The 68,667-nt window shown below is 55.9% G+C and overlaps 1 protein-coding gene across 1 annotated transcript; it reads right to left on the bottom strand.

The window, feature by feature from the left end:
• Positions 1 to 8,182: 8,182 nt before the first annotated feature.
• LOC137320025 (uncharacterized) lies at positions 8,183 to 53,479 on the bottom strand. Its single transcript, XM_067981849.1, has 12 exons — positions 53,222 to 53,479; positions 51,278 to 51,658; positions 48,473 to 48,790; positions 47,283 to 47,603; positions 30,924 to 31,241; positions 30,377 to 30,697; positions 28,496 to 28,819; positions 24,621 to 24,941; positions 22,880 to 23,203; positions 18,109 to 18,246; positions 14,267 to 14,348; positions 8,183 to 9,749 (listed from the first exon to the last, which is right to left on the bottom strand). The coding sequence occupies exons 1-12, from the start codon at positions 53,292 to 53,294 to the stop codon at positions 9,728 to 9,730; spliced, it is 2,943 nt and encodes a 980-aa protein (XP_067837950.1). The 5' UTR covers positions 53,295 to 53,479; the 3' UTR covers positions 8,183 to 9,727.
• Positions 53,480 to 68,667: the final 15,188 nt, after the last annotated feature.

The raw sequence follows: 68,667 nt of genomic DNA, 5'->3' as shown, positions 1-68,667 counted from the left end.
TCTGGGGGGCCCCAGGGGACCAAACACAGTCTCTGGGGGGACCAAACACAGCCTCTGCAGGCCCCAGGGGACCAAACACAGCCTCTGGGGGCCCCCAGGGGACAAAACACAGCCTCTGGGGGCCCCAGGGGACCAAACGCAGTCGCTGTGGGACCAAACACGGACTCTGTGGGTTGTGCGGGGGTCGGGCGGGGTAAGGAAGGGGCATCTTCTGTTTGAGGACTGCTGTGCCCATGGGTGGCCACTCTTCAGTCATGGTGCCCTGAGGCCCAGTGCCTGGTTGCCCAAGTGTCTGGGTCCTGTCTGTGCGGAGATTGCCCAGTTGCCCCGAAGTCTGGTGTCCAGTTGCCCCTGGTGTCTGGGTCCTGTCTGTCTGTGGAGATTGTCTCGTGTCCAGTTGCCCCGATGTCTGGTGTCTGGTCCCTGTCTGTGGAGATTGCCCGGGGACTGTTGATGAGTGATGGAGGGGAATGAGCACCTTGTTGTCTGGTGGAGAGGGTCATGGTGTGAACGAGGGGGCAGTGACTGGGAGTAATATCACGGTGTGTAATAGTTCCACATATTGTCCAAGGAGCTCGTGGTCTTTTAACCTTTTGTATCGCAGTAGATTTTATACAGCCTGTCTGATCGACCTTTAATCTCTGTCAGAAATTAAAAAATCTAGAAAACAAACCCGCGGCTGAGAGTTTTTATTAATTCACTGCACACCGTGATCAGGTGTCCACTCAGTGTCCTAGGCCCAACATCTTCAGCTGCTTCATCAATGACCTTCCCTCCATCATAAGGTCAGAAATGGGGATGTTCGCTGATGACTGCACAGTGTTCAGTTCCATTCGCAACCCCTCAGATAATGAAGCAGTCCGAGCTCGAGTGCAGCAAGACCTGGACAACATCCAGGCTTGGGCTCATAAGTGGCAAGTAACATTCGCGCCAGACAAGTGCCAGGCAATGACCATCTCCAACAAGAGAGAGTCTAACCACCTCCCCTTGACATTCAACGGCGTTACCATCGCCGAATCTCCCACCATCAACATCCTGGGGGTCACCATTGACCAGAAACTTAACTGGACCAGCCATATAAATACTGTGGCTACGAGAGCAGGTCAGAGGCTGGGTATTCTGCGGCGAGTGACTCACCTCCTGACTCCCCAAAGCCTTTCCACCATCTCCAAGGCACAAGTCAGGAGTGTGATGGAATACTCTCCACTTGCCTGGATGAGTGCAGCTCCAACAACACTCAAGAAGCTCGACACCATCCAGGACAAAGCGGCCCACTTGATTGGCACCCCATCCACCACCCTAAACATTCACTCCCTTCACCACCGGCGCACAGTGGCTGCAGTGTGTACCATCCACAGGATGCACTGCAGCAACTCACCAAGGCTTCTTCGACAGCACCTCCCAAACCCGCGACCTCTCCCACCTAGAAGGACAAGGGCAGCAGGTACATGGGAACAACACCACCTGCACGTTCCCCTCCAAGTCACACACCATCCCGACTTGGAAATATATCGCCGTTCCTTCATCGTCACTGGGTCAAAATCCTGGAACTCCCTTCCTAACAGCACTGTGGGAGAACCTTCACCACACGGACTGCAGCGGTTCAAGAAGGCGGCTCACCACCACCTTCTCAAGGGCAATTAGGGATGGGCAATAAATGCCGGCCTTGCCAGTGACGCCCACATCCCATGAACAAATTTAAAAAAACTGCTCTACCGGGTCAAGGGTCGCACTGGGACCTGGGGTCAACCACTGTGCAGGGTCATTGGTTGACCTAGGGTCAACTCCTTTACTGGGTCAAGGGTCGTACTGGCACCTGATGTCCACCACTGCACCGGGTCAAGGGTCGCATTGGGTGATGCAATCGTGTTGGCCATAATTCGGCTCACACGCTGAGAGGCTGCCCTCTCCACAGACCGGTCAGAATGGTGCCCCGTCCCCCCCGGGCTGTGAGTGTGGCCCCGTCCCCCCCGGGCTGTGAGTGTGGCCCCGTCCCCTCCCCGGGCTGTGAGTGTGGCCCCGTCCCCCCCCGGGCTGTGAGTGTGGCCACCGTCCCCCCCCGGACTGTGAGTGTGGCCCCGTCCCCCCCCGGGCTGTGAGTGTGGCCCCGTCCCCCCCGGACTGTGAGTGTGGCCCCGTCCCCCCCGGACTGTGAGTGTGGCCCCGTCCCCCCCGGGCTGTGAGTGTGGCCCCGTCCCCCCCGGGCTGTGAGTGTGGCCCCGTCCCCCCCGGGCTGTGAGTGTGGCCCCGTCCCCCCCCGGGCTGTGAGTGGCCCCCGTCCCCCCCGGGCTGTGAGTGTGGCCCCGTCCCCCCCGGACTGTGAGTGTGGCCCCGTCCCCCCCGGGCTGTGAGTGTGGCCCCCGTCCCCCCCCGGGACTGTGAGTGTGGCCCCGTCCCCCCCGGACTGTGAGTGTGGCCCCGTCCCCCCCCGGGCTGTGAGTGTGGCCCCCGTCCCCCCCCGGGCTGTGAGTGTGGCCCCCGTCCCCCCCGGGGCTGTGAGTGTGGCCCCGTCCCCCCCGGGCTGTGAGTGTGGCCCCGTCCCCCCCCGGACTGTGAGTGGTGCCCCCGTCCCCCCCGGGCTGTGAGTGTGGCCCCGTCCCCCCCGGACTGTGAGTGTGGCCCCGTCCCCCCCGGACTGTGAGTGTGGCCCCGTCCCCCCCGGGCTGTGAGTGTGGCCCCGTCCCCCCCGGGCTGTGAGTGTGGCCCCGTCCCCCCCGGACTGTGAGTGGTGCCCCGTCCCCCCCCGGGGCTGTGAGTGTGGCCCCCGTCCCCCCCGGACTGTGAGTGTGGCCCCCGTCCCCCCCGGACTGTGAGTGGTGCCCCGTCCCCCCCCCGGGCTGTGAGTGTGGCCCCGTCCCCCCCCGGACTGTGAGTGTGGCCCCGTCCCCCCCGGACTGTGAGTGTGGCCCCGTCCCCCCCCGGGCTGTGAGTGGTGCCCCGTCCCCCCCGGGCTGTGAGTGTGGCCCCGTCCCCCCCGGACTGTGAGTGTGGCCCCGTCCCCCCCCGGGCTGTGAGTGGCCCCGTCCCCCCCGGGCTGTGAGTGTGGCCCCGTCCCCCCCCGGCCTGTGAACGGCGCCCCCGTCCCCCCTCGGACCGCGAGCGGCGCCCCCGTCCCCCCCGGCCAGTGAACAGCGCCCCGTCCCCCTCGGACCGCGAGCAGCGCCCCGTCCCCCCGCGGCCTGTGAACAGCGCCCCGTCCCCCTCGGACCGCGAGCGGCGCCCCGTCCCCCCTCGGACCAGCGAGCGGCGCCCCGTCCCCCGCGGCCTGTGAACAGCGCCCCGTCCCCCTCGGACCGCGAGCGGCGCCCCGTCCCCCCGCGGCCTGTGAACAGCGCCCCGTCCCCCCTCGGACCGCGAGCAGCGCCCCGTCCCCCGCGGCCTGTGAACAGCGCCCCCGTCCCCCTCGGAACCGCGAGCAGCGCCCCGTCCCCCCTCGGACCGCGAGCGGCGCCCCGTCCCCCCGCGGCCCGTGAACAGCGCCCCGTCCCCCTCGGAACCGCGAGCGGCGCCCCGTCCCCCTCGGACCGCGAGCAGCGCCCCGTCCCCCGCGGCCTGTGAACGGCGCCCCCGTCCCCCGCGGCCTGTGAACGGCGCCCCGTCCCCCCGCGGGCCTATGAACGGCGCCCCCGTCCCCCTTCCTCCTGGGCCCAATTCAGTTGCCGCAGTGATGGCCGTCTCCCAGGAGAAGGCGCTGCTCTGGTTTCCGACTGATTACATCCATAACAGAGCGCCACCTGCTGCCTGGATTTATTACATCGACAAAAATTCCAATAACATCCGTGAGGGAAATAGGGACAGGCTGGAGTCAAACCTGAGATAGCCTGATGGGGCAGTGTAGAGGGAGCTTTACTCTGTATCTAACCCTGTACCTGACCCTGGGAGTGTTTGATGGGGCAGTGTAGAGGGAGCTTTACTCTGTATCTAACCCTGTACCTGCCCTGGGAGTGTTTGATGGGACAGTGTAGAGGGAGCTTTACTCTGTATCTAACCCTGTACCTGACCCTGGGAGTGTTTGATGGGACAGTGTAGAGGGAGCTTTACTCTGTATCTAACCCTGTACCTGACCCTGGGAGTGTTTGATGGGACAGTGTAGAGGGAGCTTTACTCTGTATCTAACCCTGTACCTGACCCTGGGAGTGTTTGATGGGGGCAGTGTAGAGGGAGGTTCACTCTGTATCTAACCCTGTACCTGACCCTGGGAGTGTTTGATGGGGCAGTGTAGAGGGAGGTTCACTCTGTATCAAACCCTGGACCTGACCCTGGGAGTGTTTGATGGGGCAGTGTAGAGGGAGCTTTACTCTGTATCTAACCCTGTACCTGACCCTGGGAGTGTTTGATGGGGCAGTGTAGAGGGAGGTTCACTCTGTATCAAACCCTGTACCTGACCCTGGGAGTGTTTGATGGGGCAGTGTAGAGGGAGCTTTACTCTGTATCTAACCCTGTACCTGACCCTGGGAGTGTTTGATGGGACAGTGTAGAGGGAGCTTTACTCTGTATCTAACCCTGTACCTGACCCTGGGAGTGTTTGATGTGTACCTGACCCTGGGAGTGTTTGATGGGACAGTGTAGAGGGAGATTTACTCTGTATCTAACCCTGTACCTGCCCTGGGAGTGTTTGATGGGACAGTGTAGAGGGAGCTTTACTCTGTATCTAACCCTGTACCTGACCCTGGGAGTGTTTGATGGGACAGTGTAGAGGGAGCTTTACTCTGTATCTAACCCTGTATCTGACCCTGGGAGTGTTTGATGGGACAGTGTAGAGGGAGCTTTACTCTGTATCTAACCCTGTACCTGACCCTGGGAGTGTTTGATGGGACAGTGTAGAGGGAGCTTTACTCTGTATCTAACCCTGTACCTGACCCTGGGAGTGTTTGATGGGACAGTGTAGAGGGAGCTTTACTCTGTATCTAACCCTGTACCTGCCCTGGGAGTGTTTGATGGGACAGTGTAGAGGGAGCTTTACTCTGTATCTAACCCTGTACCTGACCCTGGGAGTGTTTGATGGGACAGTGTGGAGGGAGCTTTACTCTGTATCTAACCCTGTACCTGCCCTGGGAGTGTTTGATGGGACAGTGTAGAGGGAGCTTTACTCTGTATCTAACCCTGTACCTGACCCTGGGAGTGTTTGATGGGACAGTGTAGAGGGAGCTTTACTCTGTATCTAACCCTGTACCTGACCCTGGGAGTGTTTGATGGGACAGTGTAGAGGGAGCTTTACTCTGTATCTAACCCTGTACCTGCCCTGGGAGTGTTTGATGGGACAGTGTAGAGTGAGCTTTACTCTGTATCTAACCCTGTACCTGCCCTGGGAGTGTTTGATGGGACAGTGTAGAGGGAGCTTTACTCTGTATCTAACCCTGTACCTGACCTGGGAGTGTTTGATGGGACAGTGTAGAGGGAGCTTTACTCTGTATCTAACCCTGTACCTGACCCTGGAAGTGTTTGATGGGACAGTGTAGAGGGAGCTTTACTCTGTATCTAACCCTGTACCTGCCCTGGGAGTGTTTGATGGGACAGTGTAGAGGGAGCTTTACTCTGTATCTAACCCTGTACCTGACCCTGGGAGTGTTTGACGGGACAGTGTAGAGGGAGCTTTACTCTGTATCTAACCCTGTACCTGACCTGGGAGTGTTTGATGGGACAGTATAGAGGGAGCTTTACTCTGTATCTAACCCTGTACCTGCCCTGGGAGTGTTTGATGGGACAGTGTAGAGGGAGCTTTACTCTGTATCTAACCCTGTACCTGACCCTGGGAGTGTTTGATGGGACAGTGTAGAGGGAGCGTTACTCTGTATCTAACCCTGTACCTGCCCTGGGAGTGTTTGATGGGACAGTGTAGAGGGAGCTTTACTCTGTATCTAACCCTGTACCTGCCCTGGGAGTGTTTGATGGGACAGTGTAGAGGGAGCTTTACTCTGTATCTAACCCTGTACCTGACCCTGGGAGTGTTTGATGGGACAGTGTAGAGGGAGCTTTACTCTGTATCTAACCCTGTACCTGACCCTGGGAGTGTTTGATGGGACAGTGTAGAGGGAGCTTTACTCTGTATCTAACCCTGTACCTGCCCTGGGAGTGTTTGATGGGACAGTGTGGAGGGAGCTTTACTCTGTATCTAACCCTGTACCTGACCCTGGGAGTGTTTGATGGGACAGTGTAGAGGGAGCTTTACTCTGTATCTAACCCTGTACCTGACCCTGGGAGTGTTTGATGGGACAGTGTAGAGGGAGCTTTACTCTGTATCTAACCCTGTACCTGCCCTGGGAGTGTTTGATGGGACAGTGTAGAGGGAGCTTTACTCTGTATCTAACCCTGTACCTGACCCTGGGAGTGTTTCACGGGACAGTGTAGAGGGAGCTTTACTCTGTACCCATCAATCTCTCCTGACCTTCTCACCTATCACTCTGACCCTCGGTGTGTTGTCTAACTTGTGGCCATCCTTGAATTGTGATCACAGCTGTTTCCTGATGTTTATCTCCGTGCTGCCCCTCAGCGACATCATCGGAAAACACGACGTCAGGTTCCCCATGTACGCTGACGATACCCAGCTCTACCTCACCACCACCTCCCGCGACCCCTCCACTGTCTCTCATTTCTCACACTCCTTGTCCAACATCCAGGACTGGATGGGCAGAAATTTCCTCCAACTCAATATTGGGAAGACCGAAGCCGTTGTCTTCAGTCCCGGTCACAAACTCCGTTCCCTCGTCACCGACTCCATCCCTCTCCCTGACCACTGTCTGAGGCTGAACCAGGCCGTTCACAACCTCGGTGACCTATCTGACCCTGAGCTGAGCTTCTGACCACATATCTGCTCCATCACCGAGACCGCCTACATCCACCTCTAACATCACCCGTCTCCACCCCTGCCTCAGCTCATCTGCTCTGAAACCCTTGTCCGTGTCTTTGTTACCTCCAGACTGGCCTGTTCCAATACTCTCCTGACCGGCCTCCCATCTCCCACCCTCCGTAAACTCCAGCTCATCCAAGACTCTGCCCTCCCCCCGTATCCTAACTCGCACCGAGTCCCGTTCACCCCTCACCCCCTGTGCTCACTGACCTACATTGGCTCCCGGTCCAGGAACGCCTCCATTTTAAAATTCTCCATCCTTGTTTTCAAATCCCTCCATGGCCCTCGCCCCCCCTCCCTATCTGTAACCTCCTCCAGCCCCTACGACCCTCCCAGATCTCTGCGCTCCTCCAATTCTGGCCTCTTGTCCATCCCCCCGATTCCCATCGCTCCACCATTGGCGGCCGTGCCTTCAGCTGCCCGGGGCCCTGAGCTCTGGAATTCCCTCCCTAAACCCCCCCGCCTCTCTCTCCACCTTTAAGACGCTCCTTAAAGCCTCCCTCTTTGACCGAGCTTTTGGTCGCCTGTCCTGATATCTCCTCATGTGACTCGGTGTCAAATTTCATTTGTTAATCGCTCCTGTGAAGTGCCCTGGGAGGTTTGACCACGTTAACGGCTCTGGATAAACGGGGGAGGATCGTTCCAGAGCCAGAAGGAAGAGAGTTGCCGAGTCTGTGGGATCGGAGGTGGGAGGAGCTGGGGGGAGGGGTCGGGGGGAGCTGGGGGGCGGAGGAGCTGGGAGGAGCTGGGAGGAGCTGGGGGGGCGGGGCTGGGGGGTGGGGGCGGGGCTGGTGTGGGAGGAGATGGGGGCGGGGCTGGGGTGGGAGGGGCTGGGGCGGGGCTGGGGGTGGGGGCGGGGCTGGGGTGGGAGGAGATGGGGGTGGGAGGAGCTGGGGGCGGGGCTGGGGTGGGAGGAGATGGGGCGGGGCTGGGGTGGGGGGGCTGGGGCGGGGCTGGGGGGTGGGGGCGGGGCTGGGGTGGGAGGAGATGGGGCGGGGCTGGGGGGTGGGGGCGGGGCTGGGGTGGGAGGGGCTGGGGCGGGGCTGGGGGTGGGAGGGGCTGGGGGTGAGGGTGGGGGTGGGAGGGGCTGGAGGCGGGGCTGGGGGTGGGGGCGGGGCTGGGGTGGGAGGAGCTGGGAGGAGATGGGGGCGGGGCTGGGGTGGGAGGGGCTGGGAGGAGATGGGGGCGGGGCTGGGGTGGGAGGGGCTGGGGCGGGGCTGGGGGTGGGAGGGGCTGGAGGCGGGGCTGGGGGTGGGGGCGGGGCTGGGGGTGGGAGGGGCTGGGGGCGAGGGTGGGGGTGGAGACGGTATAAATAAAACAACACAGAAACACAGGCAGTAGGAAGGAGTTTAATGGTTCACCAAATGCAGGAATATTGCAGTTTGTTAATGTTGGGAGCTCACCACAGGAGGTGATTAATGGGATGATATCTGGGACTGGCACTGGGTTGGGTGATTGATCCCCGATTGGGTGATTGATCCCCGATTGGGTGATTGATCCCCGATTGGGTGAGATTGATCCCCGATTGGGTGAGATCGATGCCCGATTGGGTGAGATAGATGCCCGATTGGGTGATTGATCCCCGATTGGGTGATCGATGCCCGATTGGGTGAGATAGATGCCCGATTGGGTGATTGATCCCCGATTGGGTGATTGATCCCCGATTGGGTGATTGATCCCCGATTGGGTGATTGATCCCCGATTGGGTGAGATTGATCCCCGATTGGGTGAGATTGATCCCCGATTGGGTGAGATCGATGCCCGATTGGGTGATAGATGCCCGATTGGGTGAGATTGATCCCCGATTGGGTGAGATCGATGCCCGATTGGGTGATAGATCCCCGATTGGGTGAGATTGATGCCCGATTGGGTGATAGATCCCCGATTGGGTGATAGATGCCCGATTGGGTGATTGATCCCCGATTGGGTGAGATTGATGCCCAATTGGGTGATTGATCCCCGATTGGGTGAGATCGATGCCCGATTGGGTGAGATTGATCCCCGATTGGGAGAGATAGATCCCCGATTGGGTGAGATTGATCCCCGATTGGGTGAGATTGATCCCCGATTGGGTGAGATTAATGCCCGATTGGGTGAGATCGATGCCCGATTGGGTGAGATTGATCCCTGATTGGGTGATAGATCCCCGATTGGGTGAGATAGATGCCCGATTGGGTGATAGATGCCCGATTGGGTGAGATTAATGCCCGATTGGGTGAGATAGATGCCCGATTGGGTGATAGATGCCCAATTGGGTGATCGATACCCGATTGGATGATAGATGCCCGATTGGGTGAGATTAATGCCCGATTGGGTGAGATTGATCCCCGATTGGGTGAGATTAATGCCCGATTGGGTGAGATTAATGCCCGATTGGGTGAGATAGATCCCCGATTGGGTGAGATTAATGCCCGATTGGGTGATAGATGCCCGATTGGATGATAGATGCCCGATTGGGTGAGATTAATACCCGATTGGGTGAGATAGATGCCCGATTGGGTGAGATTAATGCCCGATTGGGTGAGATTGATCCCCGATTGGGTGATAGATGCCCGATTGGGTGAGATTGATCCCCGATTGGGTGATCGATGCCCGATTGGGTGAGATTGATCCCTGATTGGGTGATAGATGCCCGATTGGGTGAGATTGATCCCCGATTGGGTGATAGATGCCCGATTGGGTGAGATTGATCCCTGATTGGGTGATCGATGCCCGATTGGGTGAGATCCAGTACTAGGACAGGGTTATTGCACCAAACAGCCTATTGTTTAAACAGCTTCCTGTTCCATTGATCATGAAGACAGTAGTGAAGACCGACCTGTGCTGGAGCAGTTCAGAGTTTTTAGACAATGTGCGATCGCTGGGATCTCTCTGCCCCTTTTACATCACATTACTTTGTACCCTGAAATAAAAAGACATCAGTTAAGGATGAGGTGAGACCTGGATAGGTCAAAGAGTCGCTGAAATTCCCTGAGTGTAGGGTGTGTTACACACCGAGCTCACACCCGACACGTGTAGGGTGTGTGTTACACACCGAGCTCACACCCGACACGTGTAGGGTGTGTTACACACCGAGCTCACACCCGACGTGTAGGGTGTGTTACACACCGAGCTCACACCCGACACGTGTAGGTGTGTGTTACACACCGAGCTCACACCCGACACATGTAGGTGTGTGTTACACACCGAGCTCACACCCGACACGTGTAGGGTGTGTTACACACCGAGCTCACACCCGACACGTGTAGGGTGTGTTACACACCGAGCTCACAACCGACACGTGTAGGGTGTGTTACACACCGAGCTCACACCCGACACGTGTAGGGTGTGTTACACACTGAGCTCACACCCGACACGTGTAGGGTGTGTTACGCACCGAGCTCACACCCGACACGTGTAGGGTGTGTTACGCACCGAGCTCACACCCGACGTGTAGGGTGTGTTACACACCGAGCTCACACCCGACACGTGTAGGTGTGTGTTACGCACCGTGCTCACACCTGACATGTGTAGGTGTGTGTTACACACTGAGCTCACACCCGACATGTGTAGGTGTGTGTTACACACCGAGCTCACACCCGACACGTGTAGGTGTGTGTTACACACCAAGCTCACACCAGGCCTGTGTAGATCTGTGTTGCACACTGAGCTCACAGCAGGCACGTGTAGGTGTGAGCTTGTTGTGTAAAACACATGTTACATGTACCTGGTGTGAGTTTGGTGTTGTCTGGTGTAAGCTGTGTGTACAACACACACCTTCACATGTCTGGTGTGAACTCAGTGTGTAACAAACACACACACCTGTCTGCTGTGAGCTCGGTGGGAGCTCAGTGGGTAACACACAATTAAACAGGTCCGGTGTGAGCTCATTGTGTAACGCATACCTACATGTGCATGTTGTGAGCTCCGTGCGTAAGTCACACACCTTACATGTGTCTGGTGTGTGCTTGGTATGTTACACACACCTTACACGTGTCTGGTGTGTGCTTGGTATGTTACACACACCTTACACGTGTCTGGCGTGTGCTTGGTATGTTACACACACCCTACACGTGTCTGGTGTGTGCTTGGTATGTTACACACACCTTACACATGTCTGGTGTGTGCTTGGTATGTTACACACCCTACACGTGTCTGGTGTGTGCTCAGAGTGTGTGTGTAACCCAGCCCGAGCCTGGCTGTTCTCCAGCTCTCGCTGTCTGAGGACCGGGGGCTGCACCAACATCAAGAGCTCCAGCAACAGGTGGTGGAACAAGGCCCACTCCCCACATCTGGGACCCCACTGAGGACCCACTCCCCACATCTGGGACCCCACTGAGGGCCCACTCCCCACATCTGGGACCCCACCGAGGACCCACTCCCCACATCTGGGACCCCACTGAGGACCCACTCCCCACATCTGGGACCCCACCGAGGACCCACTCCCCACATCTGGGACCCCACCGAGGACCCACTCCCCACATCTGGGACCCCACCGAGGACCCACTCCCCACATCTGGGACCCCACTGAGGACCCACTCCCCACATCTGGGACCCCACCGAGGACCCACTCCCCACATCTGGGACCCCACCGAGGACCCACTCCCCACATCTGGGACCCCACTGAGGACCCCCGACACCAGCAGAACGCACCCGACACATGGGAGCACACAGCAACTGAACCAGGCTCAACTGTACGAGACCCCCGAGGGACCGTGTGACCCGGCCCCCCCACCCCGAGGGACCGTGTGACCCGGCCCCCCCACCCTGAGGGTCAGTGTGACCCGGCCCCCCCACCCCGAGGGACAGTGTGACCCGGCCCCCCCCCCCGACCCCGAGGGACAGTGTGACCCCGGCCCCCCCCCCCCCCCGAGGGACAGTGTGACCCCGGCCCCCCCCCCCCCGAGGGACAGTTTGACCCCGGCCCCCCCCCGAGGGACAGTGTGACCCCGGCCCCCCCCCCCCCCGAGGGACAATGTGACCCCGGCCCCCCCCCGAGGGACAATGTGACCCCGGCCCCCCCCCGAGGGACAGTGTGACCCCGGCCCCCCCCCCCGAGGGACAGTGTGACCCCGGCCCCCCCCCCCCCGAGGGACAGTGTGACCCCGGCCCCCCCCCCGAGGGACAATGTGACCCCGGCCCCCCCCCGAGGGACAGTGTGACCCCGGCCCCCCCCCCCCGAGGGACAATGTGACCCCGGCCCCCCCCCCCCCGAGGGACAGTGTGACCCCGGCCCCCCCCCCCGAGGGACAGTGTGACCCCGGCCCCCCCCCCCCGAGGGACAGTGTGACCCCGGCCCCCCCCCGAGGGACAATGTGACCCCGGCCCCCCCCCCGAGGGACAGTGTGACCCCGGCCCCCCCCCCCGAGGGACAATGTGACCCCGGCCCCCCCCCCCCCGAGGGACAGTGTGACCCCGGCCCCCCCCCCCCCGAGGGACAGTGTGACCCCGGCCCCCCCCCCCCGAGGGACAATGTGACCCCGGCCCCCCCCCCCCGAGGGACAGTGTGACCCCGGCCCCCCCCCCCCCGAGGGACAATGTGACCCCGGCCCCCCCCCCCCGAGGGACAGTGTGACCCCGGCCCCCCCCTTTCTGATGATCTGCCAGATCGAGTCGACAGCACAGAAACCGGCCATTCTGTGAACAGAGTCAGTGTGAGAGGAGAGACTGCCGGAGGACCAGTCCCCAGCACTCTGACCGTGTGGAGAGATGTGTCGGCTGAGATCTCAACCCAGCATGAAGTCGATGATTTTTATCTCCCTCCCCGTCTTCCTGATGGCCGGTAAGGTTTACGCAGAGATTTATATCGAGGCTACAGTGCAGAAACAGGCCATTCGGCCCATCGGGTCTATCCCGGGGTTTATGCTCCACACGAGGCTCCTCCCTCCCTCCTCCATCTCACCCTCTCACCCTCTCCTTCTGTTCCTTTCTCCCTCATGTGTTTATCGAGCTTCCCCTTAAATCCATCTCCACTATTCACCTCAACCACTCCTTGTGGGAGCGAGTTCCACATTCTCACCACTCTCTGGGGAAAGAAGTTTCTCCTGAATTCCCCATTGGATTTATTAGTGACTCTCTTATATTTATGGCCCCCCCTAGTTCTGGTCTCCCCCACAAGTGGAAACATCTTCTCTACGTCTACCCTATCGAACCCTCTCATAATCTTAAAGACCTCGATCAGGTCACCCCTCAGTCTTCTCTTTTCCAGAGAAAAGAGCCCCAGTCTGTTCAGCCTTTCCTGATAGTTATAAACCTCTCAGTTCTGGGATCATCCTGGTAAATCTTTTTTGCAGCTTCTCCAGTGCCTCTATATCCTTTTTATAATATGGAGACCAGAACTGTGCACAGTGCTCCGAGTGTGGTCGAACCAAGGTATATGGAGACCAGAACTGTGTACAGTGCTCCAAGTGTGGTCTAACCAAGGTATATGGAGACCAGGACTGTGCACAGTGCTCCGAGTGTGGTCTAACCAAGGTATATGGAGACCAGGACTGTGCACAGTGCTCCGAGTGTGGTCTAACCAAGGTATATGGAGACCAGAACTGTGCACAGTGCTCCGAGTGTGGTCTAACCAAGGTATATGGAGACCAGAACTGTGCACAGTGCTCCGAGTGTGGTCTAACCCAGGTATATGGAGACCAGAACTGTGCACAGTGTTCCGAGTGTGGTCTAACCAAGGTATATGGAGACCGGAACTGTGCACAGTGCTCCGAGTGTGGTCTAACCAAGGTATATGGAGACCGGAACTGTGCACAGTGCTCCGAGTGTGGTCTACCCAAGGTATATGGAGACCAGAACTGTGCACAGTGCTCCGAGTGTGGTCTAACCCAGGTATATGGAGACCAGAACTGTACACAGTGCTCCGAGTGTGGTCTAACCGAGGTATATGGAGACCAGAACTGTGCACAGTGCTCCGAGTGTGGTCTAACCCAGGTATATGGAGACCAGAACTGTACACAGTGCTCCGAGTGTGGTCTAACCGAGGTATATGGAGACCAGAACTGTGCACAGTGCTCCGAGTGTGGTCTAACCGAGGTATATGGAGACCAGGACTGTGCACAGTGCTCCGAGTGTGGTCTAACCGAGGTATATGGAGACCAGAACTGTGCACAGTGCTCCGAGTGTGGTCTAACCGAGGTATATGGAGACCAGGACTGTGCACAGTGCTCCGAGTGAGGTCTAACCAAGGTATATGGAGACCAGAACTGTGCACAGTGCTCCAAGTGTGGTCTAACCAAGGTATATGGAGACCGGGACTGTGCACAGTGCTCCGAGTGAGGTCTAACCCAGGTATATGGAGACCAGAACTGTGCACAGTGCTCCGAGTGTGGTCTAACCCAGGTATATGGAGACCAGAACTGTGCACAGTGCTCCGAGTGTGGTCTAACCAAGGTATATGGAGACCGGGACAGTCTGACGGACATTGAATCCCGATCCTACCCGTTCTGATCCAGGGGGCGGACGACATCCAATTGAATTCCACCCTTTGCCCAGAGTGTGTCACCAGTCCCACTGATATTGCCTGGAGGAGAGGAGAGTGGAGAACAAAAATCAGATGCATTTTGTCAGTGACATTACCCTGAGTTCAGTGCAAATGGCCTCTTCTCCCTGGCTCTGATAACTGTCTACCTGTCCACGTACCTGGGCCCTGATCTACCTGTCTACGTACCTGGGCCCTGATCTACCTGTCCACGTACCTGGGCCCTGATCTACCTGTCCACGTACCTGGGCCCTGATCTACCTGTCTGTGCGTCTCTGTACCTGGGCCCTGATCTACCTGTCTGTCTGTCTCTGTACCTGGGCCCTGATCTACCTGTCTGTGTGTCTCTGTACCTGGGCCCTGATCTACCTGTCTGTGTGTCTCTGTACCTGGGCCCTGATCTACCTGTCTGTGTGTCTCTGTACCTGGGCACTGATCTACCTGTCTGTGCGTCTCTGTACCTGGGCCCTGATCTACCTGTCTGTGTGTCTCTGTACCTGGGCCCTGATCTACCTGTCTGTGTGTCTCTGTACCTGGGCCCTGATCTACCTGTCTGTGTGTCTCTGTACCTGGGCCCTGATCTACCTGTCTGTGTGTCTCTGTACCTGGGCCCTGATCTACCTGTCTGTGTGTCTCTGTACCTGGGCCCTGATCTACCTGTCTGTGTGTCTCTGTACCTGGGCCCTGATCTACCTGTCTGTGTGTCTCTGTACCTGGGCCCTGATCTACCTGTCTGTCTGTCTCTGTACCTGGGCCCTGATCTACCTGTCTGTGTGTCTCTGTACCTGGGCCCTGATCTACCTGTCTGTGTGTCTCTGTACCTGGGCCCTGATCTACCTGTCTGTCTGTCTCTGTACCTGGGCCCTGATCTACCTGTCTGTGTGTCTCTGTACCTGGGCCCTGATCTACCTGTCTGTGTGTCTCTGTACCTGGGCCCTGATCTACCTGTCTGTGCGTCTCTGTACCTGGGCCCTGATCTACCTGTCTGTCTGTCTCTGTACCTGGGCCCTGATCTACCTGTCTGTGTGTCTCTGTACCTGGGCCCTGATCTACCTGTCTGTGTGTCTCTGTACCTGGGCACTGATCTACCTGTCTGTGCGTCTCTGTACCTGGGCCCTGATCTACCTGTCTGTGTGTCTCTGTACCTGGGCCCTGATCTACCTGTCTGTGTGTCTCTGTACCTGGGCCCTGATCTACCTGTCTGTGTGTCTCTGTACCTGGGCCCTGATCTACCTGTCTGTGTGTCTCTGTACCTGGGCCCTGATCTACCTGTCTGTGTGTCTCTGTACCTGGGCCCTGATCTACCTGTCTGTGTGTCTCTGTACCTGGGCCCTGATCTACCTGTCTGTGTGTCTCTGTACCTGGGCCCTGATCTACCTGTCTGTGTGTCTCTGTACCTGGGCCCTGATCTACCTGTCTGTGTGTCTCTGTACCTGGGCCCTGATCTACCTGTCCACGTACCTGGGCCTTGATCTACCTGTCCACGTACCTGGGCCCTGATCTACCTGTCCACGTACCTGGGCCCTGATCTCCCTGTCCACGTACCTGGGCCTTGATCTACCTGTCCACGTACCTGGGCCCTGATCTACCTGTCCACGTACCTGGGCCTTGATCTACCTGTCCACGTACCTGGGCCTTGATCTACCTGTCCACGTACCTGGGCCTTGATCTACCTGTCCACGTACCTGGGCCCTGATCTACCTGTCCACGTACCTGGGCCCTGATCTACCTGTCCACGTACCTGGGCCCTGATCTACCTGTCCACGTACCTGGGCCCTGATCTACCTGTCCACGTACCTGGGCCCTGATCTACCTGTCCACGTACCTGGGCCCTGATCTACCTGTCCACGTACCTGGGCCCTGATCTACCTGTCTGTGCGTCTCTGTACCTGGGCCCTGATCTACCTGTCTGTCTGTCTCTGTACCTGGGCCCTGATCTACCTGTCTGTGTGTCTCTGTACCTGGGCCCTGATCTACCTGTCTGTGTGTCTCTGTACCTGGGCACTGATCTACCTGTCTGTGCGTCTCTGTACCTGGGCCCTGATCTACCTGTCTGTGTGTCTCTGTACCTGGGCCCTGATCTACCTGTCTGTGCGTCTCTGTACCTGGGCCCTGATCTACCTGTCTGTCTGTCTCTGTACCTGGGCCCTGATCTACCTGTCTGTGTGTCTCTGTACCTGGGCCCTGATCTACCTGTCTGTGTGTCTCTGTACCTGGGCCCTGATCTACCTGTCTGTGTGTCTCTGTACCTGGGCCCTGATCTACCTGTCTGTGTGTCTCTGTACCTGGGCACTGATCTACCTGTCTGTGCGTCTCTGTACCTGGGCCCTGATCTACCTGTCTGTGTGTCTCTGTACCTGGGCCCTGATCTACCTGTCTGTGTGTCTCTGTACCTGGGCCCTGATCTACCTGTCTGTGTGTCTCTGTACCTGGGCCCTGATCTACCTGTCTGTGTGTCTCTGTACCTGGGCCCTGATCTACCTGTCTGTGTGTCTCTGTACCTGGGCCCTGATCTACCTGTCTGTGTGTCTCTGTACCTGGGCCCTGATCTACCTGTCTGTCTGTCTCTGTACCTGGGCCCTGATCTACCTGTCTGTGTGTCTCTGTACCTGGGCCCTGATCTACCTGTCCACGTACCTGGGCCTTGATCTACCTGTCCACGTACCTGGGCCCTGATCTACCTGTCCACGTACCTGGGCCCTGATCTCCCTGTCCACGTACCTGGGCCTTGATCTACCTGTCCACGTACCTGGGCCCTGATCTACCTGTCCACGTACCTGGGCCCTGATCTACCTGTCCACGTACCTGGGCCCTGATCTACCTGTCCACGTACCTGGGCCCTGATCTACCTGTCCACGTACCTGGGCCTTGATCTACCTGTCCACGTACCTGGGCCTTGATCTACCTGTCCACGTACCTGGGCCTTGATCTACCTGTCCACGTACCTGGGCCCTGATCTACCTGTCCACGTACCTGGGCCCTGATCTACCTGTCCACGTACCTGGGCCCTGATCTACCTGTCCACGTACCTGGGCCCTGATCTACCTGTCCACGTACCTGGGCCCTGATCTACCTGTCTGTGCGTCTCTGTACCTGGGCCCTGATCTACCTGTCTGTCTGTCTCTGTACCTGGGCCCTGATCTACCTGTCTGTGTGTCTCTGTACCTGGGCCCTGATCTACCTGTCTGTGTGTCTCTGTACCTGGGCACTGATCTACCTGTCTGTGCGTCTCTGTACCTGGGCCCTGATCTACCTGTCTGTGTGTCTCTGTACCTGGGCCCTGATCTACCTGTCTGTGTGTCTCTGTACCTGGGCCCTGATCTACCTGTCTGTGTGTCTCTGTACCTGGGCCCTGATCTACCTGTCTGTGTGTCTCTGTACCTGGGCCCTGATCTACCTGTCTGTGTGTCTCTGTACCTGGGCCCTGATCTACCTGTCTGTGTGTCTCTGTACCTGGGCCCTGATCTACCTGTCTGTGTGTCTCTGTACCTGGGCCCTGATCTACCTGTCTGTGTGTCTCTGTACCTGGGCCCTGATCTACCTGTCTGTCTGTCTCTGTACCTGGGCCCTGATCTACCTGTCTGTGTGTCTCTGTACCTGGGCCCTGATCTACCTGTCTGTGTGTCTCTGTACCTGGGCCCTGATCTACCTGTCTGTCTGTCTCTGTACCTGGGCCCTGATCTACCTGTCTGTGTGTTTTGTGTGTTATAACATCGCTGTCTGTAATTTCGAGACTTTATTCGGACTACAGCAGGAGTTACTCTGGGTCAGACCCAATAAACCCAGCACATGCCCCACTTACACTGTCCCTTCCGCGAGCAGGTCCTGAGGCCTTGGTAAATGGCCAGGATGATGACAGTGTAGATGACCAGCCCTCCGACTGCACAGAGTACCCAGAGCCAGGCTGCGAGCTGAATCTTTCCGCGCCAAGTCCAGGGCCCTGTGTGGTGCAGAGGTTCACATGTTGCATCCAGTTAACATCCGATGAACTATTCAGAGTTATATCCCGGTAGAAGAGTGGTGAACTATTCAACCGTGGGGGCCGGAGATCGTTAGACACAACCTTCCAATCACTCCGCAACCCTCACAGAGGAGTGGGAGGGAGGGAGGGACGATTCCCCTTCACAGAGGAGTGGGAGGGAGGGAGGGACGATCCCTCTTCACAGAGGAGTGGGAGGGAGGGAGGGACGATCGCTCTTCACAGAGGAGTGGGAGGGAGGGAGGGACGATTCCCCTTCACAGAGGAGTGGGAGGGAGGGAGGGACGATCCCTCTTCACAGAGGAGTGGGAGGGAGGGAGGGACGATCCCTCTTCACAGAGGAGTGGGAGGGAGGGAGGGACGATTGCTCTTCACAGAGGAGTGGGAGGGAGGGAGGGACGATTCCCCTTCACAGAGGAGTGGGAGGGAGGGAGGGACGATCCCTCTTCACAAAGGAGTGGGAGGGAGGGAGGGACGATCCCTCTTCACAGAGGAGTGGGAGGGAGGGAGGGACGATCCCTCTTCACAGAGGAGTGGGAGGGAGGGAGGGACGATTGCTCTTCACAGAGGAGTGAGAGGGAGGGAGGGACGATCCCTCTTCACAGAGGAGTGGGAGGGACGGAGGGACGATTCCCCTTCACAGAGGAGTGGGAGGGAGGGAGGGACGATCGCTCTTCACAGAGGAGTGGGAGGGAGGGAGGGACGATTGCTCTTCACAGAGGAGTGGGAGGGAGGGAGGGACGATTCCCCTTCACAGAGGAGTGGGAGGGAGGGAGGGACGATCCCTCTTCACAGAGGAGTGGGAGGGAGGGAGGGACGATTGCTCTTCACAGAGGAGTGGGAGGGAGGGAGGGACGATTGCTCTTCACAGAGGAGTGGGAGGGAGGGAGGGACGATTGCTCCTCACAGAGGAGTGGGAGGGAGGGAGGGACGATTGCTCCTCACAGAGGAGTGGGAGGGAGGGAGGGACGATTGCTCCTCACAGAGGAGTGGGAGGGAGGGAGGGACGATTGCTCTTCACAGAGGAGTGAGAGGGAGGGAGGGACGATCCCTCTTCACAGAGGAGTGGGAGGGAGGGAGGGACGATCCCTCTTCACAGAGGAGTGGGAGGGAGGGAGGGACGATCCCTCTTCACAGAGGAGTGGGAGGGAGGGAGGGACGATTGCTCTTCACAGAGGAGTGGGAGGGAGGGAGGGACGATTGCTCTTCACAGAGGAGTGGGAGGGAGGGAGGGACGATCCCTCTTCACAGAGGAGTGGGAGGGAGGGAGGGACGATCCCCCTTCACAGAGGAGTGGGAGGGAGGGAGGGACGATTGCTCTTCACAGAGGAGTGGGAGGGAGGGAGGGACGATTGCTCTTCACAGAGGAGTGAGAGGGAGGGGAGGGACGATCCCTCTTCACAGAGGAGTGGGAGGGAGGGAGGGACGATTGCTCTTCACAGAGGAGTGAGAGGGAGGGAGGGACGATTCCCCTTCACAGAGGAGTGGGAGGGAGGGAGGGACGATTCCCCTTCACAGAGGAGTGAGAGGGAGGGAGGGACGATTCCCCTTCACAGAGGAGTGGGAGGGAGGGAGGGACGATCCCCCTTCACAGAGGAGTGGGAGGGAGGGAGGGACGATTGCTCTTCACAGAGGAGTGAGAGGGAGGGAGGGACGATTGCTCTTCACAGAGGAGTGGGAGGGAGGGAGGGACGATTGCTCTTCACAGAGGAGTGGGAGGGAGGGAGGGACGATTCCCCTTCACAGAGGAGTGAGAGGGAGGGAGGGACGATCCCTCTTCACAGAGGAGTGGGAGGGAGGGAGGGACGATCGCTCTTCACAGAGGAGTGGGAGGGAGGGAGGGACGATTGCTCTTCACAGAGGAGTGGGAGGGAGGGAGGGACGATTCCCCTTCACAGAGGAGTGGGAAGGAGGGAGGGACGATCCCTCTTCACAGAGGAGTGGGAGGGAGGGAGGGACGAGTCCTCTCTTCACAGAGGAGTGAGAGGGAGGGAGGGACGATCCCTCTCTCATCGCGAGTCAGTGCAGCAAGACACTGAGAGCAGGGAGTGATCTTTCTCAGGATTATCAAGCTCCTGTTTCCTGGAGGATCTTGTCCTCACTGATCTCTGTCCCTCACTCTGTTCTCCTCAGGTCCAACTTCTCAATTACAGGAATAGGAACAGAGAGATCTGGGGGTAAATGGACACAAATCATTGAAGGTGGCAGGGCAGGTTGAGAAAGTGGTTAGAAAAGCATTCGGGATCCTGGGCTTTATAAATAGAGGCACAGAGTACAAAAGCGAGGGAGTTATGATGAACCTTTATATAAAACACTGGTTCGACCACAACTGGAGTATTGTGTCCAGTTCTGGGCACCGCACTTTAGGAAAGATGTGACGGCCTTGGAGAGGGTGCGGAGGAGATTTACTGGAATGGTCCCAGGGATGAGGGACCTCAGTGATGTGGAGAGACTGGAGAAGCTGGGATTGTTCTCCTCAGAGCAGAGAAGGTTAAGGGGAGATTTGATCGAGGGGTTCAAAATCAGGAAGGGGTTTTGAGAGAGTAAATAAGGAGAGACTGTTTCCAGGGGGCAGGAGGGTCGGGAACCAGAGGACACGGATTTAAGGTGATCGGGGAAAGAGCCAGAGGGGGAGATGAGGAGAATGTTTTTTTACAGTGAGTTGTGATGATCTGGAATTCACTGCCTGAAAGGGGAGTGGGAACAGATTCAATAATAACTTTCAAAAGGGGAATCGGAGAAATACTGGAAGGAGAAAATTTACAGGGAGACGGGGAAAGAGCAGGGGGAGTGGGACTGATTGGATAGATCTTTCAAAGAGCCGGCACAGGCCCGATGGGCTGAACGGCCTCATCCTGTGCTATAACATGCTGTGATACTATACTAAACACCAGGCAGAAGGGGGAAATGGACGGAGTTGGGGTTCAGAGTTCGAGGTGGAGATAATGAGTTCGGGGTTGTGTTTGGATTTGAGAAGGTTTTATCCAGTGGGGAAGGAAGGTTCAGGAAGTGTTTGGAGCCGAGATGGGATTAGTATTGGATAAAGTTCAGGGTTCAGGGATAGAGTTCGCATTTGAAGGAAGTTTCTAAAATCAGGAAGGCAAGCGATCAGATGGAGGGAATGGATTCCCAGAGGAGAGGAGCCTGGTGAACACAGGAACAGGAGGAGGCCATTCAGCCCCTCGAGCCTGTTACACAGGAACAGGAGGAGGCCATTCAGCCCCTCGAGTCTGTTACACAGGAACAGGAGGAGGCCATTCAGCCCCTCGAGCCTGTTACACAGGAACAGGAGGAGGCCATTCAGCCCCTCGAGCCTGTTACACAGGAACAGGAGGAGGCCATTCAGCCCCTCGGGCCTGTTACACAGGAACAGGAGGAGGCCATTCAGCCCCTCGAGCCTGTTACACAGGAACAGGAGGAGGCCATTCAGCCCCTCGGGCCTGTTACACAGGAACAGGAGGAGGCCATTCAGCCCCTCGGGCCTGTTACACAGGAACAGGAGGAGGCCATTCTGCCCCTCGGGCCTGTTCCGTCATTCCATTAGATCATGGCTGATCTGTATCTTCACTCCATTTACCCGCCTTGGCTCAGTAACCCTGAATCCCCTCACCCAACAAAAATCTATCGATCTTCGTTTTAACATTTTCAATTGACCCCCAGCCTCCACAGATTTTTGGGGGAGAGAGTTCCAGATTTCCACCCCCCCAACACTGAGAGCAACACTGGTCAAGCAGAAGGAGCAGGGGTTAAAGAGAAGGGTGTTGGAGAGCAGAAGCAAGTGTGCGGGGGCTTTAGGATATAAAAGGATATCGAGGCACAGGAGAAGGTGCAAAAAAAGATTTACCAGGGTGATCCCAGAACTGAGAGGTTTATAACTATCAGGAAAGGCTGAACAGGCTGGGGCTCTTGTCTCTCAAAGAGAAGACTGAGGGGTGACCTGATCGAGGTCTTTCAGATTATGAGAGGGTTCGATAGGGTAGACGTAGAGAAGATATTCCCACTTGTGGGGGAGACCAGAACTAGGGGGGGGCCATAAATATAAGAGAGTCACTGATAAATCCAATGGGGAATTCAGGAGAAACTTCTTTCCCCAGAGAGTGGTGAGAATGTGGAACTCACTCCCACAAGGAGTAGTTGAGGTGAATAGTGGAGATGGATTTAAGGGGAAGCTCGATAAACACATGAGGGAGAAAGGAATAGAAGGAAATGGTGAGAGGGTGAGATGGAGTCGGGAGGGAGGAGGCTCGTGTGGAGCATAAACACCGGGATAGACCTGATGGGCTGAATGGCCTGTTCCTGTGCTGTAAATTCTGTGTAATTCTATATAAGGAAGGAGGAGATCACAGAGAAAGGGACAGAGGGAATGATACGGAGGCAGGAGTGACAACCTGGACAAGAATTTGGAACTGAAGTGTCAGAGGAGCAAAAGAGCCAGTGGGGCGTGGATCAGGGGAGGGGAGGGGAAGGGAGGGAGGGGGGTGCAAAGAGCAGGAGGACGTGGGGCCGTCAGGAGTTTAGGATGAGTTGGAGTTTAGGGAGGTTGGGCTGCGGAGGCAGCTCAGAGAGTTATCCGAGTGAGAGGCTCCCTCCTTACCTCCATCCTTACTGAGGTGACTCTCCATCAGCACTTTCGAGGACTGGTGTCCCACCAGACAGCTGTAGACTCGGCCCCCCTCCCAGTCTTCCGATGGGACCGAGAGCTGACTGACCGTCCGGAATGTCCCGCCCTGGTCAGGGATCACCGGGAAGGTCATGGTTGAGTTTGTGACCTCGATGCCCTCAGCTCGCCAGGTCAAGTACACGTCCCCAGGGTAGAAGCCGAACACAAAGCAGGCAAGGTGTGTGGTCCCAGCGGTGGCTGTGACCCTCTGCCAATCCACTTCCATGGTGACTATTTCAGGACACTTCAGACGCTGGGCTGCAATTAGTAAAAGAATTGGTTTAAAAGCCCCAGAGAAACCTGGGCTCCCCCGTCTGGTGCTGTCACCCATCGAGTGAAGCTCTGACCTCAACTACCGTTAATCGCCGATCGAAACCCATCTCCTTGTAATCTATTCCTTCCACCAATCCCCTAACCCGCCCATCAAAGCCCCTCCCTCTAATCCCCTAACCCTCCCATCAAAGCCCCTCCCTCTAATCCCCTAACCCTCCCATCAAAGCCCCTCCCTCTAAGCCCCTAACCCTCCCATTGAAGCCCCTCCCTCTAATCCCCTAACCCTCCCATCAAAGCCCCTCCCTCTAATCCCCTAACACTCCCATCAAAGTCCCTCCCTCTAATCCCCTAACCCTCCCATCAAAGCCCCTCCCTCTAATCCCCTAACACTCCCATCAAAGCCCCTCCCTCTAATCCCCTAACCCGCCCATCCAAGCCCCTCCCTCTAATCCCCTAACCCTCCCATCGAAGCCCCTCCCTCCAGTCCCCCGACTCTCTCACCGTCTAGGGGTGATGGGGGATTAGTTCTCAGGGTTTTCTCCAGGTCTTTGGGGCCTGTGCTGGACACAGGGCAAGTGCTCTGGACCTGGTCATTCCCCTTTACTCCCATCACAATTTGTCTGGGTCACCACATTCTGTCCCCCGTCCCGTCCCAGCCGGTTACCTGGCCCAGAGAGGACGCACAGGCTGCAGAGAGTCAGTCCATCTCCCCTCCCCACACCGAGGGCTGGCCCCGAGACCCTGCAGACCCCGTCCCCCACTCCACCCCCCAGGCCTGGTCTCCGAGACCCTAAAAAACCCGTCCCCCACTCCACCCCCCAGGCCTGGTCTCCGAGACCCTACAAACCCCGTCCCCCACTCCACCCCCCAGGCCTGGTCTCCGAGACCCTGTGGACCCCATCCCCCACTCCACCCCCCAGGCCTGGTCTCTGAGGCCCTGCAAACCCCGTCCCCCACTCCACCCCCCAGGCCTTGTCTCCGAGACCCTGCAAACCCCGTCCCCCACTCCACCCCCCAGGCCTGGTCTCCGAGACCCTACAAACCCCGTCCCCCACTCCACCCCCCAGGCCTGGTCTCCGAGACCCTGTGGACCCCATCCCCCACTCCACCCTCCAGGCCTGGTCTCCGAGACCCTGTGGACCCCCATCCCCCACTCCCCCCCAGGCCTGGTCTCCGAGACCCTGCAAACCCCGTCCCCCACTCCACCCCCCAGGCCTGGTCTCCGAGACCCTGTGGACCCCATCTCCCACTCCACCCCCCAGGCCTGGTCTCCGAGACCCTGCAAACCCCGTCCCCCACTCCACCCTCCAGGCCTGGTCTCCGAGACCCTGTGGACCCCCATCCCCCACTCCCCCCCAGGCCTGGTCTCTGAGACCGGACCCCACCCCCGTCGATTACTCACTGTCTCCATTAGCGACGGTGCTGGTTACCGGGCTCCCCAGTGATTGGTGGCGAACCAGACAGGTGAAGCTCTCGCCCGATTCCCACCTCTCCACAGGCACCGTTAACTCACTCCTGGAACTGAAGGTCCCGCCCGGATTGGCAGCAAGGGGCAGGGTCCGGAGGCCATGGGCCATCTCCGAGCCCCCCACCCGCCACTCGAAGGATATCGTAGCCGGGTAGAACTCAGTGGCGATGCAGGCCAGCGTAGCCGTCCGATTGGTTAGAATCTCCCGGATGGACGGTGGAACCAGATGAAGAGACGGAGGGGAGGGAGGGAGTGCTGAGGGGGGAGGGAGAAGAAACATGGATTAGGAGAGAGGGAAACTGGAGGAACAAACTCAATTTCACCTCGAGGACCTTGGGGTCAAATCCAGCCGCAGACAGAGGGGCAGAAGGGAGGGACGATTCCCCTTCACAGAGGAGTGGGAGGGAGGGAGGGACGATTCCCCTTCACAGAGGAGTGGGAGGGAGGGAGGGACGATTCCCCTTCACAGAGGAGTGGGAGGGAGGGAGGGACGATCCCTCTTCACAGAGGAGTGGGAGGGAGGGAGGGACGATTCCCCTTCACAGAGGAGTGAGAGGGAGGGAGGGACGATCCCTCTTCACAGAGGAGTGGGAGGGAGGGAGGGACGATCCCTCTTCACAGAGGAGTGAGAGGGAGGGAGGGACGATCCCTCTTCACAGAGGAGTGGGAGGGAGGGAGGGACGATCCCTCTTCACAGAGGAGTGGGAGGGAGGGAGGGACGATCCCTCTTCACAGAGGAGTGGGAGGGAGGGAGGGACGATCCCTCTTCACAGAGGAGTGGGAGGGAGGGAGGGACGATCCCTCTTCACAGAGGAGTGGGAGGGAGGGAGGGACGATCCCTCTTCACAGAGGAGTGAGAGGGAGGGAGGGACGATCCCTCATCACAGAGGAGTGGGAGGGAGGGAGGGACGATCCCTCTTCACAGAGGAGTGGGAGGGAGGGAGGGACGATCCCTCTTCACAGAGGAGTGGGAGGGAGGGAGGGACGATTCCCCTTCACAGAGGAGTGAGAGGGAGGGAGGGACGATCCCTCTTCACAGAGGAGTGGGAGGGAGGGAGGGACGATTCCCCTTCACAGAGGAGTGAGAGGGAGGGAGGGACGATTCCCCTTCACAGAGGAGTGAGAGGGAGGGAGGGACGATCCCTCTTCACAGAGGAGTGGGAGGGAGGGAGGGACGATCCCTCTTCACAGAGGAGTGAGAGGGAGGGAGGGACGATCCCTCTCTCATCGCGAGTCAGTGCAGCAAGACACTGAGAGCAGGGAGTGATCTTTCTCAGGATTATCAAGCTCCTGTTTCCTGGAGGATCTTGTCCTCACTGATCTCTGTCCCTCACTCTGTTCTCCTCAGGTCCAACTTCTCAATTACAGGAATAGGAACAGAGAGATCTGGGGGTAAATGGACACAAATCATTGAAGGTGGCAGGGCAGGTTGAGAAAGTGGTTAGAAAAGCATTCGGGATCCTGGGCTTTATAAATAGAGGCACAGAGTACAAAAGCGAGGGAGTTATGATGAACCTTTATATAAAACACTGGTTCGACCACAACTGGAGTATTGTGTCCAGTTCTGGGCACCGCACTTTAGGAAAGATGTGACGGCCTTGGAGAGGGTGCGGAGGAGATTTACTGGAATGGTCCCAGGGATGAGGGACTTCAGTGATGTGGAGAGACTGGAGAAGCTGGGATTGTTCTCCTCAGAGCAGAGAAGGTTAAGGGGAGATTTGATCGAGGGGTTCAAAATCAGGAAGGGGTTTTGAGAGAGTAAATAAGGAGAGACTGTTTCCAGGGGGCAGGAGGGTCGGGAACCAGAGGACACGGATTTAAGGTGATCGGGGAAAGAGCCAGAGGGGGAGATGAGGAGAATGTTTTTTTACAGCGAGTTGTGATGATCTGGAATTCACTGCCTGAAAGGGGAGTGGGAACAGATTCAATAATAACTTTCAAAAGGGGAATCGGAGAAATACCGGAAGGGAAAAAATTTACAGGGAGACGGGGAAAGAGCAGGGGGAGTGGGACTGATTGGATAGATCTTTCAAAGAGCCGGCACAGGCCCGATGGGCTGAACGGCCTCATCCTGTGCTATAACATGCTGTGATACTATACTAAACACCAGGCAGAAGGGGGAAATGGACGGAGTTGGGGTTCAGAGTTCGAGGTGGAGATAATGAGTTCGGGGTTGTGTTTGGATTTGAGAAGGTTTTATCCAGTGGGGAAGGAAGGTTCAGGAAGTGTTTGGAGCCGAGATGGGATTAGTATTGGATAAAGTTCAGGGTTCAGGGATAGAGTTCGCATTTGAAGGAAGTTTCTAAAATCAGGAAGGCAAGCGATCAGATGGAGGGAATGGATTCCCAGAGGAGAGGAGCCTGGTGAACACAGGAACAGGAGGAGGCCATTCAGCCCCTCGAGCCTGTTACACAGGAACAGGAGGAGGCCATTCAGCCCCTCGAGTCTGTTACACAGGAACAGGAGGAGGCCATTCAGCCCCTCGAGCCTGTTACACAGGAACAGGAGGAGGCCATTCAGCCCCTCGAGCCTGTTACACAGGAACAGGAGGAGGCCATTCAGCCCCTCGGGCCTGTTACACAGGAACAGGAGGAGGCCATTCAGCCCCTCGAGCCTGTTACACAGGAACAGGAGGAGGCCATTCAGCCCCTCGGGCCTGTTACACAGGAACAGGAGGAGGCCATTCAGCCCCTCGGGCCTGTTACACAGGAACAGGAGGAGGCCATTCTGCCCCTCGGGCCTGTCCCGTCATTCCATTAGATCATGGCTGATCTGTATCTTCACTCCATTTACCCGCCTTGGCTCAGTAACCCTGAATCCCCTCACCCAACAAAAATCTATCGATCTTAGTTTAACATTTTCAATTGACCCCCAGCCTCCACAGATTTTTGGGGGAGAGAGTTCCAGATTTCCACCCCCCCAACACTGAGAGCAACACTGGTCAAGCAGAAGGAGCAGGGGTTAAAGAGAAGGGTGTTGGAGAGCAGAAGCAAGTGTGCGGGGGCTTTAGGATATAAAAGGATATCGAGGCACAGGAGAAGGTGCAAAAAAAGATTTACCAGGGTGATCCCAGAACTGAGAGGTTTATAACTATCAGGAAAGGCTGAACAGGCTGGGGCTCTTGTCTCTCAAAGAGAAGACTGAGGGGTGACCTGATCGAGGTCTTTCAGATTATGAGAGGGTTCGATAGGGTAGACGTAGAGAAGATATTCCCACTTGTGGGGGAGACCAGAACTAGGGGGGGGCCATAAATATAAGAGAGTCACTGATAAATCCAATGGGGAATTCAGGAGAAACTTCTTTCCCCAGAGAGTGGTGAGAATGTGGAACTCACTCCCACAAGGAGTAGTTGAGGTGAATAGTGGAGATGGATTTAAGGGGAAGCTCGATAAACACATGGGGGAGAAAGGAATAGAAGGAAATGGTGAGAGGGTGAGATGGAGTCGGGAGGGAGGAGGCTCGTGTGGAGCATAAACACCGGGATAGACCTGATGGGCTGAATGGCCTGTTCCTGTGCTGTAAATTCTGTGTAATTCTATATAAGGAAGGAGGAGATCACAGAGAAAGGGACAGAGGGAATGATACGGAGGCAGGAGTGACAACCTGGACAAGAATTTGGAACTGAAGTGTCAGAGGAGCAAAAGAGCCAGTGGGGCGTGGATCAGGGGAGGGGAGGGGAAGGGAGGGAGGGGGGTGCAAAGAGCAGGAGGACGTGGGGCCGTCAGGAGTTTAGGATGAGTTGGAGTTTAGGGAGGTTGGGCTGCGGAGGCAGCTCAGAGAGTTATCCGAGTGAGAGGCTCCCTCCTTACCTCCATCCTTACTGAGGTGACTCTCCATCAGCACTTTCGAGGACTGGTGTCCCACCAGACAGCTGTAGACTCGGCCCCCCTCCCAGTCTTCCGATGGGACCGAGAGCTGACTGACCGTCCGGAATGTCCCGCCCTGGTCAGGGATCACCGGGAAGGTCATGGTTGAGTTTGTGACCTCGATGCCCTCAGCTCGCCAGGTCAAGTACACGTCCCCAGGGTAGAAGCCGAACACAAAGCAGGCAAGGTGTGTGGTCCCAGCGGTGGCTGTGACCCTCTGCCAATCCACTTCCATGGTGACTATTTCAGGACACTTCAGACGCTGGGCTGCAATTAGTAAAAGAATTGGTTTAAAAGCCCCAGAGAAACCTGGGCTCCCCCGTCTGGTGCTGTCACCCATCGAGTGAAGCTCTGACCTCAACTACCGTTAATCGCCGATCGAAACCCATCTCCTTGTAATCTATTCCTTCCACCAATCCCCTAACCCGCCCATCAAAGCCCCTCCCTCTAATCCCCTAACCCTCCCATCAAAGCCCCTCCCTCTAATCCCCTAACCCTCCCATCAAAGCCCCTCCCTCTAAGCCCCTAACCCTCCCATTGAAGACCCTCCCTCTAATCCCCTAACCCTCCCATCAAAGCCCCTCCCTCTAATCCCCTAACCCTCCCATCAAAGCCCCTCCCTCTAATCCCCTAACCCTCCCATCAAAGCCCCTCCCTCTAAGCCCCTAACCCTCCCATTGAAGCCCCTCCCTCTAATCCCCTAACCCTCCCATCAAAGCCCCTCCCTCTAATCCCCTAACACTCCCATCAAAGTCCCTCCCTCTAATCCCCTAACCCTCCCATCAAAGCCCCTCCCTCTAATCCCCTAACACTCCCATCAAAGCCCCTCCCTCTAATCCCCTAACCCGCCCATCCAAGCCCCTCCCTCTAATCCCCTAACCCTCCCATCGAAGCCCCTCCCTCCAGTCCCCCGACTCTCTCACCGTCTAGGGGTGATGGGGGATTAGTTCTCAGGGTTTTCTCCAGGTCTTTGGGGCCTGTGCTGGACACAGGGCAAGTGCTCTGGACCTGGTCATTCCCCTTTACTCCCATCACAATTTGTCTGGGTCACCACATTCTGTCCCCCGTCCCGTCCCAGCCGGTTACCTGGCCCAGAGAGGACGCACAGGCTGCAGAGAGTCAGTCCATCTCCCCTCCCCACACCGAGGGCTGGCCCCGAGACCCTGCAGACCCCGTCCCCCACTCCACCCCCCAGGCCTGGTCTCCGAGACCCTAAAAAACCCGTCCCCCACTCCACCCCCCAGGCCTGGTCTCCGAGACCCTACAAACCCCGTCCCCCACTCCACCCCCCAGGCCTGGTCTCCGAGACCCTGTGGACCCCATCCCCCACTCCACCCCCCAGGCCTGGTCTCTGAGGCCCTGCAAACCCCGTCCCCCACTCCACCCCCCAGGCCTTGTCTCCGAGACCCTGCAAACCCCGTCCCCCACTCCACCCCCCAGGCCTGGTCTCCGAGACCCTACAAACCCCGTCCCCCACTCCACCCCCCAGGCCTGGTCTCCGAGACCCTGTGGACCCCATCCCCCACTCCACCCTCCAGGCCTGGTCTCCGAGACCCTGTGGACCCCCATCCCCCACTCCCCCCCAGGCCTGGTCTCCGAGACCCTGCAAACCCCGTCCCCCACTCCACCCCCCAGGCCTGGTCTCCGAGACCCTGTGGACCCCATCTCCCACTCCACCCCCCAGGCCTGGTCTCCGAGACCCTGCAAACCCCGTCCCCCACTCCACCCTCCAGGCCTGGTCTCCGAGACCCTGTGGACCCCCATCCCCCACTCCCCCCCAGGCCTGGTCTCTGAGACCGGACCCCACCCCCGTCGATTACTCACTGTCTCCATTAGCGACGGTGCTGGTTACCGGGCTCCCCAGTGATTGGTGGCGAACCAGACAGGTGAAGCTCTCGCCCGATTCCCACCTCTCCACAGGCACCGTTAACTCACTCCTGGAACTGAAGGTCCCGCCCGGATTGGCAGCAAGGGGCAGGGTCCGGAGGCCATGGGCCATCTCCGAGCCCCCCACCCGCCACTCGAAGGATATCGTAGCCGGGTAGAACTCAGTGGCGATGCAGGCCAGCGTAGCCGTCCGATTGGTTAGAATCTCCCGGATGGACGGTGGAACCAGATGAAGAGACGGAGGGGAGGGAGGGAGTGCTGAGGGGGGAGGGAGAAGAAACATGGATTAGGAGAGAGGGAAACTGGAGGAACAAACTCAATTTCACCTCGAGGACCTTGGGGTCAAATCCAGCCGCAGACAGAGGGGACGGAAGACTCCTCTCTCTCTCTGATAGGGCAGTGGGTCACACACTGACCTCTCATCCCTCTGGGACTGACCAATTTCGGGACGTGACCCGGTCCGTATCAGTCGTAAGTCACTCACCTCCACCTCTGATCTGTCTCCTGACTGGCACCGGCAGTGACCTGTGGGACACAACGCAGCTGTACAGAGATCCAGCCTCCCACTCAGAGATGGTGACGTCCAGCCGGCTGATCAGGGTGTAACTCCCGTCTGGAGCCAGCGAGGGGTCGCTGTCTGACAGGCCCAAGCTGACCTTCTGACCATCCACCTCCCAGCTCAGCGAGATCACTCCCGGGTAGAATCCTGTCGCGCCACACAGGAGCTGGGTCAGGCCTGGTGTCCTCGTCTCATCAGCAGGAGGATGGTGGAGAAAGATGGAGGGAGGCTGTGGAGAAGGCACTAGAAAAGGAGAGTGTTAAACATCGAGTCTACAGCACAGGAACAGGCCATTCAGCCCATCGGGTCTATCCCGGTGTTTATGCTCCACACGAGCCTCCTCCCTCCCTCCTCCATCTCACCCTCTCACCATCTCCTTCTATCCCTTTCTCCCCCATGTGTTTATCGAGCTTCCCCTTAAATCCATCTCCACTATTCACCTCAACCACTCCTTGTGGGAGTGAGTTCCACATTCTCACCACTCTCTGGGGAAAGAAGTTTCTCCTGAATTCCCCATTGGATTTATTAGTGACTCTCTTATATTTATGGCCCCCCCTCGTTCTGGTCTCCCCCACAAGTGGGAACATCTTCTCTACGTCTACCCTATCGAACCCTCTCATAATCTTAAAGACCTCCATCAGGTCACCCCTCAGTCTTCTCTTTTCCAGAGAAAAGAGCCCCAGCCTGTTCAGCCTTTCCTGATAGTTATAAACCTCTCAGTTCTGGGATCATCCTGGTAAATCTTTTTTACACCTACTCCTGTGCCTCCATATCCTTTTTATAATATGGAGACCAGAACTGTGCACAGTGCTCCGAGTGTGGTCTAACCGAGGTATATGGAGACCAGAACTGTGCACAGTGCTCCGAGTGTGGTCTAACCAAGGTATATGGAGACCAGAACTGTGCACAGTGCTCCAAGTGTGGTCTAACCCAGGTATATGGAGACCAGAACTGTGCACAGTGCTCCGAGTGTGGTCTAACTGAGGTATATGGAGACCAGAACTGTGCACAGTGCTCCGAGTGTGGTCTAACCCAGGTATATGGAGACCAGAACTGTGCACAGTGCTCCGAGTGTGGTCTAAACAAGGTATATGGAGACCAGGACTGTGCCCAGTGCTCCGAGTGTGGTCTAACCAAGGTATATGGAGACCAGAACTGTGCACAGTGCTCCGAGTGTGGTCTAAACAAGGTATATGGAGACCAGAACTGTGCACAGTGCTCCAAGTGTGGTCTAACTGAGGTATATGGAGACCAGAACTGTGCACAGTGCTCCGAGTGTGGTCTAACTGAGGTATATGGAGACCAGAACTGTGCACAGTGCTCCGAGTGTGGTCTAACCCAGGTATATGGAGACCAGAACTGTGCACAGTGCTCCGAGTGTGGTCTAAACAAGGTATATGGAGACCAGGACTGTGCCCAGTGCTCCGAGTGTGGTCTAACCAAGGTATATGGAGACCAGAACTGTGCACAGTGCTCCGAGTGTGGTCTAAACAAGGTATATGGAGACCAGAACTGTGCACAGTGCTCCAAGTGTGGTCTAACCAAGGTATATGGAGACCAGGACTGTGCCCAGTGCTCCGAGTGTGGTCTAACTGAGGTATATGGAGACCAGAACTGTGCACAGTGCTCCAAGTGTGGTCTAACCCAGGTATATGGAGACCAGAACTGTGCACAGTGCTCCAAGTGTGGTCTAACCAAGGTATATGGAGACCAGAACTGTGCACAGTGCTCCGAGTGTGGTCTAACCGAGGTATATGGAGACCAGAACTGTGCACAGTGCTCCGAGTGTGGTCTAACCGAGGTATATGGAGACCAGAACTGTGCACAGTGCTCCGAGTGTGGTCTAACCAATGTTCTATACATTGTAAAGGTTAGAATCTCACAGCACAGGAGGAGGCCATTCAGCCCATTGGGCCTGTGCCGGCTCTTTGAAAGATCTATCCAATCAGTCCCACTCCCCCTGCTCTTTCCCCGTAGCCCTGTAATTTTTTCCCTTCCAGTATTTCTCCGATTCCCCTTTTGAAAGTTATTATTGAATCTGTTCCCACTCCCCTTTCAGGCAGTGAATTCCAGATCATCACAACTCGCTGTAAAAAAACATTCTCCTCATCTCCCCCTCTGGCTCTTTCCCCGATCACCTTAAATCCGTGTCCTCTGGTTCCCGACCCTCCTGCCCCCTGGAAACAGTCTCTCCTTATTTACTCTCTCAAAACCCTTCCTGATTTTGAACCCCTCGATCAAATCTCCCCTTAACCTTCTCTGCTCTGAGGAGAACAATCCCAGCTTCTCCAGTCTCTCCACATCACTGAAGTCCCTCATCCCTGGGACCATTCCAGTAAATCTCCTCTGCACCCTCTCTAAGGCCTTCACATCCTTCCTAAAGTGCGGTGCCCAGAACTGGACACAATACTCCAGCTGAGGCCTAACCAGTGTTTTATAAAGGTTTAACATAACTTCCTTGCTTTTGTACTCTATGCCTCTATTAATAAAGCCCAGGATCCCATATGCTTTATTAACAGCCTTCTCCACTTGTCCTGCCACCTTCAAAGATTTGTGTACACACACCCCCAGGTCTCTCTGCTCCTGCACCCCCTTTAAAATTCTACCATTGAGTTTACAGATTCTGGAACATTTTCCAAGAAATATACATGCTAGTGAGTATAGAAATAGGAGGGTAGAGCAGATGAATGCGTGGCTGGAGAGATGGTGCAGGAGGGAGGGCTTTAGATTCCTGGGGCATTGGGCCCAGTTCTGGGGGAGGTGGGACCTGTACAGGCCCGACGGGTTGCACTTAAACAGGGCTGGGACCAATATCGTCACGGGGAGGTTCACTAGTGCTGTTAACATAGAAACATAGAAAATAGGAGCAAGAGTAAGCCATTCGGCCCCTCGGGCCTGCTCCGCCATCCAAAATGATCATGGCTGATCGTCTAACTCAGTACCCTGTTCCCGCTTTTTCCCCATATCCCTTTATCCCTTTAGCATTAAGAAATATATCTCTCTCCTTCTTGAATACATCTAATGACGTGGCCTCCACTGCCTTCTGTGGTAGAGAATTCCACAGGTTCACCACCCTCTGAGTGAAGAAATTTCTCCTCATCTCGGTTCTAAATGGCATACCCCGTATCCTGAGACTGTGACCCCTGGTTCTGGACTCCCCAGCCATCGGGAACATCCTCCTCGCATCTAGTCTGTCTAGTCCTGTTAGAATTTTATATGTTTCGATGAGATCCCCTCTCATTCTTCTAAACTCGAGTGAATATAGGCCTAGTCGACCCAATCTCTCCTCATACGTCAGTCCTGCCATCCCAGGAATCAGTCTGGTAAACCTTCGTTGTACTCCCTCCATGGCAAGGACATCCTTCCTCAGATAAGGAGACCAAAACTGCACACAATACTCCAGATGTGGTCTCACCAAGGCCCTGTATAACTGCAGTAAGACATCCCTGCCCCTGTACTCAAATCCTCTTGCAATGAAGGCCAACATACCATTCGCCTTCCTAACTGCTTGCTGCACCTGAATGCTGGCTTTCAGTGACTGGTGTACAAGGACACCCAGGTCTCGTTGCACCTCCCCTTTTCCCCAATCTATCACCATTCAGATATTAATCTGCCTTTCTGTTTTTACAACCAAAGAGGATAACCTCACATTTATCCACGTTATACTGCATCTGCCATGTTCTTGCCCACTCACCCAACTTGTCTAAATCACATTGGAGCCTCTTTGCATCCTCCTCACAGCTCACATTCCACCCCAGCTTTGTGTCGTCAGCAAACTTGGAAATGTTATATTTAGTTCCCTCATCCAAATCATTGATATATATTGTGAATAGCTGGGGCCCAAGCACCGATCCCTGCGGTACCCCACTAGTCACTGCCTGCCACCCCGGAAAAAGACCCGTTTATTCCTACTCTCTGTTTCCTGTCTGTCAACCAATTCTCAATCCATGCCAGTATATTCCCCCCAATCCCATGTGCTTTAATTTTGCACACTAACCTCTTGTGTGGGACCTTATCAAAAGCCTTCTGAAAATCCAAATACATCACATCCACTGGTTCTCCCCTATCTATTCTACTAGTTACATCCTCAAAAAACTCCAGTAGATTTGCTAAGCATGATTTCCCTTTCATAAACCCACGCTGACTTTGTCCAATCCCGTTAATGCCCTCCAAGTGTTCTGTTATCACATCTTTTATAATAGACTCCAGCATTTTCCCCACTACTGATGTTAGGCTAACTGGTCTGTAATTCCCTGTTTTTTCTCTCCCTCCTTTTTTAAATAGTGGGGTTACATTTGCCACCCTCCAATCTGTAGGAACTGTTCCAGAGTCTATAGAATTTTGGAAGATGACCACCAATGCATCCACTATTTCCAGGGCCACTTCCTTTAGTACTCTGGGATGTAGATTATCAGGCCCTGGAGATTTGTCAGCCTTTAGCCCCATTAATTTCCCTAGCACTATTTTTTTTACTAATACTGGTTTCCTTCAGTTCCTCCCTCTCACTAGACCCTTGGTTCCCTAACATTTCTGGCAGGTTATTCGTGTCCTCCTTTCTGAAGACAGAACCAAAGTATGTGTTTAATTGTTCTGCCATTTCTTTGTTCCCCATTATAATTTCCCCCATTTCTGACTGTAAGGGACCTACATTTGTCTTCACTAATCTTTTTCTCTTGACATGTTTATAGAAGCTTTTACAGTCAGTTTTTGTGTTCCCTGCTAGTTTACTCTCATACTCTATTTTTCTCCTCTTAATCAATCTCTTTGTCCTCCTTTGCTGAATTCTGAACTGCTCCCAATCCTCAGGCTTGCTGCTTTTTCTGGTAATTTTATATGCCTCCTCTTTGGATCTAATACTGTCACTAATTTCTTTTGTAAGCCATGTTTGAGCCACCTTTCCTGTTTTATTTTTGCGCCAGACAGGAATGAATAATTGTTGTAATTCCTGCACACGTTCTTTAAATATTAGCCATTGCCTATCCACCGTCATCCCTTTTAGTAAAGTTCCCCAATCTATCATCGCCAACTCACACCTCATACTTTCATAACTTCCTTTATTTAGATTCAGGACCCTAGTTTCGGATTCAACTACTTCACCCTCCATCTTAATGAGGAATTCTATCATGTTATGGTCACTCTTCCCTAAGGGACCCCTCACAACGAGATTGTTAATTAATCCTTTCTCATTGCACAATTGCACTGTTGGCGAGGGTTTAAACTAGCTTGGCAGGGGGATGGGAACCTGAGCGTAGATTCAGAAGGGAGAAAAGCAGAACTGGAAATGGAAGGCAGAAAATTAGTAAGTGAGTTTGGAAAGCAGAGGGAACAAAAGTTAGAAACCAGACAATAAGGGAGTTTGGCAGTGCTTAAAGGAATATACCTCAATACAAGGTGTACAGTGAATAAGGCGGATGAGCTGAGGGCACAGATAGACACGTGGCAGTACAATATCATCGCTATTACTGAAACATGGCTTGAAGAGGGGCAGGAATGGCAGCTCAACGTCCCTGGTTACAGGGTTTTCAGACGAGACAGAGAGGGGGATAAAGAAGGAGGGGGGGGAGGGTGGTGGCAATATTGGTTACAGAAACAATTACAGCCGTGAGGAGGGATGATATGTTGGAAGGATCATCAAATGATGCCACATGGGTTGAGCTAAAGTACAAAAAAGGGGCAGTCACACTGCTGGGAGTGAACTATAGACCCCCAAACAGTCAGAGGGAGATAGAGGAGCAAATATGGAGGCAAATTTCTGAGAAGTTTTTTTTTATTCGTTCATGGGATGTGGGTGTCGCTGGCGAGGCCGGCATTTATTGCCCATCCCTAATTGCCCTTGAGAAGGTGGTGGTGAGCCGCCTTCTTGAACCGCTGCAGTCCGTGTGGTGAAGGTTCTCCCACAGTGCTGTTAGGAAGGGAGTTCCAGGATTTTGACCCAGCAACAATGAAGGAACGGCCGATATATTTCCAAGTCGGGATGGTGTGTGACTTGGAGGGGAACGTGCAGAAGTGCAAAAACAATAGGGCAATAATAGTGAGGGATTTCAACTCCCCTAATATTAATTGGGATAGAATCAGTGTGAAGGGTATAGAGGGAGCAGAATTCTTAAATTGCATTCAGGAGAACTTTTTTAGCCAATATATAGCAAGCCCAATAAGAGAGGGGGCAGTTCTGGATTTAGTTTTAGGGAATGAAGCTGGGCAGGTGGAAGGAGTATCAGTGGGAGAGTATTTTGGTGATAGTGTCATAATACAGTTGGATTTAGCACAGTTATGGAGAAGGACAAAGATAGAACAGGAGTAAAAGTTCTCAACTGGGGAAAGGCCAATTTTACTAAACTGAGAAGTGATTTAGCAAAAGTGGACTGGAAACAGCTGCTTGAAGGTAAATCAGTGTCAGAGCAGTGGGAGGAGTTCAAGGGGTTCAGAGTAAACATGTTCCCACAAAGAAACAGGGAGAGGCTGCCAAATCCAGAGCCCCCTGGATGACAAGGAGCGAACAGGGTAGGATAAGGCAAAAAAGGGAAGTTTATGTCAGACACCAAGAGCTCAATACTGCAGAAAGCCCAGAGGAGGATAGAAAGTGCAGGGGGGGGAAATTTAAAAGGAAATTAGGAAAGCAAAGAGAGGGAATGAGAAAATACTGGCAAGTAAAATTAAGGAAAACCCAAAGATGTTTCATAAATACATAAAGAGCAAGAGGATAACTAAGGAAAGAGTCGGGCCTATCAGAGACCAAAAAGGTAAACTGTGTGTGGAGGCGGAAGATGTGGGTATGGTTCTTAATGAATACTTTGCTTCTGTCTTCACAAAAGAGGGGGACGATGCAGAGATTGTAGTTAAGGAGGAGGAGTGTGAAATATTGGATGGGATAAACATAGTGAGAGAGGAAGTATTAAGGGGATTAGCATCTTTGAAAGTGGATAAATCACCAGGCCCGGATGAAATGTATCCCAGGCTGTTAAGAGAAGCCAGGGAGGAAATAGCGGAGACTCTGACCATCATTTTCCAATCCTCCCTGGATACAGGCGAGGTGCAGGGGTTTCGATTCATGGGACACTGATACCAGTACTGGGGAAAGAGGGAACTGTTCCGATGGGACGGGCGCCACATAAACAGGGCTGGGACCAGTGTCCTGGTGAATCGAATAACTAGGGCTGTAGGTAGGGATTTAAACTAAAAAGGTGGGTGGTAGGGGGTAGGTGAGGGGAAATTTAGAAATCTAATGAGAAAAGTTAAGACGATAGAGCAGTGTCGTGATTTGGGTAAAGATAAACAGAGTGTGGCAGGAAGGGACAGAGAGTTTACCAATAACAGAGCATCAACAAGTACGGTCAAAATAGGAAAAAATGGTGAAAAGTCAAAATGGAAGGTTCTTTATCTGAATGCACGGAGCATTCGTAACAAGAGAGAGGAATTAGTGGCACAAATAGAGATAAATGGGTTTGATCCAATCGTCATTACAGAGACATGGGCGCAAAAATGACCAGGGTTAGGAACTAAATATTCCAGGGTACATGACATTTAGAAAAGACAGGTAGGAGGGGAAAGGAGGGGGCGTAGTCCTGATAATAAAGGGTGAGATAAGGACAGGGGTGAGCAAGGATCTCGGCTCGGAGGATCAGGAAATAGAATCAGTCTGAGTGGAAATTAGAAATAACAAGGGTCAGAAAACACTGGTGGGAGTGGTTTATAGGCCCCCTGATGGTAGCTATACTGTTGGCCAGAGTATTAATGATGAAATAATCGGAGCTTGTAACAAAGGTAATGCAGTAATCATGGGGGACTTTAATCTTCACATAGACTGGGCAAATCAAACTGGCAAAGGTAGTTTGGAGGACGAGTTCATGGAATGTATTCGAGACGGTTTCCGAGAGCAGCACGACATGGAACCAACCAGGGAACAGGCTAATTTAGATCTTGTATTATGTAATGAGACAGGGTTAATTAGTAATCTCACAGTAAGGGATCCTCTGGGGAAGAGCGATCATAATATGATAGAATTTCACATTGAGTTTGAAAGTAACGTACTCAAGTCAGAAACTAGACTTAAACTTAAATAAAGCCAATTACATGGTATGATGGGTGAGTTGTCAAAGGTAGATTGGGAAATTAAATTAAAGGGTTTGATGGATGAAAAGCAATGGCGAATATTTAAAGAAATATTTCAATATTCTCAACAAATACACATTCCTTTGAGAAATAAAAACTCCACGGGAAAAGTGATCCACCCGAGGCTAAATAAAGAAATTAAGGATAGTATTAGATTAAATGAAGAGGCCTATAATGTTACTAAGAAGAGTCGTGAGCCTGAGGATTGGGAGAGTTTCAGAAACCAACAAAGGACGACCAAAAAATTGATAAAAAGGGAGAAAGTGGAATCTGAGAGTAAACTAGCGAGAAATATAAAAACAGATTGTAAGAGTTTCTACAAGTATGTAAAAAGGAAGAGAGCAGCAAAAGTAAACGTTGGTCCCTTAGAGGCTGAGACAGGAGAAATTATAATGGGGAATCAGGAAATGGCAGAGACATTAAACAAATATTTTGTATCTGTTCACAGTAGAAGACACAAAAAGCAAACCAGAAATAGTGGGGAACCAAGGGGCTAATGAGAGTGAGGAACTTAAAACAATTAATATCACTAAATTAAAGGGTTGGAATATTTAGTTCCCAACCCTGGTCATTTTTGCGCCCATGTCTCTGTAATGACAATTGGATCAAACCCATTTATCTCTATTTGTGCCACTAATTCCTCTCTCTTGTTACGAATGCTCCGTGCATTCAGATAAAGAGCCTTCCATTTTGACTTTTTACCATTTTTTCCTATTTTGACCGTACTTGTTGATGCTCTGTTATTGGTAAACTCTCTGTCCCTTCCTGCCACACTCTGTTTATCTTTACCCAAATCACGACACTGCTCTATTGTCTTAACTTTTCTCATTAGATTTCTAAATTTCCCCCCACCTGCCCCCTACCACCCACCTTTTTAGTGATAAGGAAAAGTACTGGAGAAATTAATGGGACTAAAAGCCGATAAATCCCCTGGACCTGATGGCCGACATCCCAGGGTTCTAAAAGAGGAGGCTGCAGAGATAGTGGACGCATTGGTTGTGATCTTCCAAAATTCCCCAGATTCCAGAACGGTCCCAGTGGATCGGAAGGTGGCAAATGTAACCCCGCTATTCAAGAAAGGAGAGAGAGAGAAAACAGGGAACGACAGGCCAGTTAGACCGACATCAGTCATCGGGAAAATGCTGGAATCCATTATTAAGGAAGTGGTAACAGGGCACTTAGAAAATCATAATATGATCAGGCAGAGTCAACATGGTTTTATGAAAGGGAAATCGTGCTTGACAAATTTATCAGAGTTTTTTGAGTGTGTAACTAGCAGGGTGGATAAAGGGGAACCAGTGGATGGAGTATATTTGGATTTTCAAAAGGCATTCGATAAGGTGCCACATAAAAGGTTGTTACACGAGATAAGGGCTCATGGGGTCGGGGGTAATGTATTAACATGGATAGAGGATTGGTTAACGGACAGAAAACAGAGAGTAGGGATAAACGGGTCATTCTCAGGTTGGCAGGCTGTAACTAGTGGGGTATCGCAGGGATCAGTGCTTGGGCCTCAGCTATTTACAATCTATATTAATGACTTAGATGAAGGGACCGAGTGTAATGTTTCCAAGTTTGCTGACGATACAAAGCTCGGTGGGAGAGTAAACTGTGAGGAGGACACAAAGAGTCTGCAAAGGGATATAGAGAGGTTAAGTGAGTGGGTGAGAAGGTGGCAGATGGAGTATAATGTGGGGAAATGTGAGGTTATTCACTTTGGTAGGAAGAATAGAAAAACAGAATATTTTTTAAATGGTGAGAAACTATTAAATGTTGGTGTTCAGAGGGATTTGGGTGTCCTCGTACAAGAAACACAAAAAGTTAACATGGAGGTACAGCAAGTAATTAGGAAAGCAAATGCCATGTTGGCCTTTATTTTTTTTTTTATTCGTTCACGGGATGTGGGCGTCGCTGGCGAGGCCGGCATTTATTGCCCATCCCTAATTGCCCTTGAGAAGGTGGTGGTGAGCCGCCTTCTTGAACCGCTGCAGTCCGTGTGGTGACGGTTCTCCCACAGTGCTGTTAGGAAGGGAGTTCCAGGATTTTGACCCAGTGACGATGAAGGAACGGCGATATATTTCCAAGTCGGGATGGTGTGTGACTTGGAGGGGAACGTGCAGGTGGTGTTGTTCCCATGTGCCTGCTGCTCTTGTCCTTCTAGGTGGTAGAGGTCGCGGGTTTGGGAGGTGCTGTCGAAGAAGCCTTGGCGAGTTGCTGCAGTGCATCCTGTGGATGGTGCACACTGCAGCCACTGTGCGCCGGTGGTGAAGGGAGTGAATGTTTAGGGTGGTGGATGGGGTGCCAATCAAGTGGGCTGCTTTATCTTGGATGGTGTCGAGCTTCTTGAGTGTTGTTGGAGCTGCACTCATCCAGGCAAGTGGAGAGTATTCCATCACACTCCTGACTTGTGCCTTGTAGATGGTGGAAAGGCTTTGGGGAGTCAGGAGGTGAGTCACTCGCCGCAGAATACCCAGCCTCTGACCTGCTCTTGTAGCCACAGTATTTATATGGCTGGTCCAGTTAAGTTTCTGGTCAATGGTGACCCCCAGGATGTTGATGGTGGGGGATTCGGCGATGGTAATGCCGTTGAATGTCAAGGGGAGGTGGTTAGACTCTCTCTTGTTGGAGATGGTCATTGCCTGGCACTTATCTGGCGCGAATGTTACTTGCCACTTATGAGCCCAAGCCTGGATGTTGTCCAGGTCTTGCTGCATGCGGGCTCGGACTGCTTCATTATTTGAGGGGTTGCGAATGGAACTGAACACTGTACAGTCATCAGCGAACATCCCCATTTCTGACCTTATGATGGAGGGAAGGTCATTGATGAAGCAGCTGAAGATGGTTGGGCCTAGGACACTGCCCTGAGGAACTCCTGCAGCAATGTCCTGGGGCTGAGATGATTGGCCTCCAACAACCACTACCATCTTCCTTTGTGCTAGGTATGACTCCAGCCACTGGAGAGTTTTCCCCCTGATTCCCATTGACTTCAATTTTACTAGGGCTCCTTGGTGCCACACTCGGTCAAATGCTGCCTTGATGTCAAGGGCAGTCACTCTCACCTCACCTCTGGAATTCAGCTCTTTTGTCCATGTTTGGACCAAGGCTGTAATGAGGTCTGGAGCCGAGTGGTCCTGGCGGAACCCAAACTGAGCATCGGTGAGCAGGTTATTGGTGAGTAAGTGCCGCTTGATAGCACTGTCGACGACACCTTCCATCACTTTGCTGATGATTGAGAGTAGACTGATGGGGCGGTAATTGGCCGGATTGGATTTGTCCTGCTTTTTGTGGACAGGACATACCTGGGCAATTTTCCACATTGTCGGGTGGATGCCAGTGTTGTAGCTGTACTGGAACAGCTTGGCTAGAGGCGCAGCTAGTTCTGGAGCACAAGTCTTCAGCACTACAGCTGGGATGTTGTCAGGGCCCATAGCCTTTGCTGTATCCAGTGCACTCAGCCGTTTCTTGATATCACGTGGAGTGAATCGAATTGGCCGAAGACTGGCTTCCGTGATGGTGGGGATATCGGGAGGAGGCTGAGATGGATTATCCACTCGGCACTTCTGGCTGAAGATGGTTGCAAGGGGGATTGGAGTACAAGAGTAAGGAAGTCTTACTACAATTGTGCAGGGCTTTGGTGAGACCTCACCTGGAGTACTGTGTACAGTTTTGGTCTCCTTATCTAAGGAAGGATAGACTTGCCTTAGAGGCGGTGCAACGAAGGTTCACTAGATTAATTCCTGGGATGAGAGGATTGTCCTATGAGGAGAGATTGAGTAGAATGGGCCGATACTCTCTGGAGTTTAGAAGAATGAGAGGTGATCTCATTGAAACATATAAGATTCTGAGGGGGTTTGACAGGGTAGATGCTGAGAGATTATTTCCCCTGTCTGGAGAGTCTAGAACCAGGGGGCATAGTCTCAGGATAAGGGGTCGGACATTCAAGACTGAGATGAGGAGGAATTTCTTCACTCAGAGGGTTGTGAATCTTTGGAATTCTCTACCCCAGAGGGCTGTGGATGGTGAATCATTGAGTATATTCAAGGCTGAGATTGATAGATTTTTGGACTCTCGGGGAATCAAGGGATATGGGGATCGGGCGGGAAAGTGGAGTTGAGGTCGAAGATCAGCCATGATCTGATCGAACGGCGGAGCAGGCTCGAGGGGCCGAATGGCCTACTCCTGCTCCTATTTCTTATGTTCTTATGTTCTTATGCCGGAGGATTGGAGGACTGCTAACATTGTACCATTGTTTAAAAAGGGAGCGAGGGATAGACCGAGTAATTACAGGCCAGTCAGTCTAACCTCGGGGGTGGGAAAATTATTGGAATCAATTCTAAGGGACAGGATAAATAATCATTTAGAAAGGCACGGAGTAATCAAGGACAGTCAGCATGGATTTGTTAAGGGAAGGTCGTGTCTGACTAACTTGATTGAATTTTTTGAGGAGGTAACAAGGAGGGTCAATGAGGGTAACACATTTGATGTAGTCTACATGGATTTTAGCAAGGCTTTTGACAAGGTCCCACATGGCAGACTGGTCAAAAAAGTAAAAGCCCATGGAATCCAAGGGAATGTGGCAAATTGGATCCAAAATTGGCTCAGCGGCAGGAAGCAAAGGGTAATGGTCGACGGGTGTTTTTGTGACTGGAAGGCTGTTTCCAGTGGGGTGCCGCAGGGCTCAGTACTGGTCCCTTGCTTTTTGTGGTATATATTAATGATTTAGACTTAAATGTAGGGGGCATGATTAAAAAGTTTGCAGATGATACAAAAATTGTCCGTGTGGTTGATAGTGAGGAGGAAAGCTGTAGACTGCAGGAAGATATCAATGGACTGGTCAGGTGGGCAGAAAAGTGGCAAATGGAATTCAATCCGGAGAAGTGTGAGGTAATGCATTTGGGGAGAGCAAACAAGGCAAGGGAGTACACAATAAATGGGAGGATACTGAGAGGTGGAGAGGAAGTGAGGGACCTTGGAGAGCATGTCCACAGATCCCTGAAGGTAGCAGGACAGGTAGATAAGGTGGTTAAGAAGGCATATGGAATACTTTCCTTTATTAGCTGAGGCACAGAATATAAGATCAGGGAGGTTATGCTGGAACTGTATAAAACACTGGTTAGGCCACAGCTTGAGTACTGGGTACAGTTCTGGTCACCACATTACAGGAAAGATGTGATTGCACTCGAGAGGGTGCAGAGGAGATTTACGAGGATGTTGCCAGGACTGGAGAATTTTAGCTATGAGGAAAGATTGGATAGGCTGGGGTTGTGTTCATTGGAACAGAGGAGGCTGAGGGGAGATTTAATTGAGGTGATAAAATTATGAGGGGCCCAGATAGAGTGGATAGGGAGGACCTATTTCCCTTAGCAGAGGGGTCAGTGACCAGGGGGCATAGATTTAAAGTAATTGGTGGAAGGATTAGAGGGGAGCTGAGGAGAAATGTTTTCACCCAGAGGGTGGTGGGAGTCTGGAACTCACTGCCTGAGAGGGTGGGAGAGGCAGAAACCCTCAACTCATTTAAAGAGTACCTGAAGAGCCGAAACCCACAGGGATAGGGACCGAGTGCGGGAAAGTGGGATTAGGCTGGGGGGCTCATTTTCGACCGGCACGGACATGATGGGCCGAATGGCCTCATTCTGTGCAGTAAATTTTCTATGATTCTCGGTATCACTTTGGACAGGAGTAAAGTCAACAACTCCTGTTTGTACAGTGCCTTTAACGGAGTAGAACGTCCCCAAGGAGCTTCACAGGAGCGATTATCAGACAAAATCTGACCCCGAGCCACATGAGGAGATATTAGGACAGGCGACCAAAAGCTCGGTCAAAGAGGCAGGTTTTAAGGAGCGTCTTAAAGGAGGAGAGAGAGGGGGAGAGGTTTAGGGAGGGGATTCCAGAGCTCAGGGCCCAGGGCAGCTGAAGGCACGGCCGCCAATGGTGGAGCGATGGGAATCGGGAGATGGACAAGAGGCCAGAATTGGACGAAAGCTGCCCATGGCCCTTGCCATGGGGTGTGGGGCTGGAGGGGGTTACAGAGATAGGGAGGGGTGTGGGGCTGGAGGGGGTTACAGAGATAGGGAGGGGTGTGGGGCTGGAGGAGGTTACAGAGATAGGGAGGGGTGTGGGGCTGGAGGGGGTTACAGAGATAGGGAGGGGTGTGGGGCTGGAGGAGGTTACAGAGATAGGGAGGGGTGTGGGGCTGGAGGGGGTTACAGAGATAGGGAGGGGTGTGGGGCTGGAGGAGGTTACAGAGATAGGGAGGGGTGTGGGGCTGGAGGAGGTTACAGAGATAGGGAGGGGTGTGGGGCTGGAGGAGGTTACAGAGATAGGGAGGGGTGTGGGGCTGGAGGAGGTTACAGAGATAGGGAGGGGTGTGAGGCTGGAGGGGGTTACAAAGATTGGGGGGGGAGGGCCATGGAGGGGATTACAGAGATAGGGAGAGGGGCGAGGGCCATGGAGGAGGTTACAGAGATAGGGAGAGGAGCGAGGGCCATGGAGGGGGTTACAGAGATAGGGAGAGGGGCGAGGGCCATGGAGGGGGTTACAGAGATAGGGAGGGGAGCGAGGGCCATGGAGGGGGTTACAGAGATAGGGAGGGGTGTGGGGCTGGAGGAGGTTACAGAGATAGGGAGGGGTGTGGGGCTGGAGGGGGTTACAGAGATAGGGAGGGGTGTGGGGCTGGAGGAGGTTACAGAGATAGGGAGGGGTGTGGGGCTGGAGGAGGTTACAGAGATAGGGAGGGGTGTGGGGCTGGAGGAGGTTACAGAGATAGGGAGGGGTGTGGGGCTGGAGGAGGTTACAGAGATAGGGAGGGGTGTGAGGCTGGAGGGGGTTACAAAGATTGGGGGGGGAGGGCCATGGAGGGGATTACAGAGATAGGGAGAGGGGCGAGGGCCATGGAGGAGGTTACAGAGATAGGGAGAGGAGCGAGGGCCATGGAGGGGGTTACAGAGATAGGGAGAGGGGCGAGGGCCATGGAGGGGGTTACAGAGATAGGGAGAGGGGCGAGGGCCATGGAGGGATTTGAAAACAAGGATGAGAATTTTCAAAGGCTTGGGATTCCTATCATTTCAAACCTGCAAGCAACGCACAGAAAGAAGGTTCCAGACGAAGGTAGAGGCCATGGCTGGAGGGACAGGAGGCTGTGGGTCAGTCCAAGGCAAGGACTTGTCCACATCCCAGCCCAATCCAAAACACCCGTACAATCATCGGGCAAAATAATATCACAGATAATCACCGTCAATCACTACATCACTGTACCTGCCCTGGGAGTGTTTGATGGGACAGTGTAGAGGGAGCTTTACTCTGTATCTAACCCTGTACCTGACCCTGGGAGTGTTTGACGGGACAGTGTAGAGGGAGCTTTACTCTGTATCTAACCCTGTACCTGACCCTGGGAGTGTTTGATGGGACAGTGTAGAGGGAGCTTTACTCTGTATCTAACCCTGTACCTGCCCTGGGAGTGTTTGATGGGACAGTGTAGAGGGAGCTTTACTCTGTATCTAACCCTGTACCTGACCCTGGGAGTGTTTGATGGGACAGTGTAGAGGGAGCTTTACTCTGTATCTAACCCTGTACCTGACCCTGGGAGTGTTTGATGGGACAGTGTAGAGGGAGCTTTACTCTGTATCTAACCCTGTCCCTGACCCTGGGAGTGTTTGATGGGACAGTGTAGAGGGAGCTTTACTCTGTATCTAACCCTGTACCTGCCCTGGGAGTGTTTGATGGGACAGTGTAGAGGGAGCTTTACTCTGTATCTGACCCTGTACCTGCCCTGGGAGTGTTTGATGGGACAGTGTGGAGGGAGCTTTACTCTGTATCTAACCCTGTCCCTGACCCTGGGAGTGTTTGATGGGACAGTGTAGAGGGAGCTTTACTCTGTATCTAACCCTGTACCTGACCCTGGGAGTGTTTGATGGGACAGTGTAGAGGGAGCTTTACTCTGTATCTAACCCTGTCCCTGCCCTGGGAGTGTTTGATGGGACAGTGTAGAGGGAGCTTTACTCTGTATCTAACCCTGTACCTGCCCTGGGAGTGTTTGATGGGACAGTGTAGAGGGAGCTTTACTCTGTATCTAACCCTGTACCTGACCCTGGGAGTGTTTGATGGGACAGTGTAGAGGGAGCTTTACTCTGTATCTAACCCTGTCCCTGCCCTGGGAGTGTTTGATGGGACATTTACCGTCGTGTTTGCTGAGGTTGTGGGTCAGTGGGGTTGGTGACGAGAGGTGTTCGACCCGGCAGGTGAAGAGTGAGCCTGAATTCCATTCTCGGACGGGAACCGTTAACCAGTTGCTGGAACTGTAGGTCCCATTCTCGTGCCTCGTGGTGCGGCCGGCCTCAGAGGAGTAGGTCGGCTGGAGTGTCCCGACCAGCCAGGTGAAGGAGATGCTCTTGGGATAAAACCCATCAGCCTGACACCCCAATGTGGCCGTCCCATTGGTGTCCATCTCGCTGTAACTGGGGGGTAGGATGTGGAGTCTGGGGGCCGATGGGTATCGAGCTGCAGATTGACCAGGGAGAGGACAGAATGAAGACATTAGGTCACGGTGAGAGATCACACCCCCTCGCACACCCCTCGCACACTCACTCGCTCGCTCAATAATCCGCCCCTCGCACACTCACTCGCACACTCACTCGCTCGCTCAATAATCCGCCCCTCGCACACCCCTCGCACACTCACTCGCTCGCTCAATAATCCGCCCCTCGCACACCCCTCGCACACTCACTCGCTCGCTCAATAATCCGCCCCTCGCACACTCACTCGCACACTCACTCGCTCGCTCAATAATCCGCCCCTCGCACACCCCTCGCACACTCACTCGCTCGCTCAATAATCCGCCCCTCGCACACCCCTCGCACACTCACTCGCTCGCTCAATAATCCGCCCCTCGCACACCCCTCGCACACTCACTCGCTCGCTCAATAATCCGCCCCTCGCATGCCCCTCGTGTGCTCACTCGAACGCTCATTCGCACACCCCTCGCACAATCAATCACAGCCCCTCGAACGCTCACTCACAAGCCCCTCGCACAATCAATCACAGCCCCTCGCACGCTCACTCACAAGCCCCTCGCACAATCAATCACAGCCCCTCGCACGCTCACTCGCACACCCCTTGTACGCTCACTCAAACGCCTCTCACACAATCGCCCCCTCATTCCCACACCCCTCGCACACACACTCAATCGCTGCCCCTCGCTCACCCCTCGCACGCTCAATCGCCGCCCCCTCGCACGCCCCTCGCATGTTCAATCACTGCCCCTCATACGCCCCTCGCACGCTCACTCGCACTCCCCTCGCACCCCCACTGCCACCACCCACCTCCCACTCCCCACCCCACGCTGGATCCCCACCAATCCAGACACTCACCGCTCGTCCTGATCTCCTTGGCGATGGGCCGGGTCAGCGTCTGGTGCGAGACGACACACTGGTACGTGTCGGCACTCACCCACTCTGGGCCACTGACCTCCAGCCGGCCAATGGCTGTGTACCTCTCCGTGGGGTCCTTGGACAGGCACAGTTCACTCGTTCCTGACGTCACCGGCTTGCCGTTCACATACCAGGAAATTCGGACCCTCGATGGGTAGAATCCGGTGACGAGGCAGAGCAGGGCGGTGAAACCGTTCTCCGATATCTCCTCCGGGGGCGGGAATTGGAGGTGGACCGAGGGAGTAGCCATTGGTGGGACTGCAACCAGAATCGAGACGGCCAATCACAGATCCTCGCCCAGAATCGAGGGGCCAATCATTGACAGTCTGTCCCTCGCCCAGAATCGAGGGGCCAATCACTGACAGTCTGTCCCTCGCCCAGAATCGAGGGGCCAATCATTGACAGTCTGTCCCTCGCCCAGAATCGAGGGGCCAATCATTGACAGTCTGTCCCTCGCCCAGAATCGAGGGGCCAATCATTGACAGTCTGTCCCTCGCCCAGAATCGAGGGGCCAATCACTGACAGTCTGTCCCTCGCCCAGAATCGAGGGGCCAATCACTGACAGTCTGTCCCTCGCCCAGAATCGAGGGGCCAATCACTGATCTCAGTCTGTCCCTCGCCCAGAATCGAGGGGCCAATCACTGACAGTCTGTCCCTCGCCCAGAATCGAGGGGCCAATCACTGACAGTCTGTCCCTCGGCCAGAATCGAGGGGCCAATCACTGACAGTCTGTCCCTCGTCCAGAATCGAGGGGCCAATCACTGACAGTCTGTCCCTCGCCCAGAATCGAGGGGCCAATCACTGATCTCAGTCTGTCCCTCGCCCAGAATCGAGGGGCCAATCACTGACAGTCTGTCCCTCGGCCAGAATCGAGGGGAGAGCTGGTTCAGAGAGAGGGCACGGATGCAATGGGTCGAATGCTGTCCCACCATGATGTCAAATTCTCTCATTTTATAAAACAGAGACACAGATATCAACAATAAACACCAAGATACTTGGAAACCCATTGTGGGGACTCTTCACCCCCCAAACTGTGGGGACTCTTCACCCCCCAAACTGTGGGGGCTCCTCACCCCCCCAAACTGTGGGGGCTCCTCACCCCCCAAACTGTGGGACTCTTCACCCCCCAAACTGTGGGGGCTCCTCACCCCCCAAACTGTGGGGGCTCCTCACCCCCCAAACTGTGGGACTCTTCACCCCCCAAACTGTGGGGGCTCCTCACCCCCCAAACTGTGGGGGCTCCTCACCCCCCAAACTGTGGGACTCCTCACCCCCCAAACTGTGGGGGCTCCTCACCCCCCAAACTGTGGGGACTCTTCACCCCCCAAACTGTGGGGGCTCCTCACCCCCCAAACTGTGGGGGCTCCTCACCCCCAAACTGTGGGGGCTCCTCACCCCTCAAACTGTGGGACTCCTCACCCCCCCAAACTGTGGGGACTCTTCACCCCCCAAACTGTGGGGACTCCTCACCCCCCAAACTGTGGGGACTCTTCACCCCCCAAACTGTGGGGACTCCTCACCCCCCAAACTGTGGGGGCTCCTCACCCCCCAAACTGTGGGACTCCTCACCCCCAAACTGTGGGACTCCTCACCCCCCAAACTGTGGGACTCCTCACCCCCCAAACTGTGGGACTCCTCACCCCCCAAACTGTGGGACTCCTCACACCCCCAAACTGTGGGGGCTCCTCACCCCAAACTGTGGGGGCTCCTCACCCCCCAAACTGTGGGGGCTCCTCACCCCAAACTGTGGGGGCTCCTCACCCCAAACTGTGGGACTCCTCACCCCCCAAACTGTGGGGGCTCCTCACCCCCCAAACTGTGGGGACTCTTCATCCCCCAAACTGTGTGACTCCTCACCCCCCAAACTGTGGGGGCTCCTCACCCCCCAAACTGTGGGGACTCTTCACCCCCCAAACTGTGGGGACTCCTCACCCCCAAACTGTGGGGACTCCTCACCCCCCAAACTGTGGGGACTCCTCACCCCAAACTGTGGGACTCCTCACCCCAAACTGTGGGGACTCCTCACCCCCCAAACTGTGGGACTCCTCACCCCCAAACTGTGGGACTCCTCACCCCCCAAACTGTGGGACTCCTCACCCCCAAACTGTGGGGACTCCTCACCCCCAAACTGTGGGACTCCTCACCCCCCCAAACTGTGGGACTCCTCACCCCCAAACTGTGGGACTCCTCACCCCCCAAACTGTGGGACTCCTCACCCCCAAACTGTGGGACTCCTCACCCCAAACTGTGGGACTCCTCACCCCCCCAAACTGTGGGACTCCTCACCCCCCCAAACTGTGGGACTCCTCACCCCCCAAACTGTGGGGACTCCTCACCCCCCAAACTGTGGGACTCCTCACCCCCCAAACTGTGGGACTCCTCACCCCCAAACTGTGGGGACTCCTCACCCCAAACTGTGGGACTCCTCACCCCCCAAACTGTGGGGACTCCTCACCCCCCAAACTGTGGGACTGTTCACCCCCAAACTGTGGGGCTCCTCCCCAGCCCAAATCTTCCCCCTCCTCCTACAACCTTCTGCCCTTGATACCCAAAGCTTGCGTCCCTTCTGCTCCACTCTCCCTCCCGCCCTTCTCCACCCTCTTCCCCCCCACCACCCCCTCTGGCTCTTCTACTCCAGCCCCCTGCCCCCGACCCCCCTCCAAATTTGGTGCCCGGCCCAAGGACTGACCATCCCCCCCTGCCCCTCCCCGGGCTTCGAACGAGTTACGGTGGAACTCCCCTTACCGGCCTCAACCTTCAGTGTCGACCCACATCCACACCAGTCTGTCGCGTTCAGGTCTCCCTGGTGGTTTGTGAATTGGCAGAAGTATCTGGTGGAGTCTCGCTGCGTGGCATTGATGATCCGCAGGGACATGAGTGACTGGGCAAAGTTCTTCTCGGCCACGTAACGGTGAGGCTCGCCCGTCGTAAAGGTGGGCACCTGCGACCCAGGGCTCCAGTACACCAGTTGTTTGATGACCCTGCTGCCCGGGGGCACGGACCCCCAGATCAAGTAACGATCGTCGGTTTTGCGGGAGAATCGGCACTCCATGTTGACTGACTCACCCTCCTGCACCGTCATCAAGGTGGACGAGAATCGAAAGTTGCCCACACCGCCGGCAAGACCTGAAAATAGGAGGTACGCAGCTAACGGACTCAGGAAACGTAGGCTGTTCACAGCTACAGCTACACTCTTTGACATCAGTCAATATAAACCTTGGTATCGAACCTCGGTTAGACCACACTCGGAGCACTGTGCACAGTTCTGGTCTCCATATACCTGGGTTAGACCACACTTGGAGCACTGTGCACAGTTCTGGTCTCCATATACCTGGGTTAGACCACACTTGGAGCACTGTGCACAGTTCCGGTCTCCATATACCTTGGTTAGACCACACTCGGAGCACTGTGCACAGTCCTGGTCTCCATATACCTGGGTTAGACCACACTCAGAGCACTGTGCACAGTTCTGGTCTCCATATACCTGGGTTAGACCACACTCAGAGCACTGTGCACATTTCTGGTCTCCATATACCTTGGTTAGACCACACTCGGAGCACTGTGCACAGTTCTGGTCTCCATATACCTGGGTTAGACCACACTCGGAGCACTGTGCACAGTTCTGGTCTCCATATACCTTGGTTAGACCACACTCGGAGCACTGTGCACAGTTCTGGTCTCCATATACCTGGGTTAGACCACACTCGGAGCACTGTGCACAGTTCTGGTCTCCATATACCTGGGTTAGACCACACTCGGAGCACTGTGCACAGTTCTGGTCTCCATATACCTCGGTTAGACCACACTCGGAGCACTGTGCACAGTTCCGGTCTCCATGTACCTTGGTTAGACCACACTCGGAGCACTGTGCACAGTTCCGGTCTCCATATACCTTGGTTAGACCACACTCGGAGCACTGTGCACAGTTCCGGTCTCCATATACCTTGGTTAGACCACACTCGGAGCACTGTGCACAGTTCTGGTCTCCATATACCTCGGTTAGACCACACTTGGAGCACTGTGCACAGTTCTGGTCTCCATATACCTTGGTTAGACCACACTCGGAGCACTGTGCACAGTTCCGGTCTCCATATACCTCGGTTAGACCACACTCGGAGCACTGTGCACAGTTCTGGTCTCCATATTATAAAAAGGATATCGAGGCACTGGAGAAGGTGCAAAAAAGATTTACCAGGATGATCCCAGAACTGAGAGGTTTATAACTATCAGGAAAGGCTGAACAGGCTGGGGCTCTTTCTCTGGAAAAGGGAAGACTGAGGGGTGACCTGATGGAGGTCTTTAAGATTATGAGAGGGTTCGATAGGGTAGACGTAGAGAAGATGTTCCCACTTGTGGGGGAGACCAGAACTAGGGGGGGGGGGCCATAAATATAAGAGAGTCACTAATAAATCCAATGGGGAATTCAGGAGAAACTTCTTTCCCCAGAGAGTGGTGAGAATGTGGAACTCACTCCCACAAGGAGTGGTTGAGGTGAATAGTGGAGATGCATTTAAGGGGAAGCTCGATAAACACATGGGGGAGAAAGGAACAGAAGGAGATGGTGAGAGGGTGAGATGGAGGAGGGAGGGAGGAGGCTCGTGTGGAGCATAAACACCGGGATAGACCCGATGGGCCGAATGGCCTGTTTCTGCACTGTAGCCTCGATATAAATCTCTACGTAAACCTTACCGGCCATCAGGAAGACGGGGAGGGAGATAAAAATCATCGACTTCATGCTGGGTTGAGATCTCAGCCGACACATCTCTCGACACGGTCAGAGTGCTGGGGACTGGTCCTCCGGCAGTCTCTCCTCTCACACTCACTCTTCATTACTTCCCCTCTCTTCATTACTCAGCACTCTGTGATACAGCCTCCAGTGTGTGATTGGCAGGCTGAGGGACTTTCCTCATTAACTCGAGCCAGTGAGTCCAGTGACTGGGACTGGGCACAGCTGAGGACACTGGGCAAAGAGAGCTGACACTCTCCTCCCCTCGGTCCAGATACTCCTCACTCCAGACACTCGCCACTCCAGATACTCCTCACTCCAGACACTCGCCACTCCAGATACTCGCCACTCCAGATACTCGCCACTCCAGACACTCGTCACTCCAGACACTCGTCACTCCAGACACTCGCCACTCCAGATACTCGTCACTCCAGACACTCCTCACTCCAGACACTCGTCACTCCAGACACTCGCCACTCCAGATACTCGTCACTCCAGACACTCGTCACTCCAGATACTCGTCACTCCAGACACTCGTCACTCCAGACACTCGTCACTCCAGACACTCGCCACTCCAGATACTCGTCACTCCAGACACTCGCCACTCCAGATACTCGTCACTCCAGACACTCGCCACTCCAGATACTCCTCACTCCAGACACTCGTCACTCCAGACACTCGCCACTCCAGATACTCGCCACTCCAGACACTCGTCACTCCAGACACTCGCCACTCCAGACACTCGCCACTCCAGATACTCGTCACTCCAGACACTCGTCACTCCAGATACTCCTCACTCCAGATACTCGTCACTCCAGACACTCGCCACTCCAGATACTCGTCACTCCAGACACTCGTCACTCCAGATACTCCTCACTCCAGATACTCGTCACTCCAGACACTCGCCACTCCAGATACTCGTCATTCCAGACACTCGCCACTCCAGATACTCGTCACTCCAGATACTCCTCACTCCAGACACTCGCCACTCCAGACACTCGCCACTCCAGATACTCGTCACTCCAGATACTCCTCACTCCAGATACTCGTCACTCCAGATACTCCTCACTCCAGACACTCGTCACTCCAGATACTCCTCACTCCAGACACTCGCCACTCCAGATACTCGCCACTCCAGACACTCCTCACTCCAGACACTCGCCACTCCAGATACTCCTCACTCCAGATACTCCTCACTCCAGACACTCCTCACTCCAGACACTCGCCACTCCAGATACTCGTCACTCCAGATACTCCTCACTCCAGATACTCGCCACTCCAGATACTCGTCATTCCAGATACTCCTCACTCCAGATACTCCTCATTCCAGATACTCCTCACTCCAGATACTCCTCACTCCAGATACTCCTCACTCCAGATACTCCTAACTCCAGATACTCCTCAGTCCAGATACTCCTCACTCCAGATACTCCTCACTCCAGATACTCCTCACTCCAGACACTCGCCACTCCAGATACTCCTCACTCCAGATACTCCTCACTCCAGACACTCGTCACTCCAGATACTCCTCACTCCAGATACTCCTCACTCCAGACACTCGCCACTCCAGACACTCGTCACTCCAGACACTCGCCACTCCAGATACTCCTCACTCCAGATACTCCTCACTCCAGACACTCGCCACTCCAGATACTCGTCACTCCAGATACTCCTCACTCCAGATACTCCTCACTCCAGACACTCGCCACTCCAGACACTCGTCACTCCAGACACTCGCCACTCCAGATACTCCTCACTCCAGATACTCCTCACTCCAGACACTCGTCACTCCAGACACTCGCCACTCCAGATACTCCTCACTCCAGATACTCCTCACTCCAGATACTCCTCACTCCAGATACTCGCCACTCCAGACACTCGCCACTCCAGATACTCCTCACTCCAGATACTCCTCACTCCAGACACTCGCCACTCCAGATACTCGTCACTCCAGATACTCCTCACTCCAGATACTCCTCACTCCAGACACTCGCCACTCCAGACACTCCTCACTCCAGACACTCGTCACTCCAGATACTCCTCACTCCAGACACTCGCCACTCCAGATACTCGTCACTCCAGATACTCCTCACTCCAGATACTCCTCACTCCAGATACTCCTCACTCCAGATACTCCACACTCCAGATACTCCTCACTCCAGATACTCCTCACTCCAGATACTCCTCACTCCAGACACTCGCCACTCCAGATACTCCTCACTCCAGATACTCCTCACTCCAGATACTCCTCACTCCAGACACTCGCCACTCCAGACACTCGCCACTCCAGACACTCGCCACTCCAGATACTCGTCACTCCAGACACTCGCCACTCCAGATACTCGCCACTCCAGACACTCGCCACTCCAGATACTCCTCACTCCAGATACTCCTCACTCCAGATACTCCTCACTCCAGATACTCCTCACTCCAGACACTCCTCACTCCAGACACTCGTCACTCCAGATACTCCTCACTCCAGACACTCGCCACTCCAGATACTCCTCACTCCAGATACTCCTCACTCCAGATACTCCTCACTCCAGATACTCCTCACTCCAGATACTCGCCACTCCAGACACTCGTCACTCCAGACACTCGCCACTCCAGATACTCCTCACTCCAGACACTCCTCACTCCAGATACTCCTCACTCCAGATACTCGTCACTCCAGACACTCGCCACTCCAGATACTCCTCACTCAAGATACTCCTCACTCCAGATACTCCTCACTCCAGATACTCGTCACTCCAGACACTTGCCACTCCAGATACTCCTCAGTCCAGACACTCGTCACTCCAGACACTTGCCACTCCAGATACTCCTCACTCCAGTCACCCCTCACTCCAGATACACGTCACTCCAGACACTCGCCACTCCAGACACTCGCCACTCCAGATACTCCTCACTCCAGACACTCGCCACTCCAGACACTCGCCACTCCAGATACTCCTCACTCCAGATACTCCTCAGTCCAGTTACTCGTCACTCCAGATACTCCTCAGTCCAGACACTCGCCACTCCAGACACTCGCCACTCCAGGCACCCCTCACTCCAGATACTCGTCACTCCAGACACTCGCCACTCCAGATACTCCTCACTCCAGACACTCGCCACTCCAGATACTCCTCACTCCAGATACTCCTCACTCCAGATACTCCTCACTCCAGATACTCCTCACTCCAGTTACTCGTCACTCCAGATACTCCTCACTCCAGACACTCGCCACTCCAGATACTCCTCACTCCAGACACTCGCCACTCCAGATACTCCTCACTCCAGATACTCCTCACTCCAGATACTCCTCACTCCAGATACTCCTCACTCCAGTTACTCGTCACTCCAGATACTCCTCAGTCCAGACACTCGTCTCTCCAGATACTCCTCAGTCCAGACACTCGCTACTCCAGATACTCGTTACTCCAGGCACCCCTCACTCCAGTTACTCGTCACTCCAGATACTCCTCAGTCCAGACACTCGCCACTCCAGACACTCGCCACTCCAGGCACCCCTCACTCCAGATACTCGTCACTCCAGACACTCGTCACTCCAGATACTCCTCACTCCAGACACTCGCCACTCCAGACACTCGCCACTCCAGATACTCCTCACTCCAGATACTCCTCACTCCAGATACTCCTCACTCCAGATACTCCTCACTCCAGTTACTCGTCACTCCAGATACTCCTCAGTCCAGACACTCGTCACTCCAGATACTCCTCAGTCCAGACACTCGCTACTCCAGATACTCGTTACTCCAGGCACCCCTCACTCCAGTTACTCGTCACTCCAGATACTCCTCAGTCCAGACACTCGTCACTCCAGACACTCGTCACTCCAGACACTCGCCACTCCAGACACTCGCCACTCCAGGCACCCCTCACTCCAGATACTCCTCACTCCAGACACTCGCCACTCCAGACACTCGCCACTCCAGATACTCCTCACTCCAGATACTCCTCACTCCAGATACTCCTCAGTCCATTTATTCCTCAGTCCAGTTACCCCTCAGTCCAGTTACTCCTCAGTCCATTTATTCCTCAGTCCAGTTACCCCTCAGTCCAGTTACCCCACAGTCCAGTTACTCCTCAGTCCATTTATTCCTCAGTCCAGTTACCCCTCAGTCCTGTTATTCCTCAGTCCAGTTACCCCTCAATCCAGTTACTCCTCAGTCCAGTTACTCCTCAGTCCAGTTACCCCTCAATCCAGTTACTCCTCAGTCCAGTTACTCCTCAGTCCAGTTACTCCTCAGTCCAGTTACTCCTCAGTCCAGTTACTCCTCAGTCCAGTTACCCCTCAGTCCAATTACTCCTCAGTCCAGTTACCCCTCAGTCCTGTTATTCCTCAGTCCAGTTACTCCTCAGTCCTGTTATTCCTCAGTCCAGTTACTCCTCAGTCCAGTTACTCCTCAGTCCATTTATTCCTCAGTCCAGTTACTCCTCAGTCCATTTACTCCTCAGTCCAGTTACTCCTCAGACCAGTTATTCCTCAGTCCAGTTACTCCTCAGTCCAGTTACCCCTCAGTCCAGTTACTCCTCAGACCAGTTATTCCTCAGTCCAGTTACTCCTCAGTCCAGTTACTCCTCAGACCAGTTATTCCTCAGTCCAGTTACTCCTCAGTCCAGTTACTCCTCAGACCAGTTATTCCTCAGTCCAGTTGCTCCTCAGTCCAGTTACCCCTCAGTCCAGTTACTCCTCAGACCAGTTATTCCTCAGTCCAGTTACCCCTCAGTCCAGTTACTCCTCAGTCCAGTTACTCCTCAGACCAGTTATTCCTCAGTCCGGTTACTCCTCAGTCCAGTTACTCCTCAGTCCAGTTACTCCTCAATCCAGTTACTCCTCAGTCCAGTTATCCCTCAGTCCATTTATTCCTCAGTCCAGTTACTCCTCAGACCATTATTCCTCAGTCCAGTTACTCCTCAGTCCAGTTACCCCTCAATCCAGTTACTCCTCACTCCAGTTACTCCTCAGTCCAGTTACCCCTCAGTCCTCTCTGAATGACCAGTCTCTCCCTCCATCCCTCGCTGACGGTGGATGTTTGGTGCTCTGGTTAAACCAATGGACCGGTGGAGTCGGGGGGAGTTGGGTTCGGGTTAGGGGTCATTGCGAACACCACCCAGTGAGGCCCCAACTCCCCCGCGGACTGTGGTCGGTCAGTGTCTAACAGAAGACAGCGAGGTCAGGGGTCGGAGGGAGAGAGGGACACCCACCAGTCCTGTCTCTAAGACCCCTCGCTCGCTCGCTCCTTGTCCAGGGGTGGGGGGAGGGGCTCGATTCAGTCCGCAGACTCTCCTGTGAAGCCACAGGTCAAGGGTCACTCACTAACCAGTTCCCAGGGAGAGAGAGGCCGCAGGGGGTTTCGAGGGGGGGGTGAGGGGGCGATGGGGTGCCGGTCGTCAGTCGATGTCACTCTCTCCTTCAGCCCACTCCCTTGCACACTGTTTACAACAGCTGGTCCGTGAGAAGGGGAGCTCGAGACCACATCATGAGTTCCCATTCTGCAAAAAGAGGAAGGAGTTTCACAAGAGATGAAAGAGGCTGAACAGACAAAATAAATGGAAAGTGCACGAGGAGTCATACTGCTCGCGTGAGAGTGAGATAACCGAGCTAAAAATAGCACGTATTCTAACCCAGCCTGGGAGTGTTTGACGGGACAGTGTAGAGGGAGCTTTACTCTGTATCTAACCCTGTACCTGACCCTGGGAGTGTTTGATGGGACAGTGCAGAGGGAGCTTTACTCTGTATCTAACCCTGTACCTGCCCTGGGAGTGTTTGATGGGACAGTGTAGAGGGAGCTTTACTCTGTATCTAACCCTGTACCTGACCCTGGGAGTGTTTGATGGGACAGTGTAGAGGGAGCTTTACTCTGTATCTAACCCTGTACCTGACCCTGGGAGTGTTTGATGGGACAGTGTAGAAGGAGCTTTACTCTGTATCTAACCCTGTACCTGACCCTGGGAGTGTTTGATGGGACAGTGTAGAGGGAGCTTTACTCTGTATCTAACCCTGTACCTGACCCTGGGAGTGTTTGATGGGACAGTGTAGAGGGAGCTTTACTCTGTATCTAACCCTGTACCTGCCCTGGGAGTGTTTGATGGGACAGTGTAGAGGGAGCTTTACTCTGTATCTAACCCTGTACCTGACCCTGGGAGTGTTTGATGGGACAGTGTAGAGGGAGCTTTACTCTGTATCTAACCCTGTACCTGCCCTGGGAGTGTTTGATGGGACAGTGTAGAGGGAGCTTTACTCTGTATCTAACCCTGTACCTGACCCTGGGAGTGTTTGATGGGACAGTGTAGAGGGAGCTTTACTCTGTATCTAACCCTGTACCTGACCTGGGAGTGTTTGATGGGACAGTGTAGAGGGAGCTTTACTCTGTATCTAACCCTGTACCTGCCCTGGGAGTGTTTGATGGGACAGTGTAGAGGGAGCTTTACTCTGTATCTAACCCTGTACCTGACCCTGGGAGTGTTTGATGGGACAGTGTAGAGGGAGCTTTACTCTGTATCTAACCCTGTACCTGACCCTGGGAGTGTTTGATGGGACAGTGTAGAGGGAGCTTTACTCTGTATCTAACCCTGTACCTGACCCTGGGAGTGTTTGATGGGACAGTGTAGAGGGAGCTTTACTCTGTATCTAACCCTGTACCTGACCCTGGGAGTGTTTGATGGGACAGTGTAGAGGGAGCTTTACTCTGTATCTAACCCTGTACCTGACCCTGGGAGTGTTTGATGGGACAGTGTAGAGGGAGCTTTACTCTGTATCTAACCCTGTACCTGACCTGCTCCGTGTCTGGGGTGAGTGTGAGTCAGTATCGAACCTGTTGGAAGTTTAGCTCCTTATTTCACATTTTGACCTGGTGATGTCCGTCTTTCCCCACTCCCCTTCCTGGGAACTCAATCAAAAACCCTCGATTAAATCTCCTCTTAGTGTTCTCTGCTCCAGTGGAAATATTCCCAGTATTCGAGTCTCTCCTCATAACTGTAGTTTCCCAAAGGAAGACAGGAACAGGAGGAGGCCATTCAGCCCCTCGAGCCCGTTACACAGGAACAGGAGGAGGCCGTTCAGCCCCTCGAGCCTGTTCCTCCATTCAATTGGATCAGGGCTGATCTGTATTGTATCTCCACCTACCTGCCTTATTTCCACAACCCTTGATAACCTTGTCTAAGAAAAATCGATCGATCTCAGTCTTGAAACCTCCAATCGACCCCCGGCCTCCACAGCTTTTTTTGGGGGGAGAGAGTTCCAGATTCCCACTCCCCTTTGTGTGAGGAAACGCCTCCCGACATCACCCCTGAACGGCCCGGCTCTAATTTTAAGGTTCTGCCCCCTTGTTCTGGACTCTCTCCCCCCACCAGAGGAAATAGTTTCTCTCCATCGACCCTATCGAATCCTTAAACCCCCTCGATTAGATCACCCCTCAATCTTCAACACTCGAGGGAATACAAGCCCCGGTCTGTGCGACCTGTCCTCGGAATTTAAACCCTTAAACCCCGGGATTAACATTTGAAACTTGCCTCCCCTCCCTGCCAAGAGTTTATTTATAATCGTTACTAAATTCACCAAACTCCCTGGGTCAGTGCCTGACCGTGAGTGACACATTCGTCGTGTCTGTCAGAAGGGGAAGTGAAGGATGCAGAACCAGATATCAGTGGGAGATTGAGAAATCAGCCTGATGTTTGATTGAATAATTCGCTCTCTGGGGAGGGAAAGAGAGAATCTCCCATTTATAGAGGGGACTTTCGGAGCCTCGGGGCTTTTCAAAACAATTCAACAGCCAATCAAGTAACCCTGTTGTAATCGGGCACACAGCAAGATCCCGCAGGCAGCCAATGAGATGGGTCGCCCGGTGAATTGTTCCTTTCCAATGTCGTCTTCAGTTCAAGAAGTAATTTTGGTCCCAGGACATCGTGAAGAACTCCCTTCTGCTCATCTTCCAAAAGGATCCATTCGATCATTAACATCCACTCAATAGGGGCACAAGGAACCTCCGACAGTGCGGCGCTCCCTCAGTACTGACCCTCCGACAGTGCGGCGCTCCCTCAGTACTGACCCTCCGACAGTGCGGCGCTCCCTCAGTACTGACCCCTCCGACAGTGCGGCCCTCCCTCAGTACTGACCCTCCGACAGTGCGGCCCTCCCTCAGTACTGACCCTCCGACAGTGCGGCTCTCCCTCAGTACTGACCCTCCGACAGTGCGGCCCTCCCTCAGTACTGACCCTCCGACAGTGCGGCCCTCCCTCAGTACTGACCCTCCGACAGTGCGGCGCTCCCTCAGTACCGACCCTCCGACAGTGCGGCGCTCCCTCCGTACTGACCCTCCGACAGTGCGGCTCTCCCTCAGTACTGACCCTCCGACAGTGCGGCGCTCCCTCAGTACTGACCCTCCGACAGTGCGGCTCTCCCTCAGTACTGTACCCTCCGACAGTGCGGGGCTCCCTCAGTACCGACCCTCCGACAGTGCGGCTCTCCCTCAGTACTGACCCTCCAACAGTGCGGCTCTCCCTCAGTACTGACCCTCCGACAGTGCGGCGCTCCCTCAGTACTGACCCTCCGACAGTGCGGCGCTCCCTCAGTACCGACCCTCCGACAGTGCGGCGCTCCCTCAGTACTGACCCTCCGACAGTGCGGCGCTCCCTCCAGTACCGACCCTCCGCATGGGAACAACCACCAGAGGAGTCAGTGTGAGGGGGAGGAGTCAGTGTGAGGGGGAGGGGTCAGTGTGAGGGGGAGGGGGTCAGTGTGAGGGGGAGGGGTCAGTGTGAGGGGGAGGGGTCAGTGTGAGGGGGAGGAGTCAGTGTGAGGGGGAGGGGTCAGTGTGAGGGGGAGGAGTCAGTAAGAGGGGGCGGGGTCAGTGTGAGGGGCTGGGTCAGTGTGAGGGGGAGGGGTCAGTGTGAGGGGGAGGAGTCAGTGTGAGGGGGCCGGGTCAGTGTGAGGGGGAGGGGTCAGTGTGAGGGGGAGGAGTCAGTGTGAGGGGGGAGGGGTCAGTGTGAGGGGGAGGGGGTCAGTGTGAGGGGGGAGGAGTCAGTGAGAGGGGGGCGGGGTCAGTGTGAGGGGCCGGGTCAGTGTGAGGGGGAGGGGTCAGTGTGAGGGGGAGGAGTCAGTGTGAGGGGGCGGGTTCAGTGAGAGGGGGAGGGGTCAGTGTGAGGGGGGAGGGGTCAGTGTGAGGGGGAGGAGTCAGTGTGAGGGGGAAGGGGTCAGTGTGAGGGGGAGGGGTCAGTGTGAGGGGGCGGGGTCAGTGTGAGGGGGAGGAGTCAGTGTGAGGGGGCGGGGTCAGTGAGAGGGGGAGGAGTCAGTGTGAGGGGGAGGGGTCAGTGTGAGGGGGAGGGGTCAGTGAGAGGGGCGGGGTCAGTGTGAGGGGCGGGGTCAGTGTGAGGGGGAGGGGGTCAGTGTGAGGGGGAGGAGTCAGTGTGAGGGGGCGGGTTCAGTGAGAGGGGGAGGGGTCAGTGTGAGGGGGAGGAGTCAGTGTGAGGGGGCGGGGTCAGTGAGAGGGGGAGGAGTCAGTGTGAGGGGGAGGGGTCAGTGTGAGGGGCGGGGGCAGTGTGAGGGGGAGGAGTCAGTGTGAGGGGGCGGGGGTCAGTGTGAGGGGAGGAGTCAGTGTGAGGGGGCGGGGTCAGTGTGAGGGGGAGGGGGTCAGTGTGAGGGGGCGGGGTCAGTGTGAGGGGGAGGGGTCAGTGTGAGGGGGAGGGGTCAGTGTGAGGGGGAGGGTCAGTGTGAGGGGGAGGAGTCAGTGTGAGGGAGGGGTCAGTGTGAGGGGGAGGTGGTCAGTGAGAGGGGGAGGTGGTCATTGTGAGGGGGGCGGGGTCAGTGTGAGGGGAGGAGTCAGTGTGAGGGAGGGGTCAGTGTAAAGGGGGCGGGGTCAGTGTGAGGGGGCGGGTCAGTTTGAGGGGGGGGTCGTCAGTGTGAGGGGGAGGAGTCAGTGTGAGGGGGAGGAGTCAGTGTGAGGGGGCAGGGTCAGTGTGAGGGAGGAGTCAGTGTGAGGGGAGGAGTCAGTGTGAGGGGAGGGGTCAGTGTGAGGGGAGGGGTCAGTGTGAGGGGAGGGGTCAGTGTGAGGGGGAGGAGTCAGTGTGAGGGGGAGGGGTCAGTGTGAGGGGGAGGGGTCAGTGTGAGGGGGAGGGGTCAGGTGTGAGGGGGCGGGGTCAGTGTGAGGGGGAGGAGTCAGTGTGAGGGGAGGGGTCAGTGTGAGGGGGAGGTGGTCAGTGAGAGGGGGGAGGTGGTCAGTGTGAGGGGGCGGGGGTCAGTGTGAGGGAGGAGTCAGTGTGAGGGGAGGGGTCAGTGTAAAGGGGCGGGGTCAGTGTGAGGGGGCGGGGTCAGTTTGAGGGGGGCGGGGTCAGTGTGAGGGGGAGGAGTCAGTGTGAGGGGGAGGAGTCAGTGTGAGGGGGGCAGGGTCAGTGTGAGGGGAGGAGTCAGTGTGAGGGGAGGGGTCAGTGTGAGGGGAGGGGTCAGTGTGAGGGGGAGGAGTCAGTGTGAGGGGGAGGGGTCAGTGTGAGGGGGAGGGGTCAGTGTGAGGGGGCGGGGTCAGTGTGAGGGGGAGGAGTCAGTGTGAGGGGGCGGGGGTCAGTGTGAGGGGAGGGGTCAGTGTGAAGGGGTGGGGTCAGTGTGAGGGGGAGGAGTCAGTGTGAGGGGGAGGAGTCAGTGTGAGGGGGAGGAGGAGTCAGTGAGAGGGGGAGGGGTCAGTGTGAGGGGGAGGGGTCAGTGTGAGGGGGCGGGTCAGTGTGAGGGGGCTGGGGTCAGTGTGAGGGGGAGGAGTCAGTGTGAGGGGAGGGATCAGTGTGAGGGGGAGGGGTCAGTGTGATGGGGAGGAGTCAGTGTGAGGGGGCGGGGTCAGTGTGAGGGGGAGGAGTCAGTGTGAGGGGAGGGGTCAGTGTGAGGGGGAGGGGGTCAGTGTGAGGGGGGAGGGGTCAGTGTGAGGGGGAGGGGTCAGTGTGAGGGGGCGGGGTCAGTGTGAGGGGGAGGAGTCAGTGTGAGGGGGGAGGGGTCAGTGTGAGGGGGAGGAGTCAGTGTGAGGGGGCGGGGTCAGTGTGAGGGGCGGGGTCAGTGTGAGGGGGAGGGGTCAGTGTGAGGGGGAGGAGTCAGTGTGAGGGGGCGGGTTCAGTGAGAGGGGGAGGGTCAGTGTGAGGGGGAGGAGTCAGTGTGAGGGGGCGGGGTCAGTGAGAGGGGGAGGAGTCAGTGTGAGGGGGGAGGAGTCAGTGTGAGGGGGAGGGGTCAGTGTGAGGGGGAGGGGTCAGTGTGAGGGGGCGGGGTCAGGTGTGAGGGGCGGGGTCAGTGTGAGGGGGAGGAGTCAGTGTGAGGGGGAGGAGTCAGTGTGAGGGGGAGGGGTCAGTGTGAGGGGGAGGGGTCAGTGTGAGGGGAGAGGTCAGTGTGAGGGGGAGGGGTCAGTGTGAGGGGGAGGGGTCAGTGTGAGGGAGGAGGGGTCAGTGTGAGGGGGAGGGGTCAGTGTGAGGGGGCGGGGGTCAGTGTGAGGGGAGGATTCAGTGTGAGGGGAGGGGTCAGTGTGAAGGGGCGGGGTCAGTTTGAGGGGGAGGGGTCAGTGTGAGGGGAGGAGTCAGTCTGAGGGGGAGGAGGCAGTGTGAGGGGAGGGGTCAGTGTGAAGGGGCGGGGGTCAGTGCGAGGGGGAGGGGTCAGTGTGAGGGGGAGGAGTCAGTCTGAGGGGGAGGAGTCAGTGTGAGGGGGGCGGGTTCAGTGAGAGGGGGAGGAGTCAGTGTGAGGGGGAGGAGTCAGTGTGAGGGGGAGGAGTCAGTGTGAGGGGGCGGGTTCAGTGAGAGGGGGAGGAGTCAGTGTGAGGGGGAGGAGTCAGTGTGAGGGGGCGGGTTCAGTGAGAGGGGGAGGAGTCAGTGTGAGGGGGGAGGGGTCAGTGTGAGGGGGCGGGTTCAGTGTGAGGGGGAGAGTCAGTGTGAGGGGGGAGGAGTCAGTGTGAGGGGGAGGAGTCAGTGTGAGGGGGCGGGGTCAGTGTGAGGGGGCGGGGTCAGTGTGAGGGGAGGAGTCAGTGTGAGGGGACGAGTCAGTGTGAGGGGAGGGGTCAGTGTGAAGGGGCGGGGTCAGTTTGAGGGGGAGGGGTCAGTGTGAGGGGGCGGGGTCAGTGTGAGGGGGAGGAGTCAGTGTGAGGGGGCGGGGTCAGTGTGAGGGGAGGAGTCAGTGTGAGGTGGGGAGGGGGTCAGTGTGAGGGGGAGGAGTCAGTGGTGAGGGGGAGGGGTCAGTGTGAGGGGGGAGGGGTCAGTGTGAGGGGAGGGGTCAGTGTGAGGGGGGCGGAGTCAGTGTGAGGGGGCGGGGTCAGTGTGAGGGGGAGGGGTCAGTGAGAGGGGGAGGGAGGTCAGTGTGAGGGGGAGGGGTCATTGTGAGGGCGGGGTCAGTGTGAGGGGGCGGGGTTCAGTGTGAGGGGGAGGGGTCAGTGTGAGGGGGGAGGGGGTCAGTGTGAGGGGGGCGGGGTCAGTGTGAGGGGAGGAGTCAGTGTGAGGGGGAGGAGTCAGTGTGAGGGGGAAGGGGTCAGTGTGAAGGGTGCGGGGTCAGTGTGAGGGGGAGGGGTCAGTGTGAGGGGGAGGAGTCAGTGTGAGGGGAGGAGTCAGTGTGAGGGGGAGGGGGGTCAGTGTGAGGGGGAGGAGTCAGTGTGAGGGGAGGGGGTCAGTGTGAGGGGAGGGGTCAGTGTGAGGGGGAGGAGTCAGTCTGAGGGGGAGGAGTCAGTGTGAGGGGTGTGGTCAGTGTGAGGGGGAGGGGGTCAGTGTGAGGGGTCAGTGTGAGGGGGAGGAGTCAGTGTGAGGGGGAGGGGTCAGTGTGAGGGGGAGGAGTCAGTGTGAGGGGGCGGGGTCAGTGTGAGGGGGAGGAGTCAGTGTGAGGGGGCGGGGTCAGTGTGAGGGGAGGAGTCAGTGTGAGGGGGGAGGAGTCAGTGTGAGGGGGGCGGGAGTCAGTGTGAGGGGGGAGGGGTCAGTGTGAGGGGGGAGGGGTCAGTGTGAGGGGGCGGGGTCAGTGTGAGGGGGAGGGGTCAGTGTGAGGGGGAGGGGGTCAGTGTGAGGGGGAGGGGTCAGTGTGAGGGGGCGGAGTCAGTGTGAGGGGGGCGGGGTCAGTGTGAGGGGGAGGGGTCAGTGAGAGGGGGAGGGGTCAGTGTGAGGGGGAGGGGTCAGTGTGAGGGGCGGGGTCAGTGTGAGGGGGCGGGGTCAGTGTGAGGGGGAGGGGTCAGTGTGAGGGGAGGGGTCAGTGTGAGGGGGCGGGGTCAGTGTGAGGGGAGGAGTCAGTGTGAGGGGGAGGAGTCAGTGTGAGGGGGAGGGGTCAGTGTGAGGGTGCGGGGTCAGTGTGAGGGGAGGGTCAGTGTGAGGGGGAGGAGTCAGTGTGAGGGGAGGAGTCAGTGTGAGGGGGAGGGGTCAGTGTGAGGGGGAGGGGGTCAGTGTGAGGGGAGGGGTCAGTGTGAGGGGGAGGGGGTCAGTGTGAGGGGGAGGGAGTCAGTCTGAGGGGGAGGAGTCAGTGTGAGGGGTGTGGTCAGTGTGAGGGGGAGGGGTCAGTGTGAGGGGTCAGTGTGAGGGGGAGGAGTCAGTGTGAGGGGGAGGGGTCAGTGTGAGGGGGAGGAGTCAGTGTGAGGGGGAGGAGTCAGTGTGAGGGGGGCGGGGGGTCAGTGTGAGGGGGAGGAGTCAGTGTGAGGGGGGCGGGGTCAGTGTGAGGGGGGAGGAGGTCAGTGTGAGGGGGAGGAGTCAGTGTGAGGGGGCGGGGGTCAGTGTGAGGGGGAGGGGTCAGTGTGAGGGGGAGGGTCAGGTGTGAGGGGGCGGGGTCAGTGTGAGGGGGAGGAGTCAGTGTGAGGGGGCGGGGGTCAGTGTGGAGGGGGAGGGGACAGTGTGAGGGGGCGGGGTCAGTGGGAGGGGGAGGGGTCAGTGTGAGGGGGAGGAGTCAGTCGTGAGGGGGCGGGGTCAGTGTGAGGGGGAGGGGTCAGTGCGAGGGGGAGGGGTCAGTGTGAGGGGGCGGGGTCAGTGTGAGGGGGAGGGGTCAGTGCTGAGGGGGGGGAGGGGGAGGGTCAGTGTGAGGGGGAGGAGTCAGTGTGAGGGGGAGGAGTCAGTGTGAGGGGGAGGGAGTCAGTGGGAGGGGGCGGGGTCAGTGTGAGGGGGAGGGGTCAGTGTGAGGGGGTGGGGTCAGTGTGAGGGGGAGGGTGTCAGTTGTGAGGGGTCAGTGTGAGGGGGTCAGTGTGAGGGGGAGGGGTCAGTGTGAGGGGGAGGTCAGTGTGAGGGGGAGGGGGTCAGTGTGAGGGGGAGGAGTCAGTGTGAGGGGTGGGGTCAGTGTGAGGGGAGGGGTCAGTGTGAGGGGGAGGGGTCAGTGTGAGGGGGAGGAGTCAGTGTGAGGGGGCGGGGTCAGTGTGAGGGGGAGGGGTCAGTGTGAGGGGGAGGAGTCAGTGTGAGGGGCGAGGGAGTCAGTGTGAGGGGGAGGGGTCAGTGGGAGGGGGAGGGAGTCAGTGTGAGGGGGGAGGGTCAGTCATGTGAGGGGGAAGGGGTCAGTGTGAGGGGGAGGGGTCAGTGTGAGGGGGAGGGTCAGGTGTCAGTGTGAGGGGGGGGAGGAGTCAGTGTGAGGGGGCGGGGGTCAGTGTGAGGGGGAGGGGTCAGTGTGAGGGGGCGGGGTCAGTGGGAGGGGGGAGGGGTCAGTGTGAGGGGGAGGAGTCAGTGTGAGGGGGCGGGGTCAGTGCGAGAGGGCGGGGTCAGTGCGAGGGGGCGGGGTCAGTGTGAGCGGTGAGGAGGGGTCAGTGTGAGGGGGAGGAGTCAGTGTGAGGGGGAGGAGTCAGTGTGAGGGGGAGGAGTCAGTGTGAGGGGGAGGGGTCAGTGTGAGGGGGAGGAGTCAGTGTGAGGGGGAGGAGTCAGTGTGAGGGGGAGGGGTCAGTGTGAGGGGGTGGGGTCAGTGTGAGGGGGAGGGGTCAGTGTGAGGGGGGAGGGGTCAGTGTGAGGGGGAGGAGTCAGTGTGAGGGGGAGGAGTCAGTGTGAGGGGGAGGAGTCAGTGTGAGGGGGAGGGGTCAGTGTGAGGGGGAGGGGTCAGTGTGAGGGGGAGGAGTCAGTGTGAGGGGCGGGGGTCAGTGTGAGGGGGAGGGGTCAGTGTGAGGGGCGGGGTCAGTGGGAGGGGGAGGGGTCAGTGTGAGGGGGAGGAGTCAGTGTGAGGGGGGGGCGTCAGTGTGAGGGGGCGGGGTCAGTGCGAGGGGGAGGGGTCAGTGTGAGGGGGCGGGGTCAGTGTGAGCGGGAGGGGTCAGTGTGAGGGGAGGAGTCAGTGTGAGGGGGAGGAGTCAGTGTGAGGGGGAGGAGTCAGTGTGAGGGGGAGGAGTCAGTGTGAGGGGGAGGAGTCAGTGTGAGGGGGAGGGGTCAGTGGGAGGGGGCGGGGTCAGTGTGAGGGGGAGGAGTCAGTGTGAGGGGGAGGGGTCAGTGTGAGGGGGAGGGGTCAGTGTGAGGGGGCGGG

The sequence above is a fragment of the Heptranchias perlo genome, unplaced genomic scaffold (assembly GCF_035084215.1).
Source record: "Heptranchias perlo isolate sHepPer1 unplaced genomic scaffold, sHepPer1.hap1 HAP1_SCAFFOLD_964, whole genome shotgun sequence".
NCBI lineage: Eukaryota > Metazoa > Chordata > Chondrichthyes > Hexanchiformes > Hexanchidae > Heptranchias > Heptranchias perlo.
The sequence above is the reverse complement of the archived record's forward strand: the minus strand, read 5'-3'. Positions and strand labels throughout refer to the sequence as shown.

Bases quoted from the DNA above. Each gene is read 5' to 3' on its own strand.
- LOC137320025 (XM_067981849.1), bottom strand. From the start codon at position 53,294: ATGTGTCGGCTGAGATCTCAACCCAGCATGAAGTCGATGATTTTTATC. The intron at 51,659-53,221 runs GTAAGGTTTACG...TCCTATTTTCAG, and splicing joins CCCCGTCTTCCTGATGGCCG to GTCTTGCCGGCGGTGTGGGC. The intron at 31,242-47,282 runs GTAAATGTCCCA...CTCCTTTTCTAG, and splicing joins CAACCTCAGCAAACACGACG to TGCCTTCTCCACAGCCTCCC.